Genomic DNA, 72,089 nt, shown 5'->3' with positions numbered 1-72,089 from the left:
AGTTGACACACGACACAGCCCTGAATGCCAGCAGAATTGAACCATAAGCCCGGGGGACATACTTGTATCACCCCATGACAACATAAAATAATTACATACAAATCCATGCAAACAATTCTCCAGTTTTCCAGCCATCCCACATACTGAACACTTTAAAAGAACTGGAAATGGCAAACATCAGCATTTTCTTACATATGCAGAACTCCCTGCTCTTCCCCACAGCAAAATGTGTCTTCTTCTTTCACTTTTTGTCATTGCTATCTGTAGCTTTCCTGAGCATTCATCAGCTCAATTTACATTGTCAGGAGAATACGTGCTTGGAGGTTTGTTCCCTATTCATCTTACTCCATTGGATGATGTTGATCGATTGAAGCCTGTTGTTCCAAAATGTGAAAAGTAAGTAACAGTTGAATAGATTTATGCTGCAACCTGCAATTAATCCCTGAAGGAATATTATACAAGTCACGGCATAGGTTTAGGTACAAACAAAGCATGAAGGCAGAATGAGGCTCTATGATTATCAAAGTGTGAGAATACATATACACCCCACATACATCACTCATAGTGGAGGTGTATAGCAATCATTGTGTAAGTACAGTTACAGCTGCTGTGTACAGCAATCCAAAGTTACAGCCATTGTGTGAGTCCAGACATTATGTACACCAGTGACTGTAGAGCTCCCACTTCTTGAAGGTACTGATTCTCTTCAGGGTTCAGGTTCACATTTCCCCTCAAGATGTTGACTCTTACTAGGGTTTAGAACGATCGTATATAAAATTAGAGATAACCAGGCTTAACTTATGGGCTGGAATCTAATCAAGGTGCTCAGGTAGTTTACATACAAAATAACAGATGCCCAAGAGTGAGTAACATGCTGGAATCTATCAAGGAGTTAATGACCTTCCTCACAAGATAGGAGGCAGGGATATTTGTTGAAGATCACACAATGTTCGGTTCTATTCACTATTCTTCAGATAATGAAGCAACTGTGCCCACATGCAGCAAAATTGGGACAGCAGCCACTCTTGGGATAGTAAGTAGCAAGCAGCATTTGTGCCACAAAAGTGCCAGGCAAAGACCACCTGAATAAGAGAGAAAGCCAAGAGATCTTTTGACATTTGATGTCTCTTGACTGCCTGCCTACCCCAACTTAACCCTTTATTTTGGCAGCATATAAATTCAGTAGCAAACTCAGTTCAACTTGGGCCTGAGTACATGCATTCGTTGGGTAAGAAAGTCTAAATCTTTAATTTGTTCAAGCCTAATTTAGCCTAATTTAGTTTGTAGTTGGCTATTAACTGAAATCTACAGTTCTAATCTAAATCTAAATTCCGTCATTGCTATTCTTAAGCAGGGAATAGCAAGAACTGCAGATGCTGGAGTCAGATCAGTACAATGTGGAGCTGGAGGAACACAGCAGGTTAGGCAGCATCAGAGGAGCAGGAGAGTTGACGTTTCAGTTCGGGACCCTTCACCAGTCCCGATGGAGGGTCCTGACCCAAAACGTCGACTCTTCTGCTCCTCTGATGCTGCCTAACCTGCTGTGTTTCTCCAGCTCCACACTATTTATTCTTAAGCAGGGTTAATTTTTCAACGGTTGCAGTGAAAGAATAGCTTAATTAAGAACCAGTTGAAACTTCCTCAGATAGAACATTTGTGATGGGAACATACATAAGTAGTCAACTTAATGTAACTTTCAATAGAATACCAGAGTCGAGCATGTCAAGAGGTTACAAGGAGGAGGGAAAGAGATTTGGTTGTTTTTTGCCTACACAAAGCAGCTGATTGTGTGTAGAGTTGATGAGTATTTATAGAATTTAAATTAAATGTATGATCGTTAATTTGTATTTACGTTTCCAATCCTATACTTCTCTCTTCTTAAAAATAGCTTGTTAAAAGCAAGATTGATACTGCTGCTAAAAAAAGGTGTAAACAGCAGAGATACTAAAGTGATTAATTAATAAATTAAATAAAATAGAGATGGCAGATGTTGCTGCTGCAATGTATGGGAGATGCTGGAAAACAAGGCAATCCCAAGTGAACGCATCCATAGCAAGTGTTTACAGCTCGAGCAACTTCGGATTTGAGTTGAGGGGTAGAGGTGCAAGCTGCAGACATTGTGCCACATCAGACAGGAGCAGAGTTACTGGACACTTTGTTCTAGGAGACAGTCCTATCCCTCAGATCAGGTCATTCAAATTTGGTCTATGATTGTGGATAGGAGCATGTGACTGCAGATAAGGCAGGTATGGGAACCAAAGGACAGCGTTTGAGGAGTCTCAGCCACTGCAATTGTCTATAAGTAATGAGGTTCTTTCAAGCTGTGTGAACTAGAGTGGGAGCTGCAAAGAATGTGAGAGAACAGCACTGTCGTACAAGAAGCTATTTATGGGACGGGCGATGGGAACATAGTGGTAGTGGTAGGGACAGTATAATTCGTGGAATAAATACTCTTCTCTATAGTCTTTAGTATGAGTCTCGGAGGCTGCGTTACCTGTGCAGTGAGTTAAGGACATCTTAGGATTGGAGAGGAACTTTGAGTGGGAGGGCAGGGATCCAGATCCTGTTTTCCACTTTGGTTCCAACAATGTTGATAGGACTAGAAGGAAGTTCTACTGAAAGAAATTAGAAAGCAGAATCTCCAAGGGAATAATCCTGGTTACTTGTGCCATGGGAAAACTGAAGTAAGTAAAGTCAATGAATTAAATATGTGTCTCAAAGATTGGCGTTGGAGGAATGGATTACCATTCATGGGGCACTGGGTGGAGGAAGCTGGTCTTCACTTGAACTATGTTCAAGACCAGAGTCTTGGTGAATCATAGAAAAAAAGACTAGGAGCAGGAGTAGGCCATTCGGTCCTTTCGGCTTGCTCTGCCATTCAATGCAATTATGGCTGATTCTCAATGGATCAATGCCATATTCCCACTTTCTCCCCTTATCCCTTCATGCTTTTAAAATTCAAACAATTATCTATTACTTTCATTAATATATTAAGTGACTTGTCCTTCACATCCTTCTATGGTAGAGAACTTCACTGATTCGCTATCCTCTGATTGAAGGCATATTTCCTCATCTCAGTCCTAAGTGGCCTATCTGTAGCCTGAGACTGTGACTCCTGGTTCTAGACTCTTCAACCAGGTAAAATATCCTCCCTGCTTCTAGTCTGTCCAGCCCTACTTGAATTTTATATGTTTCAATTAGATTCCTTCTCATCTTTCTATACTCTGTGCAAACAGGCCCAGTCAAACCATTCTCTTTAGCTTTTCATAAATTATTAATTAACTAGAATCAAATGTCTACACTGCAAAGAAGGTTTTAAATTAATTAGAAGAGGGAGGTTCTAGACAGAGAATACATAGGCTTACAAAATAAAAGGATATGGCACATTGCATGGCAGCTACTTAAGAAATATAACCAGAGTAGGACAGAATGTATAAACATTTTTTTTAAAAAAGCAGCTTATAGGCTCAAGGCGAGAAAAGTGATAAAGAAATAGATCGATCTTGGTCTTTTTGTTCTCAAAATTTCTATCTGCATATGTTGGAGCAAATAGCTGATACCTGTGGACCTGATTCTGACATCATTCATGAGAACTACTGTGAAGTTCTTACTAATTGCACTTTAATTGAAATAAATTACTTTCTTTTGCAGATCAAAATTCAGAACAAAGACGTTCACTGCCTTCCAAGCAATGAGATTTGCTGTTGAGGATATTAACAACTCAACTGATTTGTTGCCAAGCATCACTCTCGGTTATGATATTGCTGACAGTTGCTTTGAGGTTGTGGACATCCAAGCCATATTCAGGTTCCTTTCAGGCAAGCAAGGAGCAGAGCTGAAGATATTAAGCAATTACACAGTTTACCAACCCAAGGTAATTGCTGTCATTGGACCACCTTCAACAGATGTAGCAATTACCATTGCCAGGTTGTTAGGTTTCTTCCTTGTTCCTCAGGTGAGTTTATTATATGCTTTAGTGATGTATATCAATTGCAAAGACTTCAAGTTGTACAGATATGCTTAGTCACTCTTACACTGTCCAGGCATGCTGTGTTACACTGTTCAGGCATGCTGTGTTGTCAATTTTGTTTTAAAATATTGCTCAGTTTCCATCAACTTCCCTCGAGGGTGCTGACTGTCACTGGGTTTCAGGTTCTTTCCCCTACGAAAGGTTCCTGAGTCTTCTGGAATCTCAGACAAATGACTATTAATTTTGTGTGAGCAGTGGATATGGGCAGAATATTCAATGATTCATGGCATCACAGCTGAGCTATGATAGCTGAAACTAATGTCTTTGGCCATAAGCTTCAAGCCTTTGCCACTAACTCTAACTTTTTCTATTTCCACTGTCTAAAGCCAAACCGGATTGTGATAATCTTGGCCTTTTATTTGATGCCAGTTTGAACTTTCAATCCCATATCCTCTCTATCGTAAAAACTACCAACTTTCTTCACTATTTCTACTTTAGTTAACATCCTTCTCCATATCTATCACCTCAAGGCTCAATTATTTCATTAGTCTTCTGGCTGGGTACCTTTATTCCTCTTTCCATCTAAGTTAACGGTTGAACCAGCATTGAATGCCATATGGAATTGAGATTCTAAACTTTTACCACACTTATTTCTAGTAACTGAAAGAGGTAATTTTATTTTTAGGCCATGCCCCATGCTATTTACATTAGCCAGTGTAAATACTTTCTGTCTCTTATTTGTCTTATTTAATACCTTAAACTTTGATCAAGTCACTCCTTAACTTTCTAAATTTCAGGTAATGTTGTGTGTAATCTGATTTCTGTTGCTACAATTCTGGCCTCTGGATCATCCCCACCCTTTCATCATACCATTTTTGGTTATACCTTTTGCCACGTGCCAAACTCTGGAATTTCCTCCCCAAACCTCTACCTGTCTCTCTTCTTTTCAGACCTCCCTGAAAGCAAAAGCTTTTGGATAATCCACAAAACACCTCTTTCTTTGGCTGGACATCTATCATTTTGATAATGCAACTTTTTTTTAATGTTAAAGGCACTGTAAAAATGCAAGTTTTTGTTCACCAAATGGTGTATTTGGTAACTGAGCCATTGGAAAATTAGAAATCCCATCATATTTTCTTTGAATTAGAAAGCATAAAATTACACTAAGGTGTGAACAATTCAAGCAAAGGTAAAATAACTAAAGTTGAGCTAATTGCACTTATGTCTGATTCACTGGGTTGTAGATTCAAGGCCCAACTCGACTGGGGCACAAATATTCAGGCTGGCAACACAGGGCAGTACTGAGGGATTTTTGTACTGTCAGAGGTACCATATTTTAGATGAGAAATTAAACTGAGGCCCCATACAACCTCTCAGATGAGTGTAAAAGATCACATAGCATGATTTGAAGGAGAGGTCTCCCAGGTAACCTTTACAATTTTATCCCTCAACCACCATCATTGGAACAAATAATCTGACCGCTTACTTCTTGCCTTTTGTGGAACTTGCATTGCCCAAATTGCTGCCATGTTTCTTACATTGCAACAGTAACTACACTTAAAGATTACTATTTGTAAAGCACGTTGAGATGCTTGTGATTGTGCAAGGTGCTATATAAATGCAAGTTTCTTTTTCTGCTTCTGCAGATCAGCTACCAGGCATCTGGTGAGATTCTGAGTGATAAAATGCGCTTCCCATCATTTTTCCGGACCATCCCAAGTGACAAGAACCAAGCAAAAGCAATGGCACTACTGATACAGGAATTTAACTGGAATTGGATTGCTGTTATTAGGAGTGATAATGAATACGGGCGCAAAGGGGTTAACAAAGTGGTGGAACTGACCTCAGCAGCAGGAATCTGCATTGCGTATCAGGCTATCATCTCTACCTCCCCTGAGCTTGTTATCCAAATGATCAACAATATCAGTAACACTGTCAATGTCACCGTACTTTTTTCCAATGAGATAATGGCGCAGGTATTTTTCAGTCTTGTCGTGGCACAAAATCTCACCTCCAAAGTATGGATCATAAATGAAGCTATTTCTTTATCACAAGGATTAACAAGCATACCAAACATTGAGAGTATTGGGATGGTTATGGGTACAGCAATCAAGGAAGGGCAGATGGCACATTTTGAAGAGTTCCTGGACAAACCTTTGAGTCTCACTAATCCAAGAATGTTGCCAGATTCAGAGTTGGGAGAGAGTAACCACTGTAGAGGCAGCTATGAGTAGGCATGCAGCCAATTTAATTGGCTGAACGCCAAGTATTTGAACTCTTCATTATCCAGACTGGAAAAGCGGCTTTCATACAATGTGTACTTGGCTGTGTATGCTGTTGCCCATGCATTGCACAATCTCCTCCAGTGCAATGTAGCACAATGTGAGAAAAACCAGAGTATCCTTCCCTGGCAGGTAGGTGTATGTTATTGGTGCGATACTCTTCTTTACACAACAGTAAAAAAAAAATAAAAACAAGTAGAAGAAGGAAATTATAGGCTCAAAAGCACTATTCCTTTTTTAAATCACATCTTCTCGATAAATATTTCATCATGTTTAACTTCTCATAATATCACTCACTTCACCTGCCAGCCTCACCATGTCCCTGAAACCCACCTCACTGTATCTCAGTTGTTTGTCCCTCCAGGTACACACCTGTCACTTCAACCCATTCTAATGGCTTTCACTGTCCATCCCCAAGAACTTTTCCCCGGTGCTCTCATCTAACTTGAGCAGTTTAAGCACCTCACCTAACTCTTCACAGATCAGCAATGATTCCTCCTTGTTTAAATGCATGAATTTATGTGGGGTGAAATTTTCCCATTTGCAATTGAAGTGTTTGTCAATGATTTGTATCATGCAATCATCTGCTCTTTGACTCATTAAATATGGAACTGAGCTCTTACTGCCTTTCTTGTACGCTACTGATGGGACCTTCCAGCAGTCATACTGCTAATGCCATATTTGAAGCCCAGCTGCATACCACCTCACATGCTGCAAGCCTGGAACTGGACCTCACACTGCAGTGCTTGATCATTATGGCACACAGAAAAGGAAAGATCGTTCCCTGTTCTGTGGACAGGGATCTGCAGGTGATGGTGGATATGGTAGTGGAGAGGAGGGCTCTCCTTTTGCCTGTGGACTATCACAGGAGTCCACACCACCAAGCCAAACCAGCCCTGACCCAAATAGCTGCCTGAGTCTGTACTGTGTCCCAAGTGAAGAAGGACACCCAATAGTGCAGGAACAAGGGCAATAATCTTCTCAACTCTACAAGGGAAGGCGCCGTCATCTTCTCTCTGCTAAGTCTATTCTCAGGGCCACCACTTAGTCTAACTCTGCCACTAACTGCCACTGCACATGCCTCTCACCAAGGCTCATGGACTATAGCTCTTGGTATTGCATGCATCACATTCACTCAATGGCTCTCACCTACCTCATCTTCCTAAAACTTCCTGCTGTCTGCACTTTCTGCCCACTCACTGGAGATACCTCACCATCTCTCCTGCTCAGGGCTCCCCACTAACTGCTTTTTCATTCACTTCAATAATATTCAATCCCTCCCTTTGTCTCATTGCAGGAAAAATCAGCCCACAATTGGGTTGAGAGGGCAAAGACCAGGGTGCCTCACTCCGTGCAAAAATCATAAGGAGCAGAAGTTGGAAATTCAGGCCCTTGTGTCTGTTCCACTATTTAATACGATCATCATTGAACTCATCTCAGTCTCAGCTCCACTTTCCTGACTATTCCCCATAGCCCTTTAACCCATTACTAATTAAAAATCTGTCTATCTCCTCCTTAAATTTATTTAATATCCTGGTGTGCACCGCATTCTGGGGTAGTGAATTCCACTGGTTCATGATTCTTTGATAGAAGTAATTTCTCCTCATCTCTGTTTTAAATCTTCCACCCCTCAATCTAAAAATATCACCTCTTGTCCTAAATTGATCCTGTAGGGGAAAAATCTGCTCTAAGTCTTCTGTGTCAATGTCCTTTAGCATCTTATATAACTTAATAGATCTCCTAAATTCTAGTGAGTATAAGGAGCACAAGGAGAAGATTCTTGAGTTAGTCATGGAAAAGCTTAACCACTCTGTGAGGACATTTGGATGGTCAACCAACCCAGTAAACTTCATTATGCTATGCCACACTCCTCTCTCATTGCATTCTTAATCTGCACAAGCTTTTATTGCCCTTTGACAACTAATTCCATCTCTTCTTGTACTTAAACACCAGCCATACCCAGCAAACCTGCACTAAGAGGCCAGCACAGAAGACACTCAAGTCCACTTCTACCTCTAAGGGGGAAAGCTACTGAACCCTCAGAGGATGCACCAGCAATGGCTTACACCTGGACCCTCCACTGGCTCACAGACTTTCACTCAATAGGTATTCTTCCAGATTAGACTCAGGAGTGCATTTTGGTAAGTACATCACTGATGCATCTCTGCAGCTGGCTGAAGTAGAAACACCTCAGGTATCTAGCACTGAAGGTTTGCTGGATAGCAGGCACCTGTTCTTCCCCAGGCAGAAAGTGAATCCTGTGGTCTCAGCCAATAATAACTTCATCAAATGCAAAGACAGGCACAGAAACAACAGGCAGGTTTGTCAGAGGCATTCAGTAAGCTGGGCTGAAGCACAGAGGAGTCCAGCAACACTATCAGCACTGTGCTGGCTTCAGCATGTGTGGATCTGGCTGCTCCATTGTAAGGACTGTGTCTTTTTATTTTGTGCTTTGAAAACTATGGACTGAAATGAGAAAGAACTTTTAAACTCAGTGTTTGAAAGGGTGACTGCAAATTTGAAAAGCCAGTAACCTGACACCCATAGCAAGTGTCGTGAACAATTATTTGAACGAGAAGTAACTGAAGTTTGAGTTGCAGACAATTTGGAGTTGAAGGGGTGTCCTGAAGCAGCTTTTGTTGACAACAAGAAGTTGATTTATCAATGACAGTGTTTTTCAACTGGTGTGCCACAATGAGGTGAGAAGTACCCCATTAAAGTTTGCGGAAGCAGTGCCAGTATACCTGAGCACTAAAGCTGCATCTGTGTTTCTGATCTCTTCTGGTACCTTGTGTCTATTATTGAAGGTGCCCTGTTATAGGAAGGATATTATTAAATTGGAAAGGGTGTAGAAAAGATTTACAAGGATGTTACTGGGACTGGAGCGTTTGATTTATAAGGAGAGGCTTATGAGAGACAGGTCCATGAATATGAAAGATTTAGAGGGATACGGGCCATACGCAGGCAAACCGGAAACTTGTTTGGCATGGATAAGTTGGACTGAAAGGTCTGTTTCCATGCCGAATTCTCTATGACCCTATCTGCCAACACCCGTATTGACTGCCCATGCACAAGCCTGCAGACCACACATGCCTAGCCTGCGAATACCACACACACCAGCAGGCCCAGGTTTTCAACTAACTGAGTAAACTGCAATTTACTTTGCATTGAGTTGAGCAGATTTTGAAAACATGTACTTGTAGTCAAAGATGGTTTATTTTTGCTGTTGGATTTGAAACATTAATGCTTTTGATCCTTCTATCGTTTGTTGCATGTACTATGTTGCAAATCTCTCTAGTGAGGCTGTAACTATATTAAAGCAAGTAAATGTGCCATTTATGAGCAAGCAATTCAGCTGAAAAAAGTGGGTGTGCCATGGAACTGTTTGTTTCATTGAAGCGTGCCTTGATACTGAAAAAGTTGGGAACCACTAGTCTATAGATTGGTGGCCAGTTATCAATAACATAGACATTGTTGCCTGCTAAGAACTGTATGATGGTTCTCAGGTAACTGAACATCTTAAAGCTCGGAACAAATTACAGAGAGAGAGGTGTCCAGCTCTTCCCCGTCTAGGGTAGCCCCTCTATTCTTTGTAGTCGAAGCTTAGTGTAAACATGCAGAAAACCAGAGTTGCTTTTCTGTAATGATTGTTGTAAGCTGTGATTTTTAATTGATAAGTTAATGATGTTTTATGAGTGAACAGAACACCTTGTCTCTCTTACCAACCAAAGAATTATCCAAAGAAAGATGACTGAATGTGAGGTATTGTCAATGCAAAGGCAGGATTTCATCGCCACAAGAACTTTGCACTGATCATTCTTGATGGAACTGTCATGGACAGATGCATCTGGCAAGGCAGGTTGATGAGGACGAGGTCAAATATGTTTTTCCATCTTGTTGGTTCCCTCACCAACTGCTGCAGATTCAGTCTAGCAGCAATGTCCAACTGAAAGCTCAAGCAGTTCAAGGTAACTTAGCAGTCTGTGTGTGTTTGGAAACACTGAAATAATGATGGATAAGTCAAAAGGAAAGTCCTTAGGATTACTCTCAACTTTCTGTCTATTACGAGAGACTTCACTGCACAACACTCAGATGTGATATGTTACCTGAAGTTTAACTCATCTTAGCACCATGTGATGTTAGTTCATATTCTCAGTGGCTGCTGCTTTTCCTCTAGTGGTCAGACGTGGATCCTTGAAAGTGAAGTCATCTGAAGATATCAAGCGCACAATTAGAAGAATAATGAGACATTTATTCTGCAATAGAAAATATAGGCCTGCAAAAATAACAAGGTTCATATGTTCTTTGCAGTAAGTATGGCTGCTTGCCAGATTAGCAACGGAACGTTAGAACAATTAAACAAAGTTGAAATCCAGCTCATTCAACCTGAAAGCGGGTTTCAAAGAGGTTATCTCTGGCTTCTTGGGTTTAATAATGCATAACTCTATCTTTCTTGGACAGCCCTCTTGACAGCATCCTGATCTTGATCCTAATCTTCATCCTCAGAGGACTGTTACTGATCCCCATTTCCTCTGTATTCAGGAATCCGCTTTGTGTCATCTCCAATTAGGTTAGGATTAGGATTATGATTAGGGTTAGGGCGCAGAGTAGGACACTTCAGCTTGTCCACTCCATCTGTTTCCTTTCCTTTTTTCTCTTTTCTCCTTCTTCTCTCTTCTTTCTTCTCCCAGCAATGGACTCTCAGCCACGCACTCCATGCAGACTCGGCAAGGCAGCCTCCCAGCTTGATGTGGTGGCCTCCTGGCCTGGCGGGGTCACCTTCTGGCTCGGTGAAACAGACTTTCAGCCAAACGTTGTGCTTTTTGGCATGGCGTAGCAGATTTTCAGTTCCATATGGTGGTCTTTCGGCCAAGCATGGTGGACTTTCAGACCAATGTGGCGGACCCTCGGCCAGGCAGACTTTCTGCCCGGCATGGGAGGCTGTTGGCCTGTCATAGCAGTCTTAGAGCTTGGCATGGTGAACTCTTGGCCTGGTGTGGTGGTCTCTTGGCCCGATGTGACAGATTCTGGGCTCAGCATGGCAGTCTTTTGGCCCAGCATGGCAGATTCTTGGCCTGGTGTGCTGATCTCTCGGTGATTCTATGATTCTATGGTATGTGGCAATCTCTCGTCCTGGTGTAGCATCAGTGTGGACTTCCACTCTCGAAGTGATTCCTTGAAGTGCGGTCCCACCACAGCTAAGCACTTAAGTAAGACTGTAATGTTTGAATTTTCAGCTTTATTCTTTATTTTTTACTTTAAAACTAAGGTGTCACTGTACTATAATTACTTTAGTGTTTGACTTTTAACTTTGTTCTTTCTTTCTATCTTATTTTTAAGATTCTATACCTGAGTATTTGTACCTAAGATGGTGCCTTGTGTGCCTGACATACACTTTTCACTGTATTCCTGTGCTTTTGTACTTGACTACACATTACAATAAAATCAAAATCAAATCAGTCTTGAAGGGCACACCATGCCACATTGATGGGGCATAACCTTTCTTGGCCATACCACAAGATTCCACCAAAGTAATCCAGTTACCTTAAGGAGACCTTTGCCTGAGGCCTATGGAAGCCTGAGCAGTGCTGTATCTTCACTGTGTCAATCTGAGGACATTATAAAAGTGTCAGGAGCAATGCTTGGAGTACCTCTTGTCACCAGCCACTGTTTGTGTCTGGGACAAAGACCTTGAAAGGTTGCAGCAACCTGTGAATTCTCCAATATGTAAGACTAACTACTAAAACCAATAAATTTGCCCCTTTCCACGACCTGGAACATGCCTCTTACCGCAACTCTTAATGCAAAAATACTTAGCCCCTATGGGGATTAATTTACATCCATAATCACCAACCCAAATGATCACATTTGGGTATTGTATTCAGTCTGGGCACCTTATTTAAGGAAAGATGTTAACACTTAGAGAGAGTGCAAAGGAGATTTACTGGAATAAAACCAGGAATGAGGGATTTTACATCCAAGGAAAGATTAGAGAATTTGGACTTATTCTCCTTGGAGCAGAGAAAATTAATAGGTAACTTTATTGAGATGTTCAAAATTATGAACAATTTTGACAGGGTAAAGAAGGATATTCTGTTTCCACTTGTTGTTATGTCAGTAACTAGGGTTTACAATATCAAGATTGTCAGCAAAAGAGCCAGAAGTGAGATGAGGAAAAACACTTTTGTTCAGAGAGTTGTTAGGATTTAGAATGCACTGCCTGGGAGAGTAGTGTAGTTGGATACTATAGAGGTTTCAAAAGAGAACTGGATATATATTTGAAAGTAAAGAACTGTGAATGCTGTAAATCAGGAACAAAAACAAAGTAACTGGAAAAGCTCAGCAGGTCTGGCAGCATCTGTGAAGGAGAAAACAGAGTTAACCTTTCGGGTCCGGTGACCTAAGGGTCTTTGTTTTTGTTCCATATATTTGAAAGTGGTGAATTTAGAAGGCTACAGAGAGAGGCCTGGATAACTCTAACTGGGTAGCCCTTTTGGGAGCCAGTACTGGCATGTTGGATCGACTGGCTTCCTTCTGTACTGTCAAATTCTATGCTCCTAAATAAATCTATCACAGGTAACAGGAGCCCAATGAGAACTGAAATGGAGTACAACTCAGACCCAAACCAGAATCAAAAATAGTAAGATATCGGCTAAAATAACTGCACTAGAAGGCTCAAAAAACTCAGCCAAATACACACTCTAACAGATAAACACATAAAGTAGCAACTAGTCCCTTCTGCTCAATCCTCCCAACCTGACTTAATCTAAATCAAACTATTAACTCAGCCTGAACTCTAACCTGAACTATTGTCAGCTATCATGTTAAGTCTGTGTCTCAGTTACTCAGCAGCTTGAAGGAGGTGAAATTTAATCTTCATGATGACATTTTCTACTTTGACGAGTATGGAGATCCACCCAGTGGTTATGACATTGTCTTATGGGACTGGATGAGGGCTCAAGTCCGTTTTAAGACCATTGGTTCTTACTTGCCGAATGATGGACAGATAAAAATCGATTCGTCCTTGATCCACTGGAATTGGGAAAATAACTTGGTAAGAATCTAGACAAAGTTTCTTTCTTTTATGCTGGTCACAAGCGCTTATATTTAGGTCTTTTGGAAGTGTATAAACACAGGTATTGAATCCTCTTGGTGCTCCCCTTGTGCCAGTTTAAAATTTTAAAAATTTTGGAAGACAATCCAGGTTGACACTACATTACAATTCAGTGCTGTACAGTTGGAGGTGCCTTCTGAATAAGATCCTAAAGTGAGGTTCTGCTGTCCTCCCTGGAGGATCCCTTATCAATATTATAAGAAATGCAGGATAGTTGCCATTTTTTTTGAGCTAATGACAGTTAAACAGATGATCTGGTCATCTGTCTCTCCTGATTGTGGGGGCTTGCTGTGCACAAATTGCCTGCCACATTTCCTACATTGCAAGGAATATTATTAAGTATTTTAGGACATCTTGATATTGCAAAAGGCAATATAAAAATGTAAGTTTCTTTCTTATCGTTAGGAAATACCTCAAAATGCTTCTTAAACAGTAAATTAGCTCTTGATGTTGTTATGTAGTAAATATAAGTAGATCCAGCAAAAGCCAACTAAAAGAAGAATTAATAAACTTGTTCTTGAAGGTCCAGAGATAAATATTAAATAAGAACACCTTCAAATTAAGCTTCAGGATCTTTATGATTCATAAGGAAGATGTGATCTTGATTTAACTTCTAACTGAAGAATGATGCTTCTTACAATGCAGGATTCCCATTGATCATACGTGTTGTAGTGAGGTCACCAGCAGAGGTCACTGGCAGGCACAATCTGACATTCCTGGCAAAAATCAACAGGAATGGAGCCTATGGAATTTCAGCACCATTCTGGCTGCTGTAAAATTGTGATTGAAATGTCCTTTTACAGACTGGGACTCAATGGATCAGATACCCTTCTTTCACAGTCTGGGTCTGAGTGGGAATGTGGGTAGCACTGTCAGATGCTGTCCTTTCACACTTTGTGACTGGGTGACTCGGTGCATCAGAGATTGTCAGCAGGCAGATACCATCTAGTTTTGGAACTTAAGAATTTCAATTTGGCTAGGATTCCAGGTGCATTACGGTTCCAGACAATGGCTGTTACCAAGCTGTATTCCTGACAGCAAAATGAAGATTTGAGGAAAGAAAACAGAGTCTAAAAGAAGAGAGATAACAAGGTGTAGAGCTGGATGAACACAGCGGGCCAAGCAGCATCAGAGGAGCAGGAAGGCTGACATTTCGGGCCTAAACTCTTCTTCAGAAATGGCATCCAGCTCTACACCTTGTTATCTCAGATTCTCCAGCATCTGCAGTTCCTACTATCTCAGAGTCTAAAAGAAGGTGGATTTCTGGGGATTCTCCTGGTTTTCTGATGAAAAGTTGACAGAGGTGCACAGGAACTCCAGAAAAACAGTCTAAATTATACTTTCTTTTACTAAGATCTCATCAGTTCTGCTGAATCAAATGGGAGATATCCCTCAGACTGGCAATCTGCAGAAATTCAGCCCCAGTATTACCATCTGGGGCCTTCCAAGAACCAAAGAATGATTTCTTGTGCTTTTTTGCCCAGACCCCAATATCTAATTGTTCAGTGACGTGTGATCCAGGACAGAAGAAAATTCTAAGAGGAATCCATTCTTGCTGCTTCATCTGTGAAGACTGCCCTTCTGGAACATTTCAGAATCAAAGTGGTCAGTAAGCAGCTTTTCTGCACTTGCTCTCATTTTTGCTTTATTTATATCTTCTATTTCTCTAGGGAAATTGAGAGCTCAGACAAAAACAAAAAGGAGACTTATATAAAGTTTGGGAAACTGAAGATAGACAGAGCCTTAAAGAATACAAAGATCACAGGAAATATTCAAACAAGGAATTGGGAGAGCTAAAAGAGCTGTGAAATGTCTTTGGCAAACAGGATTAAGGAATATCCCAAGGTGCTTTATACATATAAAAGGAGCAAGAGGGTAGTTAGGGCAAGAGTAGGTCCACTCCAGGACAAAGGAGAGAATTTATGAGTGGAGCGAGAGTGCAATACTTTGCATTGGTATTCACAAAGGAGAAGGACATGGTGGGTGGTGAGTCTCAGGAGGGGTTTATTGATATTCTGGACCATATCAATATAAAGAAGGAGAAGGTGTTGGGTGTTTTAAAAGCATTACGGTGGACAATTCCCCAGGACCTGATTGGATCTATCCCAGAATGCTGAGGGATACAGGTGAGAAAACTGCTAGAGCTTTGTACAAAAACTTTGTATCCTCTTTAGTCACAGAGGTCCCAGAAGACTGGAGAGTATCCCAACATTATTCCTTTGTTTAAGAAGGGCAACAGGGACAATCCGGGAAATTACAACCCGGGTGCACCTTACATCGGTAATAGGAAATTGCTGGAAAAGATGCTTAGGGAATAGGATTAACTCACATTTGGAAAAAAAATGGACTTAACAGCGATAGGCAGCATGGCTTTGTGCAGGGAAGATCGTGTCTCACAAACTTGATTTTTTTGAGGAAGTGACAAAGATGATTGATGAGGGAAGGATGGTAGATATTGTCCAAATGGACTTTAGCAGGCCTTTGACAAGGTCCCTCATTGCAGGCTGATACAAAAGCTGAAGTCATATGGGATCTGCGGGGAGCTGGTAAGATGGATACAGAAATAGCTTACAGACAGTAGCAGTGGAATGATGAATTTCTGACGGAAATCTGTGACCCAGTGGGGTGCTGTGGGGATCAGTACTGGGACTCCTGTTGTTTGTAATATATATATAAATGATTTGGAGGAGAATGTAGGGGCCATGATTAGTAAGTTTTTTTTTTCCTTTATTCATTCACAGGATGAGGTGTGTTGCTGGCTAGGCAGCATTTATTGCCCATCCCTAATTGCCCAGAGGGCAGTTAAGAGTCAACCACATTGCTGTGGGTCTGGACTCACATGTAGGCCAGACCACGTAAGGATAGCAGTTTCCTTCCCTAAAGAACATTAGTGAACCAGATGGGTTTTTCCTATATTCATGGTTATAGTTAGAATCTTAATTCCAGATGTTTATTGAATTCAAATTCCACCATCTACTGAGGTGGGATTCGAACCTGGGTCTCCAGAATGTTACCTGGGTCTCTGGATTAACAGTCCAGTGATAATATCACTGGGCCATCGCCTTCCCATGACACAAAGAGTGGGGGAGTTGCAGACATTGAGGAGGATTGCCAGAGGATTCAGCAAGATTTGGGCGGCACGGTGGCTCAGTGGTTAGCACTACTGCCTCACAGTGCCAGTGACCTGGGTTCAATTCCACCCTCTGGCAACTGTCTGTGTGGAGTTTGCACATTCTCCCTGTGTCTGCATGGGTTTCCTCTGGGTGCTCCAGTTTCCTCCCACAGTCCAAAGATGTGCAGGGTAGGTGGACTGGCCATGTTAAATTGCCCATAGTGTCCATGGATGTTTAGGTTAGGTGGGTTTGACATGGGCAAATGCAGGGGTAGGAGAATGAGTCGGGGTGGGATGCTCTTTGGAAGGGAGGTGTGGACTTGTTGGGCCAAATGGCCTGTTTCCACACTGTAGGAATTCTATGAATATAGATAGGCTGGAGACTTGGACAGTGGAATGGCAGATATAGTTTAATCTGAACAAATGCAAGGTGATGCATTTTAGAAAATCTAATGCAGTAGGTAAGTATAGATAAATGGCAGAAGCCTTGGTAGCATCAGCCCACAGAGAGATCTAGGTGTACAGGTCCAAAGTTGCCTGAAACTGGCAACACAAAAGGATAAGGTGGTCAAGAAGGCATACACCATGCTTCCCTTCATCAGTTGGTGGTAGCCATGATGGGGAGATGCCAGTTTTGGACGGGGGTGGACAAAGTTAGAAATCATACGACACCAGGTTATAGTCAACAGGTTTATTTGAAATCATAAGCTTTTGGAGCGCTGCTCCTTTGTCAGGTGAAGTCTCTCTATTTATGTCATTTGTCTCTTGTTCTGCTGAAAACATTTGACTAGCAAAGTCTAGGATCTTCATTCAGGATCTCCTCTGTTCTTTCAGAGGTCAACCAGGCTACCTTCATTGGGCCACTTAAAAAAAATTTGGGTAATTGTTGTCGGTCTGTATTGGTTCTGATTTAAAATGTTTTACCAACGTTCTTTAGGAAAGAGAACTGAGTGGAGTGTGGGTCCTTTCACATTCTGGGACTGAATGTGACAGTGAGTTAAATAAAATTTATTCAGCGATCCAAAAATTAGGTTCTGTTGCACCCATTTCTCAGGTGCTGAGTAACTTCTTTGGTGTCCAAAATGGCAGGCAGCAAACTCATGCACACTGTCAGCTGAAGACGGTGAGACTAACAAATTCAGTTATGATAAGCAAGAGTCCTTTACCAATGACTACCTGCATTTACAAAGGGACTAACAAGCTTCAAAGGCCCTAATGTCTGCTTGAAGAACCTCTAACATGAATAGCTTCGTAAGTGCTATTGTAAGCTACACTTTAGAAAGTAAATCTGTAACAAAGAAGCAACTATCTGAATGTGTTTCTATTCTGGTTCAACATTAAATTTCCTCTTGCCACTGCTCCATCCTCAATCCTCCCCACTTCACCTGATCTTCTCTCTAAGTCCCTAAGGGATCCATTCCCAAACATTCTGTCCACTCCCAACAAACTCAGATTATTTCATGGGGAAATGTAAGAGTGTCATTACTCTTTATGTGATTTATGCTATATTTGTCCTGGGACATTTGACAGGACTGTATGGAAGGTAGTTTTTGATTCTAAACTCTGTATCTGCCTTAGAAATGTTGGATGTTGACAATGAAGGCCTGCAAAGGAAAATGTTCTATATTTCACCATTGGCTCTTATTCAAATTAGCACAAGACCCACAAGCAAACTGTTCAGAAAAGACCACTGAGGGATCTCTTCATACTACAATGTTCAATGTGCACCATTCAGTTTCTGTTTTACTACCTATGTTGTCCTTTCGCGGGTTAATAATATTGAGATTTTTGCAGATCCCTATCATTGCACGGATTGTCGTTGGCAACAATGGTCACCTCCTAAAAGTCATCGCTGCCTGGAAAGGGACCTCCATTATCTGGAATGGAATAGCATTTTCTCCATTTTCCTGCTGATCTTGGCAAATGGTGGAATTGTGCTGACCATCACCATAGCAATCATCTTCACACTCAATTGTAATACTCCTGTTGTCAAGTCTGCTGGTGGGAGAATATGTTTTCTCAAACTCATGTCTATGCTCTGTGGCTTTTCTTGTGTGTATTTCTATATTGGCAAACCAAACAACTTCTGCAAAATAAGACTGCCATTCTTCATGGTGAGGTTCACTCTCTGCCTGTCTTGTATACTGGTGAGGTCATTTCAAATCATATGCATATTCAAAATGGCCACTAAGCTGCCTAAGGCCCATGACTATTGGGTTAAATATAATGGGCAATATCTTTTCTTCTTCCTCAGCACCTTTGTCCAAATTGTCATTTGCAGTGTGTGGCTCAATACAGACCCACCCACTCCTAAAGGTCACATCATTGAGAAGGCAATCATCATGGACTGTGGCAATGGTAGCATGACTACCTTTTTGCTCAGTTTGTTTTATACTGTTTTTCTTTCAGTGGCATGTTTCTTTTTTGCTTATATGGGAAGGGATCTTCCAAAGAACTATAACGAGGCAAAGTCTATTGCCTTCAGTATGATGATCTGCTTTGTGTATTACATTCTGTACATGATGTCGATGGTCACCCCAAATCAGGAGAGGTACACCTCATCTATACAGACCTTCCTGATAGTCACTAGTGCCTTCAGTATTGCCATGGGCTACTTTCTCACAAAATGTTACATTATTTTATTTATGCCACAGAAAAATAGCACGGCTTATTTCCAATCTTGCATTCAGGACTACACAAAGAGACTGAATGGAGCAAATTAGGTATCATAAGCTTTTTCCTCATCTTATGTTTTTGTGCTACTGTGGTTTGGTAAGTGATTATTTTCCATTATTTGTGAACGTTAGAGGCCTGCTGTCTTATTGGCTGTTTCATGGGCAAATGGAGTAATATGGGCAAAAATTAATAGTAACAAAAAGTTCACAAGCTTTGCCTCTCCCTAACTCTCTAATGACCTCCAATTATTTGTTGAGAACTCTGTGTTCCTCTATTGCTTATTGTGTATCACCCACTAAATTTGCCCTGCCTTGGACAAGTTTTCAGTTGTCCAGGGCATTCCTTTAAAACTTATCTCTTTAGCCAATTTTTCAGTTATCTGACTTACTGTCTTGATCCTTCTTTGATTCAGTGTCAGTTTTTGTCCGATGACACTGCTGCAACACATCCTTGGGATGTTTTACTATATGAAAGAGATTACACTAGCTGTTTATGTAACCTAGCTGTTTATTAGGGGAGGTAATGGCATAGTGGTATTAACGCTGAACTGTTAATCCAGACCTCTGGTAATATTCTGGGGACCTGGGTTCAAATCCTGCCATGACAAATGGTGGAATTTGAATTCAAAAAATATCTGGGATTAGAAGTCTAATGATGACCCACAAAACTGTTGCTGATTGTTGGGAAAAAACCTATGTGTTCACTATTATCCTTTAAGGAAGAAAACTGCCGTCCTTACCTGGTCTGGCTTACATGTGACTCCAGACCCATGGTGACCAGCAATATGGTTGACAGCTAACTGCCCTCTGGGCAATTAAGGATGAGTAATAAATACTGGCCTAACCAGTAACACCCTCATCCCATGAGTGAATAAAAAAAAGTGGAGAAAGAATTCCTCACAACGTGGAGACTTGAATTAAGCCTCATCTCTCTTCCCAGGTTCTGAAATGTTTATTTATACAATGTGAATACAGGACACCTGGAAATTCACTGGGTTAGACCTCGTACTTCATTTCCCAGACATTGGAATTCCAGACCAAGCTGATGGAATCAGAGTCTCTGAACATTGTCGGATGTGGGTTTTTTTTATGTTAAACGAGCTTGAGCAGTGGGAATCCAGTTTCAATGAACAATGGTCCTCAACACAAAACAAAACAAAATTTGACATTTCACAGAATGGCTACTGGACTCCTCTTAGGCTAGGCACTGGAAGACCATAAGACATAGGAAGGTGAGTAGGCCAATCAGCCCCTTGATCCTGCTCTGTCATTCAATAAGACCATGACTGAGCTTTAAAGGAAGAGTTTTAATCGATCACTGATGCTGACCCAGTTTCTCCATAATGTTTAGTGCTACATTTCCCACAGGTAAAGAACTCCCCATCACTGCAAAGCCCAAAATTCAGAGACATTAGTTGTTCAGGAAATGAGTCTCAATCAGCAGCAGTAGTCTAAGATCACGCCTCAACCTCCAATCTGCATTGTGCTTTCCAGGTAACAAATCATTTTGATATTCTTGTGACAACTACTTAAATCACATTGCCAGAATTATCCTTTGCTAAAATTATAGCCTTGCCTGATTTAACTTGTCAGTAACAGATTATTTCAGCCCTGAGTTCATGTTGGAAATGTCTATGGAATATGGAAAGTGTATTCTAAAAAATAAAATTAGATACATGATGTGCAGTTTGTGTTGTGCCTTTCTTTTGATTTTAGAGAGGCTAGGTCCTGTGTGGAGTACAGAACACCAGGTTGCTTTCCCATGTATGCTGACTCACAGGGTACTGGTACAGTTTTACAGGGTAGGCTGATAAGGTGTAATCCTAATGGGAAGAGTTGCAGGCTACAATCTCTTGGGGAACAGTACAGAAATAGAGTTTCACAGAAATAGTTTCAGAGTACAATCTCATGGGAAATAGTCCTGGGGATACAGGCCCACAGAATATAATCTTCTAGTATACAATTCCATGCTTCTAGAAACCAATAGCGTACCCAATACAGTACAACTCCACAGTATAGAGGCCCATGGGGTACAGTCTCACCATGTATAGACCGTGGGTTAAAATCTCAGAGAATACTCATTGACACATTATATTTTCATGGGGTACAGAATTGTGGGGTAATAGTTTATGCGATAAAATTCTTCAGGGTAAGATCCCTAATTCCTTTATTAAAAGAAACAACATCTGGGTCCGACAAAGTTTGCATCAGAACTAACAATTGCCCAGATTGGCTATGGACTCACCCCCTGCTAAATCAAATGTAATTCATACCAATTCCTACCCTTGAAATATTAAAAAAAAAGTCAACTAACAGAACTGACTAAGGGGAAGGAATGTTACATGACCATGATCAGAGATATACAGTTCTGGACTCACTACTATAAGCCTAACCCCTTTCCAAACACCATAATCAATTAGGGATCTCTGGTGAGCCCATCCACCGTCATTAATGAACACCTAATTACAGAGTCAGTTTTAAAATTTATTCATTCGTGGGATGCAGGTATCAGTGGCTGGCCAGCATTTATTGCCTGTTCATAATTGCCCTTCAGAAGGTGATGGTGAACTGTCTTATTGAACTGCTGCAGTCTACATGCTGAAGGTTGATCCACAATGCCCTTAGGGAGGGAATTCCAGGATTTTGACCCAGCGACAGTGAAGGAACCATGATATATTTCCAAGTCAGGATAGTGAATGGTATGGAGGGGAACTTACAGGTGGTGGTGTTTCCATGTATCTGCTGTCCTTGGTCTCCTAGATGGAAGTGGTCATGGGTTTGGAAGTAGCTAAGGATCTTTGGTGAATTTCTGCAGAGCATTTTGTTGATAGTAAACACTGCTGCTACTGCGAGTTGGTGGAGAGAGTGGATGCTTGTGGATGTGGTGCCAGTCATACAGGCTGATTTATCCAGAAGAGTGTCAAGATTCTTGAATGTTGCTGGAGCTGCATCCATCCAGGCAAGTAGAGGGTATTCCATCACATCTGACTTATGCCTTGTAGATAGTGGACAGGGGAGTCAGGAAGTGAGTTACTCACCACAGTAGTCCTAGCCTCTGACCTGTTGTTGTAACCACTATGTTTATGCTGCCAGTCCAGTTGAGTTTCTGGTCAATGGTAAGCCCCAGGTTGTTGATAGTGGAGGATTCAGTGCTGGTAACACCATTAAATGTCAAGGGGTGGTGGTTAGATTGTCTGTTATTGGAGATGGTCATTGCTTGGCATTTGTGTGGTATGAATGTTACTTGCTACTTATCAGCTCTTGCCTGGATATTGTCTAGATTTTGTTGCATTTGAACATAGACTGCTTCAGTATCTTAGGAGTCATGCATAGTGCTGAACATTGTGCAATCATTGGCTAACATTCCCCACTTCTGACCTTATGATGGAGGGCAGGTCATTCATGAAGCAGCTGAAGATGGTTGAACCAGGGACACTACCCTAAGGAACTGCTGCAGAGATGTCCTGGCACTGAGATGACTGACCTCCAACAACCATAACCATCTTCCTATGTGCCTGGTATGACTCCAACCAGTGCAGAGTTTGCCCCAATACCCATTGATTCCAGTTTTGCTAGGGCTCCTTGATGCCACATTTGGTTGAATGTGGCTTTGATGTCAACGGCTGTCACTCTTACCTCAGCTCTGAAATTCATCTTTTTTTGTTCATGTTTGAACCAAGGCTGTAATGAGGCCAGGAGCTGAGTGGCCCTGGCAGAAATCAAACTGAGTGTCACTGGGTCGGTTATTGCTGAGCAGGTTCTGCTTGATAACACTGTTGATGACACCTTCCATCTCTTTACTGATGATCAAGAGTAGGCCGATGGGGTGGTAATTGGCCAGTTGGATTTGTCCTGCTTTCTGTGTACAGAACAAACCTGGACAATTTTCCACATTGTCAGGTAGATGCCAGTGCTGTAACTGTACTCGAAGAGCTTGGCTAGGAGAGCAGCAAGTTCTAGAGCAGAGTACTATTGCTGAAATGTTGTCAGAGCCACAGCCTTTGCAGAATCTAGTGTCTCCAACCATTTCTTGATATCTCGTGGAGTGAATCGAACTTGCTGAAAACTGTTATCTGTAACACCAGGGACCACTGGAGGCCAAGATGGATCATATTCTGTCATACCTGTGCCCAACTTCTGAAAGAACCATTCAATTAATCCCATGTCTCTGCTCTTTCCCTGTAGCCCTTCAAATATTTTCTCAACTTTTCATCCAATTTTCTTTTGCAAGTAATAAATGAATCTATTTTCACTACCCTTTCTGGCATTGCCTTCCAAATTACAACTTACTGCAGAAAAAAACTCCTTATCTCCCCAAGTTCTTTTGCTACATTTTATATCTGTGCCCTCTGGTTATTGACACTCCTATGACTTGAAACAACTTGTCTTTATTTACCACTTTAACTGTGATGTTGGTTTATTGTAGTACAATTTGCAACTTATCAGCCTAACAGTGTGAATCACCCTAATCAGGGGGCACTCCCATCAATGTGGATTCTTAATTAGTTTATGAGAAAGATTTTATGTATAGACGTCAAAGGTTAAGTGTGCCAACAGAATGAAATTATGTCATCTGGTTGTGGTATACTGGGTACCATGGTACTTCCCAGAACCTGTGACCAGATGGGCCAGCTGTGGTTTACTTTAAGTGGGAACAGTGAGTTGTAATCCAACCTTAGTCCCAGGCCTACCCTTAGGAATCTGAGTTAAGAGACAGGTGGAAGTATTTCCAAATGAAAAGATAAGTATTGAACAGTTGCAGTAACACACCTTCAGCAGGGACCATGTGGGTACAGTGAGATTTATCATCCATTACCTCTCTGTCTGACTGCTTTAAAACGTTCCAAATACTCAGTAGGAACAATATAACTGCCATGTGCAATGCAATTTGACCTTAAAACAGGAAGGACAAACGAGATTTACTCTGTATCAAACTTGTGGTGCAACTATCCTGGGAACTCAAGTGTAGAATGAACTTTAGTTTGGAGCTAGATCAATCTTATCTAGATTTCACAGAAGAGTTCAGGGGTGAAAGCCAGTGGAATCTATATCTAGTGGCAGTTGATATCTTCAGGGGACGAAAGGTGATATCCAGTGAGAGTTAGTTCTTTTGTGGGAGAGAGGTGAAACCTGAGTGGAGTGATTGCCATTATTTTTATTGGAGGTGAGATTTGACCTTTCATCCTTGGTGAGATGCAATATACAATATTGGAATTTATTTATGGGAGACATGTTTGGCTTGTGCAATGTGTCAAATGTGTCCACACTTCCGCTCCACGTCCGTTTTCCATAAATTAGGAATAAGTTAAAGTTGGCCCTTAATACATCAGCAGGTGAAACTGGAGCTGGTTATTGATATAAAAGGGCCATTGCTGTGAAAGGAGCATATAATTGAACAGAAGATATTATTAATAATAACAAAACATGAGGAGTGACGTAAGGGAGAAAAAGAATGAAAGGAAGGGATGGCATAGTGGTACTACCACTGGATTATTAATCCAGGCACCCTGGTAGTGTTCTGGTGACCCCAGGGTTCGAATTCTGCCACAGCAGATTTTCAAATTTGAATTCAGTGAAAATCTGGAATTAAAAGTCTAATGATGACCATGAATCTGTTGTCAATTGTCAGAAAAACCAATCTGATTCACGGATGTCCTTTAGGAAAGAAAACTGCCATTCTTATCTGGTCTGGCCTCCATATGAATCCAGATCCACAGCAATATAGTTGCCTTGTAACTGCCCTCTGGGCAATTAGGAATGGGCAATAAATGCTGGCTTAGCCAGTGACACCAGTATCCTGTGAATTAATTTTTTTAAAAATGATGAAAATTAGACCCAGATGGTACTTGAAGAATAAGAATGAGAATGTCAAGAAAAGTGAGAATAAGGTCAAGAAAGGGATGGTGAAAATAATGAAAAAATGAGAATTAGAGATTCAGACACTCTACCCCTCTCCAGCCAGTGGGCGGACACTCATCACTCTATTAAATATGAGCTGTAGTTTGTTAGCTGGTTCGTTAGCTAAACTGGAGGTAAGGTTGTCTCAGGACTTGGTTTTAACAGCCCAGTCTTTTATTGATACTTTTATGACAATGAAAAATTGATGAAGAAGGGTCTAGGCCCGGAACGTCAGCCTTCCTGCTCCTCTGATGCTGCTTGGCCTGCTGTGTTCATCCAGCTCTACACCTTGTTATTTCTTATTGTCAGATATTCCGGATTTTAGGGAAATATAGAACACTGTAAACTTGTAAGCACAGCTGCCCCCCGGCATGCTGGAAGCGCTCTGACCTGGCCTCTCCAGTTTCGGTTCACCATCCAGTCGCGCGCTGCACTCGAGTGCGCGTGGTCGTTATTCTTCCGTTCACAGCCTCCCCCTCCCCGCTTTCTGGTCTCTCGCGCTGTGACAGTTGGAATTTGAACTCTTTCGCGCCAGTTCTTCAACCGTCTTCAAATCCCTTTGCCGCTGGTGCTTCGAGCCGCTGTTCGATCCCGTCCAAAATTATATATTTGGTGTTCGAAGGTAGAACGGAGGAATAGTGAAACACATGGTGTTTCAGGGGGACAAAACCAGCATCCAGCCCCCTCCCCTCAACTAGCTGGAGAGAGGACAAGAGTGGCGTGCCACTTATTTATGGGATGGCCCGCCGCATGAAATGTTAATCAGTCACTTAACTGAGCAGTAGCGGGCCTTCCCCAGAATCAAGTACCCCGGATATAGACGTTATGCCCTCCGAGAGCTGCTGGATAATCGGGGTCCCTTCTTTGATGTGAGTTGGACACTATAAACTTGATCGTGTCCCAACTTACACTTCTTCAGTGCTATGATGTGTTGAACTGACGACAACACTGGAGAGCTGATGTCAACAATGTATCATAGAGCTAGTTTATTTTGTAGAATACACATAAAGAAAAGACCAGTTCTCGTTAACATCTGTTGCATGCAATAATACAAACAGAAAAATAAGTTACAGTCTTCCAAAAAGTAGATAATTTTTAAAATTTAACTCAGCTTCTAGGTTGTACAAATCCATATGCTGTACCCTAACTCCTTGCTGACGCTACATTATCTGTGACTGTCATGGAGTATAAACCTTCCTGTCTGTCAGTTTCGATCGGAGGAAGCACTAGATGGCACTGGAAACTACCCCTGTTGAGCTTAAATTAATCCAGTCACCATCTCAACCAGAACAAGCCTGACTGATCACAAAGGCGTCCAAACGAACGCCCATTGTCAAAAGGTATCGCGTCTGACTCTCTCAATCCTGCTATCCTTTGAATGTAATCCTTTGAGAACAAATTTCACTCAATAGAAGTATTTTTAATTGTTACACCAAGGATAAATGGTGAGAAATCCCCAAAGTGAAAGAGACATTTATATAGCATGATACCAATAAATGATTGTAAACTAAGGAAAATGAAATGTGGGAATATTTATATGACCACATGACACCAATAACATAGCAACAGGAGAATCACCAATGACCTGATAGAGTAAGCGATGAGCCATAATGTACCTATGCACCATACCAACTTGTTTCTTCAAAGAACACCTGTCAGTCAGGATTTTGGTGGATTATAACTTAATCAAAAGAGGGTTGGAACCAGTTTAATGGCATCCTCAGGTTCCTTTCTTCAATTTATTTATAGGTTACTAGTGGGAGGATGGAAATAGAGAGGCTGTTTGAGGATTACATATTTGACAAACTTGTGATGCTATTTTGATGTTTTCTGTTTATAGTAGAGGTGCAGTGAAGAGAGAGATGTTGCATACAATGAAGCTGAATAGGAAGGAAGCAGCCATATGTCTAAAACCTCTCTATCCCTTTCTCCAGGTGTAATTTTTTGGAATTCCTCCTGAAATATGTAAACTCAGCAGGAGCCAGGTTCTGTGAAACCTCTGATGTGAATGAAGACTTTGTGGTTGAATAATAAAGGATCAGTAATATGAAGGTCTGGAACATACAGCATCTAAATGCAGGTGACACATTATTAGAAGCATTACTTCACAGCATTACAGCCTTCTGTACATTGTCACCCCCTGTATGAGTTGTGTTGCCTAAACTCTTTATTTCTGATGAACAACAGATACCAGTTAATTAAACTGGGTAAAAAAAACACTTCCAATGCAAGGATTGAGGACTCAGCTGAATTTAAATGTTATTTTCTAAGACAGTGGTGCAGTAAATTTCATCAGAATGATAAGGAACCACAAGAGACAGAATTCTGGCATTCAAGCAATTGTACTTGTACAGCATCCTTAATGCAGCAAAGCATTCCAAGGTGCTTCACAGGACTAGTGTGGAAAAATGCTCCATGCAGTATATCAGGAGTAGAATTAAGTGAGATGATCAAGGATTTGGTCTAAAGGATGGTTTTTGAGGGGGTTCTTGAGGATAGCAGTAGGGAGCAAGGAGAAATAGGCACTCCTGAGACTGAAGACCAGCTGTTCATTCATAGAGCAGGGGAAAGGATGTTGTGTTACCAAAAGGAGTGAGTTGAGGCAAAGGAATTGGGGAGAAGAGTGCATGTGCGTCTATGCATGCATATATATATGTATCTTCATGTGTCTGTGGGTCTAGTTGTGTAAGTATGTGAACATAGGGACAAGGGTAGGCCCTTTAGCTCCAAGCCCAAGCTGTAGATGAGGTCATGGCATTGTTTAGGCAACACAACTCATACAGGGAGTGACAATGTACAGAAGGCTGTAATGCTGTGAAGTAATGCTTCTAATAATGTGTTACCTCCATTTAGATGCTGTATGTTCCAGACCTCCAATTTTAAGTCTATTTATCCATCTTTCTCAATCCCAAGCTAACAAAGAAAACATTTTAATTGATCTAACGTCAATCAGTTTTTGACGGAAGCGTGTTCCATATTTCCACCAGCATTTCTGTACAAAAATGCTTCCTTTAAAGTTTTTGAGAAGATTTGTATCTCGGGTTGTGAATGAGGTTGTAGACTTGCTCACCAAGCCGGTGTGTTTGATTGCAGACGATTCATCACCCTGCTAGGTAACATCATCAGTGCACCCCCCCGGTGAAGTGTTGGTGTTCTGTCCCGCTTGTTATTTATATGCCTCAGTTTGCTGTGGTGGTTGGCATCACATCCGGTTCTGGTTTTCAGTGGTTTGTATATAGGGTCCAGTTCAATGTGTTTGTTGATGGAGTTCCAGTTGGAATGCCAGGCCTCCAGAAATTCCCTGGCATGTCTGTGTTTAGCTAATAGCAGGCAACAAACCGAAGCATATAAATAACAAGCAGGACAGAACACCAATGCTTCACCAGAGGCGCGCTGACGATGTTACCCAGCAGGGTGACGAAATGTCTGCAATCAAATACACTGGCTCGGCAAGCAAGTCTACAACCTCAAAAATGCTTCCTGTCATCACCCCTGAATGAACTAGCTCTAATTTAAAAATTGGGCTTTCTTGTTCTAAACTCTCCCACCAAGGGAAAGAGCTTTTCTATCTACCCTTTCAAGTGTTTTAGTCGTTTTGAATGCCTCAATTATGTCACTCTTCAGTCTTTTGTATTCAAGAGAGCACAAGTCTAGTCCTTACAACCTGCCCTCATATTTTTAATTCTTTGAATCTGCACTATTTCCGTTCAAAGACTGAGTAAGTAAGACTTCAATTATATAGCATTTGACAACTTGAGGATTTCTCAAACCATTTACAGCCAGTTAAATACTTAAATGTATCAAGCAACTGCTGTAAAGTCAGAAAGCATACCGGATATACCCTTCCAAAGACAGAATGGCCAAAACTGCATGCAGTACTCCATAGGATGTTTAAGTGGAACTCTATACAACTGTAGCATAACTTCCACTGCTTATGTTGCAGCCACTTTGAGAGGCTAACATTTTATTAGATTTTAGAATTAATTATTACTGTCCACTAGATTGCTGTATTTAGAACTTCAAAGCTCTTTGCTCCCCTGCAGTTCCCAGCTTCTCAACATTTTGCAAATACTCTGACTTACCTTTCTTACGTAGAATAAGGATGGCCTTACTCTTCATCCATATTGAACTCCACCTGCTGCAGTTTTACCTATTTAACCTACCAAAGACCATTTGAAATTTCTTGCTTCAATATGTACTATTTATTGTACTGTCGAATGTGGTGTCATCAACAAACTTGGTTGAATTTTTTTAATGTCTTTGTCTAAGCTATTGGTAAATATCATGAAAGGTGGAGACTTATCCACGATACTCAGGAGCATCAAATGCCACATTCTATCAATTTCAGGATGTGCCCATTATCACAATGGTCTGTATCTTTCAACTAAATCCCTATCCCTACTCATGTTAATAGCTCCATTTTCATGTATTCTACCTTTTACTGATGGCTTCGTATGAAACCTTAGTAAATATTTTCTATATAGCTCCTGTTAAAAAAATCCATAGACACTATTATCTCCCACTTTAGCAATCCTCTCAAGAAATTCAACTGGATTAGTTAGATATGATTTCTTCTTTACAAATAATGGCTTTTCTCTAATCTGTTCATATTCCCCAAGTGGTCAATCACTTTATTCTTCACCACAGCTGTTAAACTAAAGGAATAATAGAATGATTCCAGCACAGAAGGTCAGAGATACAAGGGAAACTTAAAAAAGGATGAACCTACTAAATTTCGTACATTCAAAAATGAAGAAAATAATTAGACAGAAGATGAACAAACCTCCAAGGTGTGATTAGAAATTGGATTGAAAAATTCTCAATGTCACTCCATTTTTAAAAAGGTTGGGAAAGAGGAACCAGTATAGAAGTAATGATTTTTTTTTAGTTTTCCATATATGGTATTTTAATCTCTTCTTCTGTGAGGACTAGCAAGGTCTTTATTTAACAAATCTACTCTTTCCTTATTTCCAATTAAAATGTCACCTGTGTCTTTAAGGGACCATCAGTATCTGTAGCCACCCTATTTTTCTTAGACATTAACTTTAGTTGTAAAAACTTTGTGTTCATCAGTTTGTCTATCTTTGAATGTGTTATAGGTGTGTAAGTTGTAAATGCCAATGGGTGTATCCATTCCCTGTCAGTCAATTCCACTAATAGGGCTGGATATTCACCCCAGGTGTTGGTCGAATCTGTTATAACTCAGCACTTTCCAATGACTTTTGGTTTTAGATTTGGCTGCAGTACAAATACTGCTGTGGTTTTCTGTTAATATGTGACACTTTGGGACTGACTCTGCCCAGCACAGTGAAACTTGTTGACTACTTTTTCAGTGCCTTACTAAACAGTGCCATTGGTTATTGGTGATGTTTATTCATAAACTACTTCTACTGCCAGTGAAACACTGAACCAAATATACTGCAACAGTACTCTCCGAAAGATCAGCTTATATTCAAGTATGTTCTCACAGAGCTCAGCAAATGAATCCAGAAAGTAGATGAGCCTACAGAGCAGGCATGGCCCAGGTTGCTTCACTGATCTGTGTTGACACAAATATTCTGAGAATTACAGTTGTCCTCACTGCTCCAGGGATGTGTTGGGAAATGGTAGGTAGTCAGTTAGAATTCTCTTTGATCATTATCCAATTATACCAGCTGTAGGGAAGAGGAAAGAAATGGAGTATATGGCTTTACTTGAAGAGCAAGCACCAACAACTGTTATAAATTCTAATCATTCTTTGACCAAAGGTATAGATCTTGAAGAAAGAATAGATTCTGCCAGCTATAATGCCCATTAAAGTTGAACATGCTGCCTAATATGTTGAGGGAAGGCTACATAGATGAGAGGCTGGGGAAAATTTTATTTACCAACTAAATCAGGCTATCATATTCTCTCTTCCTTTAGAAATTGTTATGAGTTCCTGAGCTGGGACTGGTGGTGTGTTGGGATTGAGGGGAGTTAGGAAGAATGCAGGGTGGAAATTAGGAATAATAGGAAGTCATTGGGCAACTCAGTCAGTTCACATCTTCATGAGCAGTTCAGAAACCAGTTCAGTTTTGCTACCTGTCAAGTGAGGTAAAAATTGGATAGTTTGCTCAGGCTCCAGAAAGAGGAAACAGATTTTTGTATTCCATCTATGATCTCTGAAAGGTTGTTTAGGGCAAGGGTGTACTCCATGTCAAAAATGAAGTTACATTGAACTTTTATAAAGCTCTGGTTAAGCCACAACTAGTGTAGTCCATCCAATTCTGGTCACTACATTTTAAGGAAGGATGTCTTAGAGGAAGTATAATTGGAATTTACCAGAATGATTCCAGGGATGGAAGATTTTAGCTCCAAGGTTAGGTTGGAGAGACAGGGGTAGTGACACCTTTAAGCAAAAGAGTTTGAGTAAGATTTGATGGAGGTGTTCAACTTTAAGGCAGGTCCATGGCAGGTAGAGAAAGGTTTTTTGCGTTGTCTGGTCATTACAAAAATTAGGATACGTAGATTTAAGGTTGGGGCATGTTTGGAGTTGGGAAGGGATATAATGAAAACTGTTTTTATGCAAGTGGTAATGACCTAAAACTTGCTGCTAACAAGAATGGTGCAAGTGTAGACAATGAATAATTTTAAAAGGAAATGGAGTACAAACTGGAAAAGTGTGAAATTGTCCATTTTGACTGAAAGAATAAAAAAAAGCATATTTTCTAAATGGTGAGAGGTTGCAGAGATTGGAATGTCCTAGTGCAGGAATCACAGAAGATTAGTATGCTGGTACCGCAAGTAATCAGGAAAGCTAATAGAATGTTATCATTTATTGCGAAGGGAATTGAGGGAGGTTATACAGGGCATTGGTGAGACTGTATCTGTGTACAGTACTGATCGCCATTCTTGTGGAAGGATGTTGATGCACTGGAAGCACTTCAGAGAGTGTTTACTCGACCAAAACCTGAATGACCAGATTGGCTTTTGAGGACACACAGACCAGGCCTGAATCCTCTGGAGTTTAGAAGAGTCAGAGATGATTTAACTGAAACATTCAAGATCCTGGGAGGACTTGACTAGGTGGATGTTGAAAGCATGTTTCCTCTTGTGGGACAATCTAGAACCAGGGGTTATAGTTTAAAAATAAGGGCATGCCCATTTAAAACAGAGATGAGGAAACATTTTGTTCTCCAAGGGTTGCGTGTCATTGGAATTCCCTTCCCCAAAAAACAGTGGATGCAGAAACTTCAAATATTTTTAAGGCAGAGGTAGATAGGTTCTTGATTACTGAGGGGATGAAAGATCATTAGGGATATGCAGGAATGTAGAGTTGAGTTTAAAATCAGATCAAACTTACTGAATGGCGCAGCAGGCTCAAAGGGCTAAATGGCCTACACTTGTTCCTTGTTTGTATGTTAAAATGAAATTGAAAAGGCACTCAAGAAAAACTTGCAGGGCTGAAGGGATGGAGATTGACTGGAACCTCTACAGACAGCCACCTTGGACTTGCTGGGCTGACCCTCCTTCTGTGCAGTAATGATTCTATGGCTCTATAACAATGTGGTATTCTGTTGCTACATGTAGTCAGCCCATAATAAAAATACAAGCTGTGGCTATTACTAAGGTATACACCTCTAAAAAGCTTAATTGTTAAATCTTGCGTTAATTAGGTACTAAATACTCAGTGAATGAATGGTACAGAGTTGAAATGGAGAAGATGGGTTAAAGGAAATAGTGAAGAGGTATGTTTGAGGACCATATTGATATGGAGATTAGCTGTGAAGAAGGCTTAGATTATAGGTTCCTGAGCATTTAGATACAAATAATATATTTTGAATATAACTTCAGTTTCACAGGTGTAGTAAACATTCCTGGATTTTAGTTACACATACTCCCCAGGACTACACTCAGTCTAATTCTGTCAAATTAGATTTCTTCAGCAACACAAGCTTGAACAGCACATCTCCTTCCCAGTTTACTTTGTGTAAAAGAAACCAATTATTTCTGACATGAATAATGTGACTTGTGTGCTTCCATCTCAGTTTCTGTACACAAAAGTCTCAAGTAAAAAAGGAACTCTCTCTTAAAAATGAACTTCTTCTTTGATACTCATCCATATGTAAATACTGTCTTTGTCCTTTATTTATTGTGAACTGAAAAGAGAAAGTAATTGTTTTATTGCATTGCAAGGATTGTTGCAAGGTTTAAAAAGCAATTAACTTGATACCATGAATACTGTTTGCACAACTATGGGTAATAGCCGTGGCGGTGAACCACAACCAAAGGATTACAAATTGAGATTCAGCTAGCAACAAGTAGCTGATTGATAAGTAGTCCTGAGCTCACAGATCAGTGACAAAGGCCTTATGTCTGTTAACAACTGTGTGTTTGGTTCTCAGGTATCTGAACAGTTTGGAGCTGTAGATAAGGTATAGAGAGGCTAATCAGATGACCAATCCAGGAGCTCTCTCTGTTCTCTGCAGAAAACAAAAATGCTTTAAGTCTGAGGAAAACTAATTTGTCTTTCCTTCAGCAGTTACTGTAATCTGTGACTTTTAGTCAATATGCCAGAGACTGCTCAGTGAGCTAGCCACCATACCTCTTGCAAACCAGTGGAAGCATCTGGGAAAGGGAAGACTGAGAAGCAGCATTCTGATCAGCACAAGAACCATCTGAACAGATCGTGTCAACAGAGACAACTGACCTGCTTTCCCAGTGTTCCCTCCATTCATAACACTCATATTAATTTTCCCTGTCTAGTCTGCCTGTGTGAGAAAAGGGAAGTTTAAGGGAATTACAGTTTTAATTGATAGTTATGTCAACAGTTCATAACTGTTTACCTATATAGCTAAAGCCTATTCACTTGTAATAAATAGTTTTTGTTAAGTGTAGACATCTGGTTCATCCTTTCCAAAAGGTCTTAAAAAAAAAACACAGGTAAATTGGGGAACCTATATGTACTTTTTAAAATCTTTAACCTTTTGTGATGACTCTGGCAAACAGCAGGGCTTGATTTCAAGCACAACACCTCAGTGCCTCAGTGAGGTGTGACATATGTTGGCGTCCCCCTGTCATATATAGTAAAATGCCATACTGCTTATTCCCACAAATTTGATTACTGGAGAACAGAAATTTAGTAACACACTGAAGGCACATATTTATCCCGCATCACTGTGGATCAGTTCTGAGGTTGACCAATGGGTAGATGAATTGTTTATCGTGCATTTGATTTAGCTTAGTCAGAGTTGAGCCCTTAGCAGGCAGCACTGATCAAAACAACACAGAACAATTTAATAAAAATAGACATAGGGAAGAATTTTTTTAAAATAATGTAATTAATGATATCCCAATAATACTGCACAGACCACAGGAACAAATATCATTGTGGTTTTTCAAACAAATAGTTACAATACATTAAAAGATATGTTACAGCCAATGATACAAGAGTAGAATTATAGACCTTCATTTATGGTACATGTAGTTAATTGAGTCACTTACACAAAACTATTCTCGAACATAAGCAACTGCATGGATTCTTCATCTAGGTCCCTAATCACCTATCATGTAAACTAGTCTGCAGGTTAGTACTGAGTCTCTCACCATTATGTCCCTTGTTGCACCCCATTAAGTTTTATTTTAGTAGCCTGATGTTTACTCATGGTCTTATTTTCCATTTAACTCAATTGCTTATGTCTATGAAGAGGTGTTTGATTTCCGAGATAAACTGTGGCTAAAGCTATCTTGCATCTTACTGCCAATAGATGATGAGCTTTATATTAGAAGGCCCAACATCATTATAGTCACCTCCTGAATGTTTTTTTCTTGCTTTGTTCCTTCAATCCCCACTCTTAGCTGATGTAGCGAGCCTAAGTGTGGACTCAGAGGAGGCGAAACCTAGGGTCATGTATGGGCTTTAGGGCAACATATGAGTCACAGGCACAAATCATATCCATCCACAAACAAACAACACTAAATACTGACAGTAGGAGCTACTGGAAAGCAGTTGCTGGTTACCATGGACCTCACTTGCCAGATAGGAAGCCATGGGCCCATTTTTTCCTAAATTGAGAATGTACAAAGGACTGTAATGTGGACTGTGATGCTCTGATGGTCAATTATTCACAATCACTTGAAGAATGGACATTTAGATATGGTAATAAGAGGTCAACGAGCAGAACAAATGCTAACAATCTCCATGCCAATCCCCACTGCAGTATCTCCTATTAAGAGCTGGTGATCATCTGTAGCCTTTTGTGGGTTAATATTAAAAAGATGCATGTCATGTTTTGGGTGCACTTTAAAGGTGTGGGTAAGCTACTCGTGCGGACAAACTTTGAATAGCAAAACGTGACAAGTCTGTTCCCCTGTGCCACATTTACAGCTGTAACAGTTCCTTTCAAAACAGGAAGGGAGCACACCCTGAGGGGCAAGAAAGAAAGGACAATGAAAAGATTGTTAGTCTTCAAACAAAGTGGATCACTGATTCCATTCCCTCTGACCCTTGGCTTCTTCATCCCAATAGACATGTCATGAATTGTTGGGGATGGGTAAAAGAGGCAGAGACATGAACTTGTGGCAGTTTCTATGCTTAACTTTTAACCAAATCCCTTCACTTTAGTATAATACTTGTCACTCAAAATAGTCAAGTGAGAGGTGACCTTCACTGAGCATCCCTGAGCTGCATTGTTATTAGGCATGGTCATCTGTATGCTGCCCTTTAACAATTGCTGCAGTTCTTCTTCGCAAGAGTCTCTGGACAGTTATATAATAAATCACAAGTTTCGGTAATAAAAATCTGGTCTTGATTGTGTTGTGCTTGTTTCACATGAGAGTCGCTGCCTGGGAAGGGCCTTTATATCCAAACGGATGTTGAACTTTCTCCAAGATATCATAAGGCACTGTGCTCAATGCGTCTTGCCTGGTTCACTGTCTTTTCAAGGTTCCAAAAAGTAGATAAAGTGCAATTAAAAACTATAAAATGTTCTAGTGAAAAATGTCTACTGTAAAACTATTGTACAGGTAACCTGGTCACTGACATGTTCAAGGGCCTCTGGTTTACAGCAACTTATATTGTATTTTAACATATTGGATTTTCACTGGTTTTTGGATCACATTCTGTGATTCAACCTATTTTCTAAAGGAATTGCAAACCAATTGCCTTGGATTATCCTGGAACTGTTTTTTGCTGATGTCATATTTTGTTGCCCCTCTGAGGGATGATAAAATCTAAGGAGCCTCTGCATAAGGAACAGGTTTCCCCTTTACTGTTGCTGGTTTGGTCAATGCAAATGTCTTTAAATTCTCTGCTGTGCAATCATTTGACTCCCATGTGTTCTGAGCCTCTACCAAGTATTTCTGAAACTTGTCCAGATAAGGAGGCTTCTCAGGGAGCAGGTAGTAGTGTGTAGAGCTCATCTTCTTACCATCTTCCATGATTGGTAAAATGCACGGCACCCTTGTGTTTGCTCCATCACTGCTCTGCCGCTGCAAGATTTTGTTGCTGACATATTTAGGATCAGGTGCAAAGCTTCGTGTGGGTGGCATCACTCCATTGAGGTAGGAAGGGAGGCTTTTGGGACTTGGGGTGCGTGAGTTATTTCTGGACACAGGTTCCCGTGGAGGTATCTTCGGTGGCCTGTCCTCATCACAATACATGCCTGACATCACCTCTGCAGACCATCTCCGGCAGTCATGTTTCACAAGTCGCGGGGGTATGGGAACTCGAGGAGGAACCTCGGGCTTCACCTCGTTCGAGTTTGGTGATGAATTCGATAAGCAGCTTCCATTTTTAAATGCAACAGGTTTGTTGTAAGATCCAGCCGGACCGGAATGTGAACGCCGTAATTTGCGGTGAGGCTGAACAGGCTTCTCAGTAACCTCCATGCTTTCCAGGTTAGAGTCTTTAATCATATTGCAACTCTCTGGCAACTTAGTCCCATTAGCACCTTCTGAGTAAGCATAGTTGGTCTGCCCACATCCACGGAAGCTCCTTCTGCTCGGAGTATTGTACCTAAAGCTCAGTGGCCTATAGTCTTGCAAGAGGGAATCAGTTTCAGAGCTCGTAATGGATTCAACCTCGCTATCAACATCATCAAAAGGCATATCATCAGTGATGGGCAACGGAGGGAGTGGCTTAGAACTTCGATCACTGGCACACCCAGAAATAGATAGTGGACTTGCTCCTTTCACTGGTGTTTGAGGTGGTGACTGTGTAGTGCTATCCACAGAGAGTCTCTTAAATGGAGAGAGCAGCGGATCTTTTTCCATTTGTAGAAACGACTCCTCATTGTTAGGCATTTTCAGAGGAGCTGGTCGCAGCTTGTGGAAAGATGATCTGAGACAACTCCCAAAACAACAATGGCTGTTCAGCTGAATTGGATCCATTTCTTGCCCTGTTGGAGGAAGAAAAGTAATTTTTAAAATGGAAATGCTTGTTATATCAAATTCTTTCCATCTCATCCGGAGGTTCAGCCACCTTCTAGAGTCTGAGCTCCACAGTTGTTGGCCATCTCTCAGTATCTCACATATGCAGCCATTCTTCATGAGAAATTCTAGTCAAGACTGCCAGTGTAGTTTTCAAAATTAGGTTCAAGGAATGACTGGACAGTGATCATTTACAGGAGCCCTTGTCTAAAGTATAATGTCAATGGTAAGGCTCAATGCCAATTTAGCATAAATCTGGCTAAGACCTGTTCGGTACACATGGCGTAGGTAGGAATAAAAGTAGTTACTCAAATCCAGTTTGATGATCTGACAGCACTGGAAAGGCTTAATTATCATCCAGTGCTAGTTCAGAATTTGATGGTGGGCCTTCTCAAATCATAATTTTAATGCCTGCAAGCCACTTAAAAGCAGCTAAGTTAATCACAGTGGAGTGGCACATTTGGCCTAATCAGGTACGAATTACTGGTCTTCTTTAAGGGATATTAGTGAAAATTTCTTTTAAAATGACAATTTGACCGTTCCATGTTATCAGTAAAATTATCCAGTTTCTTTTTTGAACAAAACAAATTTCAATTCTGCGATGTTCGGTGAGCATTTCCCATTGATGGGAGATACATACGGTTGTTTGAAGTTGCGATGTAGGGCTGTTGATGGGGAGCAGCATTCAAAGTACAGGTCATGGCTGTGGGTCTGTGTAGTAGATGCTGAAATCACAAAAACACAATATTTGTTTCAATGTGTGAGTGAACAGTCAATCCCCTAGATTATTTCATAACAAAAGCTTTTCAACCCCTTCAATTCCATGCATCCAAGATACACATTTCCACCTACCTCTCTCATGAGCCTACTGTCTTGTCTCCACCTGTGGCCTTAATTCAACCACGAAAAATTACAGGAAAAGCAATATTCCCAGTGATGCTTGCTGGTATTATTCAGGTTTAGTTTTCTTTCTGCTCAATAGCCCTTTTAAAGGCTCAAGAGATCAAGTTTATCTTCAGAGCTAATCCCCTTTGATTCTGGGGATCAGCTGTTATTCTGCTCAAATAACTGCAAAAACCTCTTGTATTACACCTTACTTCGAACTGAGCCCAGTATTCCAGTATGCCTTGACCAGTGTCCTTTAATTATTGTCAACAAGACCCCAACAGATGTAGACTCAACTGATGTAGCAGCATTTGCCAACTTACTATGTTCAAGTAAAACATGACTAATTAAATCAACACTAAATTCTCTGCTTCCCACTGGCCAATTTATTTCATCCAATGGAGTGTGTTTGGTTCCTATTCATTTCTCCTAGGATGCAATACTTGCACTCCTTTTCGTTGAATTTTGTTTACCTCTGATGAGCCCAGATGCAATCCCATCTTTTTGCACAGACGGTGGTCATCTCTGCAGAATCCCTTAGTTTGGCGTTATATGAATTTAAACTCCTTGCATTGTAACTGTAATCTCAAAGACCCAAAACCCGAAACAGTATGCCAAGGACAGGTCCAACATCACCATTTCAGCAGCTTAACCTCAATATTTACTGGGCTTAAATTTGTAAATAAACCTCAATCTTTTGGAAGTCATGCAACATGACAACATACTTCAGTTTTGATATGTATTTGCCTCAAGAAGCCTCTGAAGGTAGTCCCTCCCAATACCAAACTGCACTGAGTTAAGGTGCTCAATTGTTTAGGTGCTTGAGTGATTTCTGAAACGTTTGGTGTTGATGACTTTGTGATTAATATGCATAAAGCAAATACTCAGCAGTTTGCAAATCTCCTGTGCTCCAGCCCCGTGATGAAATGATTACAATCTGGAGAATATATCAATCCTTTAAAAGACTTGGTGTTATAGTTAACAGGATATTTCACTCCTTGTCAAATACCAAGGAGATTCTTGAATTATTCGTTTAATTTATTGTATCTCAATAATGTCACAGGTAACAGATTGTAGGACTCACTCCACCCCCTTGAAGGCACATCAGTGATGAAACTCTCCTTTAGGAAACCACATTTGGCTTCTGATGAAAAGTTAACCACCTGAAATATTAACCAATTCTTTTCCTTTACAGGTACTGACTTAACTGCTTTGCATTTTCAGAATTTTTTGTCTTGTTTGACATAACATTTACACTAAAGAAGATTAGATAGGATCTTTGGAAATAGTCAACAACCTTACTTTATACGTTATTGTCAGGTTGTGGTGTGAAAGATTTCTTCCAACCAAATCACTAGCTGTGCTAACCAATAAGTGTCTTTGATGTTGAAAGTTCCTTTACAAACTGCACTTTGGTGCATTTCTGACCAAGTATGATGTCGAACATGGAATAAATTCAAGAGGACAAAGTTATATTATCATTAGTTATTTCAAAATGTGAAGAGGCATATGAAACAAGTTAATGTCAAAAGGCAAGAACAATAAAATGTTTGAAGGACTAGAACTCTTACTAGAGCGAAGTGTCAGGCTGACATTCAACATCCATCCCTTGAATTTATCTATTACGTAAAAATTCCCACCAGTAATTAAAAGGGACAAGTTCCATATATTGATATCCTGGAATGGACTAAATTAAATTAGTTTGGGAGACAGTAATGAGGCTCCATTTCAATGTAGGAAAGATGAACATTGTGTAGGATGGTGAATCCATGACAAGAGCTGAAATGGTAAGGAGTGTCAGTCATAGAAAGATTATGATGGAGGGAAAGGGTACAACTGGTTTTTATCTGTCCTGTTGCACAGCATGAAATTAGTTACAATCTTAATGCAAACTGCTTTTTAACTGAATCTTTCAGCTCTGATATTAATGGGTGAAGTAGTCAGACTATTAAAATAAAATAAAATAAAGCGATTTGCCTGAAACCTGAATTTGTACAGGTGATGAGGATATCAAAGAAACCTCAATAATCACTGTAAGGTGGGACAAGAATTTCAATATTCTCAGGAGGTTAATCTAAAATAACATTTTTGTGTTCTAATTAGCAATTCACAATTGGTACACAGACCAGCTGGGAATTGGAGATTTCCTGTACATAATGGATGAATGGCAAACCCTCAGCAAATACAGATAGCAAAACAGGAGATACACAGTGGCTCAGTGGTTAGCACTGCTGCCTCACGGCACCAGGGACCTGGGTTTGATTCCGCCCTTGGGCGACTGTCTGTGTGAAGTTTGCACATTCTCGTCGTGTATGTGTGGGTTTCCTCCAGTTTCCTCCTACAGTCCAAAGATGTGCAAGCTAGGTGGATTAGCCATGAGAAATGCAAAGTTACAGGGATGGGGGATGGTCAGGGTGGGATAGTCTTCGGAGGATCAATGTGGACTTGATAGGCTGAATGGCCTGTTTCCCCACTCTAGGATTAAAATGGCTGATCAGTTCTATGAAAATCATACCATTCCACAGAGCCAGCCAACCTGCAGCATCATTAAGTTTCTTCAGCTCTTGAAGATGATCAAGACATGTTTAATGAGAGATTTAAATCGCCAGACATAGTTTGTACACTTTAATAAAAAGCTATCACGTTCACGTTTTTTTGCCAGAGTTCCCTCTTTAGCCCTATCTTTACTCAAAAGGGAACAAAAGGTACTGGATTAAAGAGAAGGTTGCTATTGACACAGAAGGGTTGGACAAAGTCCGTATTTTGTATGAAGAAACAGCATCACAGAAACAACCAGTGCAGGCACTAACCCAAAGATATTATTGTAGTGTGTCTCACTCGGTGTATGGCAGAGGACAGTTATACAAATTTAACAATTAAATCGTGCGCCTACTTCCTATTTGCTAAAATACATGAATCGGTATTTGGAAATTATCCGTCTATCTACCACTGCTTGTGATAGTTTTTCCACTATTCTTGCTTAATAGCAAAGCTCATTACCATGAAAGTAGTTTGTATAGTTGGCCTTTTCATTTTTCAGTATCTGCTACCTCCAAAAGTGGTTTTACCGCAGCACCAGTCAGACAATGACAATATCAGTTAGCAACTGCATCTCCACTTTCATTCACCATTGCTCACTCACTTGGTGCCTCCAGCGTGCTCAATGCAACCCTTTAAAAAAAAAAAAAAGACAGCTGCGAACATTTTTGTCACTGCTCCTGATTGTGCTCACTCTTACTAGGGTTCATGTACATTCTTCCACTGAAGGTGCTGATTCTCACAAGGGAAACGGAAGTAATTATTCTGCCATCTCCATCATGGAGCTTGAACTAGAGGTTCTCTCTGTGGGCAAGAGGTATGTTGATAATCATACAAGATTACACGGTGCATTCACAGTGCTTCTTATAATTTTTGTTTTAGAAAAGCACACCAGAATCTTTCTTTAATTTAAGTGGTCTGCACTGGTTCCTTTCAGAAGTCTTATGTTACATACTTTGCCATTGATACTTGAGTACTCAAATTTCTTCAGCAGTTTGGAAAAAGCTCCTGTGAAACAGATGAAGATCTGGGCCAATCAAAGGAAGCCCTGAATAAGATGAAGAGAGATGCAAATGGGACAGAATTAGGACACAATTTCCAAGATGCCATCATCTTGCTGCCAGTGGAATGAATATTGACCAAAATGTCAATTCAACAGTGTGAAGAGTCACACAAGTACTGTTCTCTCCTCACCTTGCATTCACCCTGGTTCACTTTCTGCCTGTTCCCTAACCCAGTGTTTACTGAATATACCTAATGTTGCCCAGGCTGAAATGGAGTCCAATTCATCTCAGATTGGTGATAGAATGAGAGTTGAACATTGGTTGCTGTGTATAACACAGGTGATGTGTGTTTACCCATTGAAGCATCATAAGGGAATGTAGCAGTGCGAGTGATGTAATATCATTGAATTTTGGAACATTCTGTATTTAGGGGTGGGCATAATGGTGTCTGTTCTAATGCACAAAAGAATGTCAACATAATTTAGTTGGACAGAAATGCTCAGTAATATGGAATTGTACAGTAAACATACAGAATCTTTACATTGGGGAATACTTGCACACATTTTGCTTGGTTCTGTCATTCCCACAGTTTAATTAGGGCATGTTGTTCACAAATCAAGGCACAATCTGACCGATGCGCAGCTTTTTATTGGAAGATTGTGGATGTAGGTGAATTTTAAAACATTAAACTGTGAGAAAACCAACTGAAATGGGGCAGCACAGTGGTTAGCACTGCTGCCTCACAGCGCCAGGGACCTGGGTTCAATTCCATCCTCCGGCGACTGTGTGTGGAGTTTGCACATTCTCCCTGTGTCTGCGTGTGTTTCCTCCAGGTGCTCCGGTTTCCTCCCACAGTCCAAAGATGTGCAGGCTAGGTAGATTGCCCATGCTAAATTGCCCGTAGCGTTCAGGGATGTGTAGATTAGGTGGATTATAGGGGGATGGGTCTGGGTGGGATGCTCTGAGGGTCGGTCTGGACTTGTTGGGCTGAAGGGCCTGTTTCCACACTATAGGGATTCTATGATCTTCCATGAAATTTAAGGCAAAAACACACATTCTTGGAACAGAGGAATTACTAGCAAGACCTCCATCTATTACCCATCCAGATCTGCCCCGAGATCTTAGAGAAGGCACAGGCACCACAGTCGTACGCACACCAAAATAAAGAGAGGAAATAAAAATCAAGTGGCTTCCTCTAGACATCTGCAATTTAAATAAGAACATGGTATTTAAGTTTCTTGCTTTGTACCAAATGTCTGATGTTTCAAAATTAAACTTTGAACGTCCAAAGCTTTCTACTGGTAGAAGCTTTTTTGGTGGGGGGGGGGGGCGCGTGGTTGAGAAACAACAAACCGTCATTTTTTTAAAAAATGAAAAATGTGTACAGTAGTGCCTGCTTCCACTTGTCTGCTGTTCTGATGCTCACCATGATAAAATAGCTTCCCAACACTGTTAATACCTACATGAAGTATGGCTATCTGGATCAGGTGAGGGAGAAGAGTCAGCAAAGGTCATTATCTTCTGGACTCAAAGTGGAAAAGGAAGCACACAAAACATAAGAGGGACCCTAAACTGAAAGGAGAAAATGCACATCTTCAAACTGCCAAGTGTAGTACCTCCTCTTTATACAGTCCAAAATCATAAGGATCAACAAATGTTGAACAATATGTTTGTGACCAAAACCAAACAGTCCTTCTTAATATACCAAAATCATAATAACCTAATGGATGGAAACAGCTCCAATATTGGCTGCACTTACTAAGTTTTGCAAATTTTTCGGAAGGGTCACTGGACCCAAAACGTTCACTCTGATTTTTCTTCACAGATGCTGCCAGACCTGCTGAGCTTTTGCAGCAACTTCTGTTTTTGTTTGCAAATTGAATGTTTTACCTGTGACCCTGTGCCTAATTTCCAATACTGACAATAAAAAAAGTCTGAAAACTTCAACAATTGTAGCTTTAAAAAACCTGAAATATTAAACCCCTTCCTTATTTTTGAGCCAAAATCCATATAGGCACATAAAGTCATTCACCACATTTACTCCCAGTATTTACACCATGTGCTGTCATCACTTCAGACTCAAAAGAAAGATAAGCCAAATAATGATGAAAAACGTATAGTGATTGCTGGTAACAAGTTTGTCACACCTGGGAGAAGTGGGAAACTTTGTGATTTCTTTTCCTAGTATGAGCATGTCTTTCTAATCTCCATTACATTGCCTGAGCTTTTTTAATGACTAGTCTTGACGGGACATTGACAGAGCATGAGTAATAACACCAATAATGTCTTACATTTCTGATGTGGGTGTTGCAGTTTATTGATACCAAAAGGAGAAAAAAACCAAACCCAGATCACACAAGCTTAAGGCCACTTAATGTGGTCACAATGAAACTTCCTCTTTGAAAAGAGGGTCTGACAAGCTATTGTACCTTACGGTCAGCACATATAGCAAGTGTATGTATAAGTATAAATACATACTTGCAAGAGAAATAGAAAAGAATTGCACGGCTATAGGAAAAGATTGGAGGACACAACTAATTGAATAGCTCACAGGTGATGCAGGTGTGTCCAGCTGAATGGTCCCTTTCTGTGCTGTAAGATTTATGACTCAATGCTATATAACCCTTCCTGCCAGATTGTACACAATTTAAGAACTGTAGCATGCTATTCTTTATTGTAGTGTTGTTTCCTCAAGAGCAACTTTCGGATTTTTTTAATGTTTCAAACTGCCATAGGTGGCAGGGTTGGGTGGTGACATGGATGTGAACTCAAACTCCAGCTCGTAAGTCCAGTAACATAATCACCACTCTACCATAATGCAACTACGGGAAGTCAGATAGCGTTTCTGCTTTTAATCACTATCCAGTCACCCTTTCTATATAGACACTTACAGATATTAGATAAGGACAAGCTCCTGAGGTAAGGCTTCCATTGACTCAATAGTCAAACACTTCTGGATATTCACTATCTTCTGACATTAAGAACAGCTATTCAGTTGGAAAACAGGGAAAAGGGACAATAAGCAACATCAGGACTATATCCAGCAGAGGACGCAGAAGGAACTAGGACAATTTAAAAAAAAAGTAGGATAATTGGACTCTATATCAGTGACAGAATATACAGTTTTTGAATTGCTACCTAAATATTCTCGTTTGGTTGGAGTTTTCACAGGGCAGCTCGAGAATGCCATATAATGTGTATCATCCTTTTTATTTTTTTTGAAAAATACTCGACTAACGTGTTCACAGCTCAGAGAGCTAGAAATCGATCATCTTAAAATGGCATTTATAAGGGCATTTTGGAATTGGTTCACTAACAGCGAAGTCTAGGACCAGTTGATCCGTATCCTTTGGCTCTAAGAACGGACCGTTAAAACTGGGCCTTAGCAGCAAACAGGCACCGGACAGTAAAGCTTTAAATAACCAATCACTGCAGTTTGAGAGCCGATACTAACACCTTGATTTACTGCTGGCTGGAGAGAGAAACTGGTTTAGATCACAGCACAAACTCGAAGGGAGAGATGCACTTCTAACTTAGCCCAGAGCTTCAGTTCTGTCCTCAAGTCACTTTTTGAAAGAAATAAGTGAAGCCTGCAGCAATCGCGCCACAGAAAGCCATTGTCTTGGAGAGTGTTTTTCAAAACTTTGAGAGGTAGTGAGCTGCATTTATATTTCTCAAAATAACTACAAACGGATCAATGATGAACGTTTCGCTACAGAAGTGATTTCAACATAGCTGCGGAGGAACTCGATTTAATCATGAGATATGGAGAGAGCTGGACAGTCCCTTGCGTTCAATTCATGTATGTATCCTGCCTAACTCCTGGTAACAGGTTGACATAACCATAATAAAATCCAGTCACTTTATACACTGACTCAGAAACCGATCTCAGGTTCCACAAAGCTGCAACTTTAAGATATTTGTTAAACTAAGAAGAAAATGTACCAAACTTCTGAATTAACACTAAATCAGCTAGTATGTTTACAAAATCCATTTGTATCATTATTGCAAAAATGTATTTAATTTTGGAAAGACTTTTACAGAAGTTTTAAACTGGTGTAATACTTGCTGCAGTTGAGGTTATATATTAAGCTGATCGGAGTGGCTCACGGCTAATAATTTATGGATAGTTTTATTCATCCAATACGGCAATAAACACATATCGACCTTTTTGGAGAAAATATTGTTGTATAACAAAGGATTTACATCACGAAATTCAGCAGAAACAGGGAACGTTTAAAAAGAAAGACGAAAAAGTGATGAATAAAAAAAGCAACGTGATTTTTAAAAAGCAAGAAGCAATAGCAGCGTAACAGGAGAGTGCAAACGACTACGATTGGGGTCTGAAACTCACCTACCTCCTGATCAGTTTCACGGGACAGGAAATCCGGCGCAAATACTCCAACTAACCCGATTCAATGTAGCAATGAATATAAAAACATTTCTCCAGACTACGTTGCACCTTCCCTACCTACTCTAGCTCCCGACTCTAATTAAATGTTTCTCTGTTGCAATGCGTCCTGCAGTTTGCTTAATAAGGCGGGCTCTAAATCCTGATGTCACCGTGAAGTGAGATCAGGATATCTCCACGCCCACAGCCTGCAGTCAGCACGCTTACTTAGCTCTGCCTTAAAGGGGAACATGTACAAATAATCGGAGATCAGCCCCTTGTATTTAAATTGACAACGTTCCTCCTATTATGTGTACAAAAAATGTATTAAGTTCTCAACCTGACAGCATCAGAGGGATGAATCCACAGATTGCATTTTTTTTTAGCATTCGGTGGGGCCCACCATTCATCGTAGCAATTTAAACCTTGCAAAACTCAAATCAGAGCACAAAAACAAAAGGTTATATTGGACTCTGCCAAGAGTTTCCACGTCATTTACTTATTCTCAGATTGCTACATAGCTGACTATTGAGTGCTGACTGTTAAATTGTTTTCCGGCCCTGTGTGTCGCTATTGGGCTAATGTCTTGATTCACCATTAAATGTTACTTTAACTTCAAAGGATGAATTGAAAACGATTTAGTAGCTTGCTCCAGTATTGCATAGGAAGTATCTGATGTTACATTACTGTGTCTGTATCTATCTGTGACCCCATTAGCCTCCCTTCCACTCTCCAACCTCACTTTATTTCCGTGTCTGGCCTCGGAAAAACTCTACCCAGTGACACTTAACAGCTGTACTTTCTCATTCATAACTGACTTTGGCCCTCCATTTACCATGACATTTCTGTAGGTACTAAACTATTCAATCATTTGTTCAACTTCTCTTCTTAGTGTCAAGCATGATTTAGTTTGCAGTGTTCCTAACCCTAACTCATAAGTTGTGGGTTTAATTAAGTTCCACTCCAGAATTTTTAAGTACAAAACCAGGATGGCACAACTGTGCAGTACTGATGGAATGCTGCACTGTTGAGAAGTGCTACATTTCTAATGGATGAACTAAAGCCCTATCTACCCACTCAATTGGATGTAAAATATATCCATGGCACTGTTTTGAAGAGCAGAAGAGTATCCCAAGTATCCTGGCCAATTTTTATCCCTCAGTTAACAACACAAGTAACAAATTATCAAATCATTATCACATTGCTATTTGTGGGAGCTTTCTGTGTACAAATTGGCTTACATATTTGATTACATTTCCTTTTCGTGAAGTGCTTTGGAGGCCATCTGGACATAACAAGGCACTGTTTAAACGCAAGTTTTACCCTTGATGCCCTTGCCCCACTAAATCCATTTCTCATTTCTCATGATTATTTGCCATGTTATGGTACCAAATGAACAATCAGTGGGCATATGATAGATGAAACTAAATGTAAAGAAATGTGAAGTGATGCGTTTTGTGAAGAAGAAAGAGGACAGGAAATATAAACTAAAGAATGAAATTCTACAGGAGTTGCATAAACAGAGTCTTGAGTTTTGTATGAACAAATAATTGAAGTTGACAAGGCTGGTAGAGAAAGTAGTTAATAAGATAATTGGGATCCATATCTTTATTATAAATAGACGCATTGAGTAGAAAAGCAAAGTAGTTATGGTGAATCTTTACAAAGTACTGGTTTGGATACCAATCCTGGAAACCCATCTTTAAGAGGGATGCAAGCATTAGAGAAGCTGCAGAAAAGATTACAAGATTGGGGAAGTTAAAACTGTTACCCATAGAGAAGGTTGAGAAGAGATTTGATAGCAATGTTCAAAATTGTGTTGGGTCTGGATAGAGTAAATACAGGGAAACTGCTTCCAGCAGCAGAAGGTTCAAGAACCAAAGGATATTGGTTTATGATGAATAGCAAGAAAACTGCAAGTGACATGAAGAAAAAAAAATTGTGCAGCAAGTAGTTAGAATCTAGAATGCACTGCCTGAGAGGTTGATGGAGGCAAATACAATTGTTGCTTTCTGAAGGGTACTGGTTTCAAAAATGATCTCTTCCTCAGAAGAAAGAAAATACTGGGCTACAGGGAGAAAGAGAAGATGTAGGAGTAGAATTGTTTCAGAGATAGTAGGAACTGCAGATGCTGGAGAATCTGAGATAACAAGGTGTAGAGCTGGATGAACACAGCAGGCCAAGCAGCATCAGAGGAGCAGGAAGACTGATGTTTCGGGCCTAGACCCTTCTTCAGAAAGGGTCTGCATTTCTGAAGAAGGGTCTAGGCCCGAAATGTCAGCCTTCCTGCTCCTCTGATGCAGATGTAGGAGTATTTGTGTTTCTCATGCATAACGCTAGCATTGACACAATCGGCTGAATGAAATCTCTCCACTCAGGTTTCTGCTCCTACCAAAGCATTGAAAAGGCCCTTATCAATATCCAAAATAATAGCCTATGTGACTGTGACTTTGGTAAACTAGCTTCCCTCATTCTTCTTGAGCTGTCTGCAGCCTTTAACATGGTTGATCATATCATCATCCTTTTTCACTATCATCCAATTTGATGGAACTGCTCAAAACCAGATAAAAGAAATACCTGAATGGTTTCTCTTCTCACTTCCTTTGCTACTCTGTTGTCCCGATCCCTGCCCCCACTACCCAAACAGATACACAATTACCCATCTGCAGTTTTGTCCCCTTGGCAATACTATCCAAAAATACAAACTCAAACTGACTGATACCACAAACTTTTTTTTAACTTAGTCATCAGCTTTCTCAAGCTCACTACAGTTTCTAATTTATCACACCGTTCATCTGACAGCCAGTCCTGAAGGAGCTGAAATGAATTCCAACTGTATTTTGGAAGTTCTGAAGTCATTATTTTCAGGCTTTACCAAAAAGCTACTCCCTAATCATCATTTGCTCCAGGTTACTATTTGAGTCTGAACTGGACCATTCACAAACTTGGCATCATATTTAAACCTGAAGTTAACTTCTGACTACATCACCAAGATCACCCACTGCCACCTTTATAACTTGGTGCTGAAGCCCTCATCCATGCCTTTGTTTCACAATGCACCTGACTATTTGAACACTCTCCTACCCAGTCTCCCATCTTCCACCCTTCAAAGTCTTGAACTTATCCAAAACAATGCCCCGATCCTAATCTGCACCAAGTCCTATTCATCTATTGCCCCTTTATTTGCTGATCTATATTTGCTGCAGGTCTAGCAACTGCTTGATTTTAAAATTCTCATCCTTGTTTTTAAATCCCTCCATGCTTTTGTTTCTCCAATGCTTTGCAATATCTGCACTTCTTCAGTTCTGGTCCCTTGCACATTCCTAATTGTAATTACTGTACTGTGCTTTCACTGTGGAAGTCTCTAGCTTTGAAATTCTGTTCCTATGGCTTCCTATAGCTCTACCTGTCTCTACTCCATCAATGTATCCCTTTAAACCCACCTCTAATATATCCCTCTGTTTCTTTGTGTCACTTTTTTGATACTTCTCTTGTGAATTATCATAGAACGCATTACTATATTAAATGGGATACATAAATGCATGTTGTGTTTCTGTAGGTAAGCATTGATGCATCTAGGTATGAGTGCTGATACAAATGTCTGTGTACCTTTTGTTTATAATTGTCATTGTGTCATCAAACGAGAAAGATCAGACAAGACTGTCCCTTTTCAGAGGAGTATAACCAAGAGGAAACCTAAATGAAAATTCATTAATTGGGGACCAAATATTCTTGTTCCATATCTCCAGTGTTTCTTTTGAAAGATTTTGTCATCACATAATTGTAGAAGGTTTTCTTCAGCTAGACGTTCAATATAAACTTGGAATTCTGAACTTTTCTGTAGAAAGAGCCTTTCTCATTGACCAAAACATCACTGTTTCATCACTTGTGTGAGAACACTAATTGTTTGAGTGCAAGATATTTGGAAATCTTCTGCAAACTTCTCATTTTCCGCCTGCAAAGCTTGATCTAGATTGCTAAAATTTGGACTTTTATTTCAGTAGTCTTACTGAGGTAGTGATACTGCCAACTCTTGATAATTTCTGAGCTGTTCAATCTCGTTTCTACGTTCAAATTTAAACCATGCCTCAAATCTTGTAGGCTTTGGCTGAAAAACATACCAGCTGTTGGCAGACAAACAGGAGGCTGGAAGAACACAGCAAGGCAGGCAGCATCTGAAAGAAAGGAGAAGTCAACAGCCTCCTGTTTGTCTACCTTGGATTCCAGCATCTGCAGTTTTTTTATTGTCTCATAATAGCTGTTGGGTTTCTCTTGTAGCCTCCAGCTGCCATCTATGCAGATTGACAATTTTTCATGCTAAATTTTATCATAATCCATTTTGGACTAAGGATCTATTTCTCTCTGGATAACTTCTTATTAGCTTCTTGAAGTTGTTGTACTTCTTCTTGGTGGGCCTTTGCTGAAGACTGAAGCTTCTCTTTAAACAATGTCAAGTTCAAAAGGGATGTTTCCTGTGCATGACTGCATAGATTTGTTGCATATAATTGGTTTATGCCTGTACGGGTGTGATACCACCCACCCTGATAGGACCTTCAATAGTCTTGCGCTTATAAAGTCATAGCATCATAGAGCTGAATGGCATAGAAACAGAATCTTTGGTCCAACTTGTCCATGCCAACCAAATATCCTAAAGTTTAACAACATCTTTCCTATAGCAGGAAGTCCAGAATTGAACTCAATATACCAAAAGGGGTCTAATCAATGTCCTGTACAGCCACAACATGGCATCCCAACTCCTATACTCAATGCACTGACTAATAAAGGCAAGTGTACCAAATGCCTTCTTCACTACCTTATGACTCCACATCCAAGGAACTATGAACCTACACTCCAAAGTCTCTTTGTTTGGCAGCACTCCCCAGGACTCTACCATTCAGTGTATAGGTCCTGCCCCGATTTGCCTTACCAAAATGCAACACCTCACATTTATCTAAATTAAACTCCATCTGCCACTCCTTAGCCCATCTGATTAAGGTCTTGTTGTACTCTGAGGTAACCTTCTTCACTGTCCACTACACCACTAACTTTACTGTCATTTGCGAACTTATTAACCATTTCTTCTATATTCACATCCAAATAATTTATGTAAATGACAAAAAGCAGTGGATTCAGCACCAATCCTTGCAGCACACCACTGGTCACAGGCCTCCAGTTCAAAAAACAGCCCACCACCACTCTCTGTCTCCTACCTTCAAGCCAATTTTGTATCCATTATGGGCCAGCTCCCCCTGGATTCCAAGTGATCCAACCTTGTTGACCAGTCTACCATATGGAATCTTGTTGAACACCTTGCTGAAGTCCACATAGACAATGGCCACTGCTCTGCCTTTATCAATCTTCTTTGTCACTTCTTCAAAAAACAGAGTCAAATTAGTGAGACATGATTTCCCTCGCACAAACCCATGTTGACTATCCATAATCAGTTCTTGCCTTTCCAAATACATGTAGATCCTATTCCCCAGATTCCCCTCCAACAACTTACACACCACTGACCTCAGGCTTACTGGTCACTTGTTTTGAACTTCTGAGATCTTTTCTTTGATTAATTGAAGATCTCTTTCTAACTTGATAATTTATAATATCTCAGAAACTGTGGTTACTTTACTGGTAGAAACTTCAGAAATTTCACTTGCTTTCATTACAGCTTGAACTAGCACAAGGTTGCTTCTTCCCAGCTGTGACTTTGCTATCTACACTGTAAGGAATTCCTTCCTCTGACTGTGACTGCAGTTGCTGTTGCTTCATTTCCTGGGCAGTTTCTGTGCAATAAGTAAATAACTTTACTTCTCAGTATGTTCTTCAAGAAAAGTCAGTCTTTCATCCAAAGTGACAACTTTCTGTTGTGGAACAATATCTCCTGCATCCATAAATACAGGAAGGTCCAGAATTTCAGATTCTAACAAATAAATGACTTGTGTGATTATTTCTTTCTCTGTAACTATTCTGCAAGAACAAACCACGATCTGGAATACCTCGCAGATGGCTTGTCACTGCCTTCTTGGCACCTTCTTTTCTAACTAGTTACAATTTCTATTTTGAGAAATGCAGTGTCTGTTCTACTCGCTTTTTAAGTGCTTGGATTGAAGTGTCTTCAATGTCTGCTAATCAAAGAATATCTAAAGAAACATAAATGGCTCCACTTAGTAAAAAATGGTGATGAATAGGACAAAGTCTCTTTAATGTCTTTCCTACTGTAGTGAAATGTATGACTCATCAGGTCTTTTACACTCATTCGTATACTTCCCAAGTTCCTAAGTATAATGGAGAACAGCCTGAGGATTCCTGACCTCAACCAAGGTATAGCATCTGATAAGGTTGAATGCCTGCTTCAGTATACAATTTAAAACTAGTTTCTCTGCCATTTACTTTAATTGCTGCACAGCAAAGTTCATCCCCTGGGTCTGTACTGTCAAGCAAGTTGAATTCTTGCTGCGACGCTCCCACATTCTCCATGAAGAGTTCATCCTACCCCTCTGCATTCCCCACAGAACTTTCAAAGACTGCTGTGGTCTGTGTTTGATTTTCTGTGCTGCCAATGCAGCCTTACCCTGGTGTCCCTCTTTGCACTTGCAACTTTCTATAAAACTGGTCAGGTTGGATTCCCGCTGGTGGAGTTCCCTTCTTGCTTGGACCACACCCTATTCCTTCGCATGCTTGCTGTCAGTTTATTTTCTGAGTGCTCATTTACTCCTCATTTCTGTAAGTACTTTTGTTTCTGTAGTAATTTACTTACTATGGTTGATTTTTATTTTCTATTGCTTACTGTGGCACTCTGCCACAAGCCTTCTCCCGCTCTATCTTCAGAAGACCCTAAGAAACAGGAACAGGAGGAGGCTGTTCGGCCCTGCCAATAGGATCATAGCTGATCTCATAATCCTCAATCCACTTTTCTGCCCTTTCCCCATTACCATTGATTCTCCTACTGATCAAGAATCTATCTATCTCAGCATTAAGTATACACATGGACTCTGCCTGCACAGCTCTCTGTGGCAAGGAGTCCCAAAGACTCTCAATCCTCTGAGAGAAGAAATTCCTCCTTGTCTCAGTCTTAATTGATATCCCTTTATCCTGAGACTATGTTCTCTGGTCCTAGACACTTCCATGAGGGGAAGAATCCTCTCAGCATTTACCCTGTAAGACCCATAAGAATTCTACATGTTTTAATGAGATCTCCTCTCATTTTTCTGAACTCCAGTGAGTTGAATCTCTACCTGTTTAACCTTTGCACAAAAGACAATTCCTCCATACCAGAGATCGTCCTAGTGAAGATTCTCTTAACAGTCTCCAATGAAATAACATTTTACCTTAATTAAGGGGACCAAAACTGCTCACAGTCCTCCAGATGTGGTCTCATCAGCACCTTTTACAGTTGCAGTAAGACATCTCTGCTATTTGAATCCCTTTGAAAGAAGGGCCAACATTCCATCAGCCTTCATGACCACCTGACGCACCTGTGTGCCAGCTTTCTGTGTTTCATGCTAAACTACCCTCAAGTCCCTTTGTGTAGCAGCTTTCTAGAGTTTCTCTCCATTTAAATAATATCCTGTTCTTTAGTTCTCCATTCCAAAATGAACAATTTCAAATTTTCCCATATTATACTCCATTTGCCTAAACTACCAATATCTCTCTGTAAACCGTTTGTATCCCTCTCACAACCAGCCTTTCCACCTATTTTTGTGTTGTCTGCAAATTTGGCTATGATACATTCACTTCCTTCCACCAGGTCATTAATATATATTGTAAACGGTTGCAGTCCCAGCACTGATCCCTTTGCAATGCTGCTGGTCACAGTCACCTGACTTGGAAATGACCAAATGTCCTCAATTTCTGTTTCCTGCCCATGAGCCAATTCTCTATCCATGCCACTACACTACCTCCAACACCATGAGCTATCACATTATGACCTACCTTTTTTGAGATACCTTGTCAAATGCCTTCTGGAAGTCCAAATACAACACACCTACTGTTTCCCCTCTATCCACTCTAGCTGAGGCTTCCTTGAAAAACACTAATAAGTTAGTCAGACACAATTCGCCTTACATGAAGCCATGCTGACTCTGCTTGATTAGATTATGATTTCCAAATGTTCTGTTAATATTTGATTTGATTTGATTTGATTTATTGTCATGTGTACCTAATTACAGTGAAAAGCTTTGTTTACAAGCAGTACAGGCAGATCATTGTAAGCGTGAACATACAGAGCATAGGGTGAAAAAAAGTTTAGACAGAGGCATATAGATTACGTCGCACAGGGCATGCACTAGGCAAGATCAACATTAGCAAGGTCAGCATTATTTGAAGTTAGAGAGTCCATTCGTCAGTCCAATATGGCCAGGAAGAAGGTGTTCCTGAACCTGCTGGTTCGGGTGTTCAAGCTTCTGTATCTTCTACTTGATGGAAGAGGTTGTAGGAGAGCATTACCAGGGTGCGATGGGTTTTTGATGACGTTGGCAGCCTTTCTGCGGCAATGAGCTATATAAATGGAGTCCATGGATGGAAGGTTGGCTTCCGTGATGATCTGAACTGTGCACACATTGTGTAATTTCTTATGGGCCTGGGCAGAGCAGTTGCCATACCAGGCTATTATGTACCCAAACAGTATGCTTTCAATGGTGCATCTGTAAAAGTTGGCAAGGATCCTTATGGACATGCCAAACTTCCTGAGCAGCCCGAGGAAGAAGAGGCATTGTTGTGCCTTCTTGACCATTGCATCTATGAGGGAAGTCCAGGACAGGTTGTTGGTTACTGTCACTCCAAGGAACTTGACGACCTCTAATCTGTCAACCTCAGCTCCGTTTATGTAGATGGGGTGTGTTCTCTTCCTTTCTTTCTGAAGTCAATAATCAGTTGTTTAGTTGGGCGACATTGAGAGAGAGGTTTTTCTCATTGCACCACATCACCAAGCCCTCTATCTTCTTTCTGTACTCTGATTCATCATTGTTTGATATCCATCCTACCTTGTTGGTGTCATCAGCAACTTGTAAATGGCATTTGTTCAGAATTTAGCAACACAGTTGTGGGTTTACAGGGAGTACAGTAGGGGGCTGAGGATGCATCCTTGGGGAGCTCCAGTGTTGAGTGTTATCATGGAGGAGGTGCAGTCGTCTATCTTCACTAATTGCAGCCTGTGGGTCAGAAAGCTGAGGATCCAGTTAAAGAGGGTGGAGCCAAGACCAAGGTCTCAGAGTTTTGAGATCAGTCTGGAGGGGATAATGGTGTTGACGGCAGAGCTGTAGTCAATGAGCAGGAATCTGCCATAAGTGTCCTTGTTGTCCAGATGTTCCAGCGATGAGTGCAGGTTTAGGGAAATGGCATCTGCTGTGGACCTGTTACATTGGTAAGGAAATTGTAGGGCATCGAGGCAGGCTGGGAAACTAGAGTTAATATTTCCTTAATAATTGATTCCAATACTTTTCCAACATTAAATGTTAGGCTAATTGGCCTATAGTTACCTGCTTTTTGTCTCCCTCCCTTTTTGAATAGGGGTGTCACATTAGCAGTTTTCCAATCCTCTGGTACTTCTCTAGAATCCAATGATTTTTGGAAAATTATAACCAATGTATCCACTTTCTCTATTGCTGCCTCTTTTAGGTTCCTGGGATACAAGCCATCAAGGCCAGGGGAAGTATCTGCCTTTAGCCCCATTAGTTTATCTAATACTATTTCTTTTGTGATGTATGTAGTACTTAATTCTTCCCCCTGTATTCATTAGAATTAATGGAATGTTCAAAGTATCTTCCACCTGATGGAAAATATCTGTTTAACTCCTAAACCATTTCTTTGTTCCCCAAAACCATCTCCAATTTGACCCCTGTCTCTTCCTTTCTACATGTTTACAGAAGCTATTATTTTCAATTTTTATATTTCTCACTGGTTTGTTCTCATAGCTTACTTTATCTGTCTTTATTAACTTTTTAGTCCTCCTTTACTGAATTCTGAATTTATCCCAGTCTTTGGGGCTATGGCCTCTTTATGTGCTTTATCTTTCAACTTAATATTTTAGTTAACTTGATTGACTAGCCGTGGTTGGTTTATCCCTCTCTTAGAATCTTTCCTCCTCACTGGGATGTCATTTTGCTGGGAATCATGAATTACCTCCTTAAATGTTTGCCGCTGCTTGCTAACTGTCATTCCTGCTAATCTATTTGTCCAGTTCACTTTAGCTAACTCTGACCCCATTTCATTGTAATTCCCTTTATTCAAGTTAAACATAATTGTTTCTGATCTAAGTTTCTCACTTTCAGACTGAATATTGAATTCATTCAGGTTATGATCATTACGTCCTAGGCGATCTTTTGTTCAGAGGTTATTTATTAAATCGGTCTCATTAGTCATTACCAATCCAAGTGACCCATAATCATTGTTCTATTCTTTTTGCATGCTCCCATTATTTGATGATTTATAACCTTTCTGACAGAGTAGCTACTGTTTGGGGTCTGTACACAACTCCTAGAAATGTTTTCTCTCCCTTGCTGTTTTTTTCACCTCCACCCAAATGGAAATTACATCATCTGAGCCTAGATCATCTCTCATAACTTTCTTCATTTCATTTCTTAGTAACAGTGCTATCCACTATCTCTCCTGTTCATCCTGTCTCTCCAAAAGGTCAAATATCCCTGAAGGCTAAGTTCCCAGCTTTGATCTCATTGTAACCATGTTTTTGCAATGGCTATGACACCATATTTATTTTCCTCGATTTGTGTTGTCAGTTTGTCTACCTCACTCTGAATACTTTGAGCATTAAGATACAAAACCTTCAAGTTTGTTCTATTATCGAGTTTCCTTACACTTTCGTGGTTCCTTGGCACAATATGACATTCACGCATTCTGTCCTTTCCTTTTATTTTCTGAACAATCAAACCCTGCACTTTTTTTCTCATTCCACCGTTCAGTGCCTAGGTGTGCCTTGAAGTTCTTCCCTAAATGGCCCCTAACACCACTTGGCTTTGCTTCAGGTATTTTCCCATGTTTAGGTTCACAACTTTGGGCTGGCCTCATGCTTTATTGTCATTCTTCCTAAGTTGAGTCTTACCATCCACCTTTGGCTCAGTGGGTCAGTTCACCACTGCAACTTTGTAATAATGTGAAATTAGTCCTGTGAGTGAAGAGCATCAGGTTTTATTGAATTTAACAATATGAGGAGGATGGTAAGAGATGACATCTTACTTGGAGCAATGCAGATCCAGATTCCAGATCCCTCTGATTTGGGGTCACGATGAATAGCTCCTTTTACACCTGCTTATCTAGAGTAAAGTAACATTTCCCTTTACAATGGAAGGAATGAATGTTTAAGCCAATGGATGTGTTGTCAATTAAAGTGTCTGTAGTAGATATTTCAGGGAATTTTTAACAAGTGCTCTTTGACTCAGTTGCCCAGAAAGATAAACCAGTTAAACTTACAAACAACATAAAGTGGCCCGACTTGTCATGTATACGTCAAAATGGACCTCAGCTATGCCCAGTATGTTAATTTACAAGTATTACTGTTTTTTAAAAAAACTTTTCCCTGTGGATGGTAAATACACATCAGATGTGCAATTGATTGTCTCCACATGAGGTGCTGAGGCATCATCACATCAACAACTGTTTATACATTAATCAGGAATTCCACAGAATAGGAAGTGATTTAACTGACTGGAATTTGAGACATTGAGATTGTAAGGCTATGAGTCTTGTTTATTGGAATGTTGGGCTCGGAGCTGTAGCCTTCAGCAGGAATGTGTTTGGATTTCGTTGTACTGGAACATAAAGAACAAGGAGAAGGCTATCACTTTTCAATTGTCATACTCATTGAACCATGTCTCCCAGTATTCCTTTAACCTCACCTGACCAGTTTCTCAATATATCCTTCAATCAGTCCGTCTCCAAAACATATTGTCAAAACATTTTTTCAGAGATAGTAGGAACTGCAGATGCTGGAGAATCTGAGATAACAAGGTGTAGAGCTGGATGAACACAGCAGGCCAAGCAGCATCAGAGGAGCAGGAAGGCTGACGTTTCGGGCCTAGACCCTTCTTCAGACCCTGTTATCTCGATTGTCAAAACATTGTCTGTTTCAAGTCTTTCATGTCATAAAATTCTATCATCTCAAGTTCCTTTCCTACAGCCAATATCCTTACCTTTAATTTGTCGTTCTCAGATTTGAACCTTTTTGTTCCTGCATCATCTGTCTAATTTATTTATGATCTTGCAAACATCATATCAATTACAATGAAAACTCTTTTTCCAAAGAAAAATACATTTATCTTCTTTAATATTTCCTTACAACTTAAATTCCTGCTACTAAAATTCATTCCTCTTTTGTCTTTCTTGTACTTTTTCAGGCTTTAAGTCACCTACAAGTTCTTCAAGGATTATGTGACCAGGTCAAGATACAGCATCCCAGGGCAAGTCTGGCCAAGACCTTGATACGGGATAAAGTTAGGGGTATATAGAGTAACAGAAGCTGTAGGTATGTAAAAGTGGACTTTCCTCTATAAATTCAGCAGGTTGGTAAATGTTTAAGGTACCAGTTGATGATCCCCACTCAATTTCCCATATGCTCCAATCTGAGCTATTTCAGCCAGGAGGAAACCGTGTTTGGAAACTATGAGTTTCCTTTAAGAGAGATGAAGAACAATTCCTGAGCGGTCTTACCCCAGTGAGTTTGACTCAAGAAAAGTTGTGGTCTGGCAACTTAGTTTTTAATGGTACGGAAACAAAACAAAAGCTATGGGGACAAAATTGTACAGCAGCCAAAAAAACAATTGGAGTTCAGTAATGTGAGATTTTGGATCACAGAACTTTGATCAGTGTTTCCCAAATTCTGGTTGCAACCCACTATGGAATTGTAAGATGGGATTTTGGAATCACGAGGGTTGATGCAATAATGGCTGCTCTGGTGTATAAACTGAAAACTAACAACTACAAATCCCCTTTAAATCTTCATTTTTTTTTACTCTTGGTGGGCTTGGCTTAATTAGCAGGTCTTTACAAAAAAAGGTCCACATAAAGGTAGGTCTTTCTTTCAAAAAGACTACTGCAGCTTAAACAATTGTCATCCCACCCCATCCCTACTCAGGAGCTAAATCCAGCCCCAGCTAAGCAGCGAGAGCTACTGCTCTGGTTAGGTGCTCCCGTTTTTTCCCCTCACAATGTGCATTATACTTAGTTTCATCCAGTCATTATACATGGTGCTCTTTTACATTTTAATTTCCTATCCACACTTTGTTTTGCTTTCTCTGAATGAGATTGGCAATGATCATGAATTCAAAGCAGTTTTTATGCAATAAGTTCACCTTCAGAAGGCTAACTAAGACTCATTTCGCCATAATCTGCAAGCCTCAACTCACACATGTTTCCTAATTAAATTCATCTTCTTTCCTGATGTTCTCAAACATGGTGATTCTGAATACCCGCGGGTCTTCAGCCGGATTTGTTCAAGTAAAATTTCTAAAACTCTCTACATTGTAACTGAGGATTGACTACCTTTCCCACTCTCTGTCTGCCAGGACTTCTAGGAATATTGATGGAAATTCACAGCTGTTTTTTTTGTTCTGGTTTTAAAATGTGTTTCATTATAGTGCCAGTTTTTTGATTACTCTTCACAGCTGTTTTGAATTTTACAAATATTTGAATTATAGGGCTGCGGATTTTTGCAAGTGCAGGTTTTAAACAGACAAGATCACCTACATATGTTGGAATAGAAAGTGTGACTGAAGTCAAACAGCTTAGATGAACTCCAGTAGCATAAGGGTTAAGGTGACATTTGTGTCCTGTGGGAATTGAGATCCAAAGATCTATAAAGAATTGCTGCAGAACATGAGATGAAGCCAACATCTCTTGCACTGTAATAGTAAAATTTTGAACAAGAAAACACCATCCAAAAGAGAGCAGAACTGTGTATCTTAACAAAAGGGAAGGTGTGAGACTGGGACTGAGTTTTGCTTGGAGCAGTTTGAAGCAGGGAAGGGAGTGGACTGGTACAACTGGTTTAGAGAGAGGAAGGGCTGATAGGTGCTAGAGATAGAGACAAAGGGAAAATAATGCTGGAGAATCTGAGGGAGTATACCAGAGAGAGAGAGAGAAGAGAGGAAAAAGGGAAACTATGAAAGAAAGATAGAATGAGAAAGTATCAGAAGAATCAGAAAGAAAGGAGAATATCAAAGAGGCAGGGAGACATTGGAGATATATTTAAAAATACAGAAGAAACAGAGAAAATGTGAGAAAAGGGAAGAAGAACAGAGAAGGGAAATGAGAAAAAGCAAAGGGAAAATAAGGAAGAGAATTAAAAAAAAAGTGAGGGATATAAAGAGAATCAAGGACTGGATTTTAGGTCCACAAATTGGATGGCTGCATGAATGTAAAACAGGGCATGATGATCTTGGGCAGCAGTACTATGTCCTCGTGCAAATCCAAATTTATGAAAGATGAGTTTTCATGAAAATTGGCCGCCATTTTGAAAATTCTAATTGCTATCAAAATTGTTAATGATCAAATAGTTAGAACATACTTTGTTGGCTGCTGCATTTTTTGAGGTGTTGGCTCTGAAAATGACTTGAGTGTTTTATGACATCTGTGACAAGGAGACACAAGTGCAGAAGAAAACAGTCCGCTATTGGCAAGATGGTTAAGTGGACCAGCAGATTCTGTTGGTAAAAGTGGCAGCATCTGTACATTTTTACAGGACAATTTTTGAACATTCAATAAAAATTGGAGACATTTAGCAAGCAGGAGGTCTTTAAACCTGTAGCCATCCCTGACTTCCTGCTCATGGCGTTACAACAATACTACATGACTGTCCCTGTTAGCGTCTTGATTGGGTGTGGACTTCCTTCTCTGGACCTCTAATTGGCCTCCATCGTCCCAAATGGCTACTAATTGCTATCAGCGCCTGATTGGGCAAGTTGACAGAGTGAGGAAAGGAGTGGACAGACCACTTTTACATCTCCCTGACTCCACCCATGATATGCCAAATGTGACATGCATTATCAAAAATGATGTGCGTAACTGTTAATGGCTTAGTAACAGGAAACAAAGAGTAATGGTCGATGGCTGCCCTTGTGAACAGAAAACTGTTTTGAGTGGTATTCTGTAGGGCTCGGTGTTTGTTTTATACATTAATGGTTTCGATTTGAACTTGGGGGGCACAATTGGGAAATTTGCAGACAGCATAAAAATTGGTTATGTAGTGGATTGTGTAGGTGGTAGCTGTAAGCTCTAAAATAATGTAGATGGGTTGTTGAGAAGGCAAGAAAGTGGCAGATGGAGTTCAACTCTAGTCAGTGTGAGGTGATGCATTTAGAGAGGTCAAATAGTTAAAGGGAATACACAATAAATGAGAATGTACTGAGAGATCTTGGCATGCAAGTGCACAAGCCTGGAAAAGTAGCAGTACAGATAGATAAGGTCATAAAGAAGGCACATGGAATGCACTCCTTCATTGCGAGATATGGAATACAAAAGTAGGGATATAAAGATGAAACTATGTAAGACACTGGTGAGGCCACAACTGGAGTATTGTGTGCAATTCTGGTACCACATTACTGGAAGGACGTAATGCTCCGGAAAGAGTGCAGACAAGATTTACTGGAATATTACCAGGCCTTGAGAACTGTAGCTATGAGGAGAGATTAGAGAGTTTCATGTTGTTTTCCTTGGAACAGAGAAGACTGAGAGATGATGATTGAGGTATACAAAGTTGTGAGAGGTAGGGATAGAGTAGACAGGAGAAACCTCTTAGTCTTGGCAGAGAGTTCAAAAACCAGGGGTCATAGTTTCAAGCCAAGTGGCAGAAGGATTAGAGGGGAGTTGAGGAAAAACCTTTTTTTAAGCAGAGGGTAGTGGCTGTCTGGAATTCACTGCCTGAGTTGGTGGCGGAGGCAGAGACACTAAACTCTTTCAAAAGTATCTGGATCTGCATCTTAAGTGTTGGAAGTTAAAAGGCTATGGGCCATGCACAGGAAGATGGGATTAGAAAGATCTTCGGATGTCTTTAGGTCAGCATGGTCAAGATGGGCTGAATGGCCCTCTTTTTGTGGTGTATCATTCCTGCAGTTCTAAGGTTCTACGAGCATAGATAGCAAAACATGCCAAAGCACTCAATCAACAGGCAATTCAGAAAGACATGATAAATGATGTTTCCAGGAGATCTCCATTAACTTTGATCTTTTTTTAACCTGTTGCATTATCTACATTGGGAAAACTTATATTAAGTGAACGAGTAAGATTAGTTACCTCACTTGGGACTGACAGTGTTCAAAGATTTAGCTGAGAGACATGTAGGAACATAAAGCTCCGTTCAGTTCCACTCATCCTTCCTGAAGATCATGGCACCTGCTCACTGTTCAATCTGGCTCAGTCCATTTAGAATGCTTTTGATATTCTCAGCTTGTCAATGTTTATATTGCAAATCTTGAATCTGGCATTGCATGCCACATACACGTCTGGTATCAAGCAATCTAGAAACAGGACCATCTTTTTAAGTTTGCATCTGGTGCTAGCTGGACATTCACATTCCATTCCATGTTCTGTAACAGGATAATTGTTTATTGGAATAGGACTGAAATTATTATTTTGAAGAACCCATTGCACAAATATTGATATGACACAATAGGGGCATTGTGCAGAGTGTATCAGACTGTATAGACTAAATTGAACTGAACATTGAACAGAATGAAACAAAACTGTGTGACTTGCAACACAACACATCCGTTGTGTGTATCACAACTCAAATTGGCTTACTGTCAAAATATAACAAAATTGCTGTCTTTATTTGTTTAAGAACTGATTAAGAGGTGGTTTGCTGTGTCCAGTAACAGAGTTCTGTAATCTTGCTGGATTGATTAAGACTGATGTCCATCAATTCCTTATCCTGACAGCCCATGGCTACGAGTGCTATTACTGGCACAGATGTATCTCACCTTTCCTAACAACCAGGACACTGCAATTTGAGTCAGAACACTAATATTAATCATGTTACTTTAAATGAAATAACACTATTATAATGTTACACTGCTGCAATATTATTCACCAATAATACTGACAAAAGTACTGTAATATAAGTTAGACCATTGTAACATTAGTAAGGCTACTGAATATCAGCTGTCACATTTGGCAATTTACAGTAATATTAGTGTGCTATATTCAGGCTATCATACGAACAGTATTCCGATATTAGTCAATTTATGGTAATAATCGAATTACTGATTTACTAATGAAACTATTATTATGTTAATCAGGATATGGTGAAGTATGTGTATAAAATTAGCTGACACTGTTTTCTATTATATTAATTGGTCTACTGCATTCATAGAATTATGGAATAAGTATAAAATGCCAACCAGCCATTCATGCCCTACCTTTGATCCAGCTACACAAAGTTAATCCCACCCCACTGCTCCTTATCCATAGTCCTGTAAATGTATTCCCTCAAATATGTATCCAGTTTTTTTTGAACAATCATTACTATTGAGTCTGCTTTTCTCGTTCTTTCAGGATATGTGCTGTAGATCACAGTTCACCATGTGAAAAAGAATTCTCCTGACAATCTTTTGACAAACAGTTCGAATCTTTGTGCTATTTACCACCTTAATTACTACCTTATTTTTTGCCAAGTCTCTTCTCATGATTGAGGTCCCTTATCTCTGGTACAGTGCTGGGAAATCTTTTGCAAATTTATTGCAACATCAGTCAAAATACTGTAATATTGGTCATGATGCCTTAATATTAATCACACTATAACATCAATCAAACTTCTGGAATGCCATTCAGAATGCTGAATACCTGTCAACACATAACGCTGTTATATTACCCCGTAGCCTGAATTACCGAACAAATTACTTTAATATCAGTCAGAGTACATTAATTGACATGCATATCAATATACTGTAGTACCAGCAGGACTATAATGCCAATTAGTATTGTTATGATCCCCAATAAGACTGCCAAATGATGTTATAATAACAGCTTTTGTCTAATATAAATTTAGAAGAATTGAGATCTCGTATATTGACTAAGAGAATACTAAGAAAGCCTTTAACAAAGTCCCACATAAGAGACTTATCAAGAAGGCAAATGCACATGGGATACAGGATAAATTGAAAAAGTATATTTAAAATTGGCTCGGTTGTAGGAAACAGAGGGTGATGATAGAGGCTGCTTTAATGATTGGAAGCTGGTGTCCAGTGGCATACCACAGGGACCTGAGCTGGGTCCCCTATAATTCGTTATTTATATAAATGACATAGACGCCTGTGTAAGATGTTGGATTAGTAAGTTTGCTGATGACACAAAGATTGGTTGGGTGGTTAACAGTGAGGTTGAGTGTCTTGGGCTACAAGAAGATATAAATGGGATGGTCAAAGGGGCTGATAAATGACAGATGGAATTTAACCCTGAAAATTTGAGGTGATACAATTTGGAAGGAGTAATTTGACAAAGAAGTATTCAATGAATGGAATAACGCAAGGAATTTCAGTGGAACAGAAGGACTTGAGTTTTTGTCCATTGATCTTTGAAGGCTAAAGGGCATGCTAGTAGAGTGGTGAAAAGGGCATATGGGACACTTGCCTTTATCAATCAAGGCATAGAATACAAAAGCAGGGAAGGCATGTTGGAGTTGTATAGAACTTTAGTGAGGCCACAGCTAGAGTACTGTATGCAATTCTGGGGTGAAGGAGTACAGAGGAGATTCACCAGGATTCTGCCTGGGATGAAAAATTTAAGTTATCAGGATAGACTTGGGTTGTTTTCGTTGGAACAGGGAAGACTGTGGGATGATTTGATCGAGGTGTACAACATTACGAGGGGGTTGGACAGAATGGATAAGGAGCAGCTGTGTCTCTTAGTTGAATCGCCAGTCATAAGGGGACACAGGTTCAAGGTGAGAGGCAGGAAGTTTAGGCGGGATGTGAGGAAAAACATTTTTTTACCCAGAGGGGGGTGATGGTCTGGAATGCGCTGCCTAGGAGGGTGGTAGAGGCAAATTGCCTCACATCCTTTAGAAAGTACCTGGATGAGCACTTGGCATGTCATAACATTCAAGGCTATGAGCCAAGTGCTGGTAAATGGGACTACACTGAAGGTCAGGTGTTTTTCATGTGTTGGTGCAGTCTTGATGGGCCAAAAGCCTCTTCTACACTGTATGATTCTATGTGAGTAAAGCCACAAGATTCCATAAGCCAAATTTTACAAGGTCAGAAAAGTAAAACAATCTACAAAAATGTGCAACTTAAATTCTAATTTTCTGAATTTAACAATGAAGCAAATATGATTGGTAGACGATCTATGTTTAACAACTCACAGAGCATATCAAATAGCAGATGTGGTCAAGATAGAATCCATGGATTTCTCAGCAACCTGTGACCTTTTACATCACCAAAACACAAGTTTCGAATATTCATTCATGGGATGAGGACTAGGCCAGCATTTATTGCCCAAAAGACAGTTAAGAGTCAACCACATTGTTGTGGGCCTGGAGTCACATATAGGCCACACCAGATAGGTTTCCTTCCCTAAAGGACATTCGTGAACCAGATATGTTTTTCCTGAAAATTGATTCATGGCCATCATTAGACTGTTAATTCCAGATATTTATTGAATTCAAATTTCACCATCTAGTGTAGCAGGATTCAAACCCAGATCCCAGAATATTGTCTGGGTCTCTAGATTAACAGTCCAGTGATAATACCATTGGGCCAATGCCCTAAAAGTTTTTTTTCTCATTTACAAGTAATTCCAATTATTCACTTTGAAAATCTAGCCTTAAAACTACCCCCCCAAGACTCACTGTTATGAACTGCCTAAATGACTGTTCATGTCCTGGTGGTTAAATTTCTTGCCTTTCGAATGTGCTCCACTGTATTCCAAAGGCTGCATTTCAAGATCTACTGACACAATTCTAGCTCTTCTGCAGACAGCCAGCTTCATTAAGTTAGCATTACACCTAAGATTTCGCTGAGATCCAATATTTCTTAGTTGCACCAAGCAAACAGTACTTTTGAACTTCCTTCACCCATACTCTCAACTGTATGGAATTATCAATGGATTCCAAGGCTTCTTTTGAGCCCCCACAGCTCTGTTGCTCCCAACAATTCAACTCTTAACTACCTTAGCTCCCCAAGCTACCTAATAACCCCCAGGGTTTCTGTGAACCCTGACTTCTCAGAGCCTGCTGTATGGCACCTTTTTGTCATGGAGCCTCTACCTTTCCTTCAGAACACTCCCTGATCAGAGGGCTTGCCATTTTCCCATCACCATATGTCCCATAGTTGAATCTTCAAACTACCAACATAGGTAGATGCACTACTGGCTTTGCAATGCCCACGTAAGATCCCAAATTATCAGATTGAATATCCATGGCCTGGTGACTTGATTGCCTTTAGACTCATTAGATTGTCAGATTCCTTGTCCTTAATGATAGAGATTGTTGCAAGATCTTTCTTCCCATTAGCACCTTGAGTGTCTAATGTCTTTGGGATCTTTACAGTGTCCTGCACCATAAAGACTGATATAAAATATTGGTTTCAATTGTCTGTCATTTCCCCATTCCCTGACATCAATTCCCCAGTTGCTCCAAAGTTTGCACTCTTACTTTACTTACTCACTTGTTATTTACCCACAGAGACTCTTGCAGTTTGTTTTTATTATTTCTTGCCGATTTACTTTCATAATCAATTTTCTCTTTCTTCATTATCTTTATAGTTATCTGCTGTAGGTTCCAAAAAAAATCCCAATCCTCTGGTCTCCTATTAATTTTTCCTGCCTTGTATGCCTTAATTTTTGATTGGATACTCTCCCTGATCTCCTTTGTTAACCATAGCTGGTTCATCCTTCTCATTAAGTCCTTCTTTTTGACTGGAGTAAATTTTTGCTGAGCTTAAACGTCTGCCACTGCTTATCCACTGACATTCCCAATACTCTATTTTCCCAAGCTGCTTTAGAAATTTTAGTCTTTTAGCCCTTCGTCATAACTCTGTAATGGCCCTTATTTAAATTGAGGATGGTAGTTTGAGATCGGAATAGCTCTCTCTCAAACTGAATTTGAAATTCTATTATGTTGTGATCTCTACCCTTAGAGGATCCTAAACTGCAAGATCTCTTATTGTTCCTACCTCATTACATGTTATTAGATCTAAATTAGCCTGTTCCTAGATATGCTCTGCAACATACTGCTCCAAGACTGCCATCATGCTCTGCTCCATACTGGCACGGTGGCTCAGTGGTTAGCAGTGTTGCCTCACAGCACCAGGAACCCAGATTCAATTCTGCCCTCAAGTGACTGTCTGAGTGGAGTTTGCACATTATCCCCATGTCTGCGTGGGTTTCTTCCCACAGTCCACAGATGGGCAGGTTAGGTGCATTGGCCATGCTAAATTACTTGTAGTGCCTAGGGGTGTGTAAATTAGGTGGATTAGACGTGGGAAATGCAGGATTACAGGTAAAGGGTAGGGGGATGGTTTTGGGTGGGATGCTCTTCAGAAGGACAGTGTGGTCTTGCTGAGCCAAATGGCCTGTTTCCACACTGTAGGGATTCTATGAAGAAACATTCCTTGATGCATTCCAGAAATTCATTGTCCATGTCACACTTAGCCAATTCATAATTTGTCCAACAGTGAAGCAACTCTTCAGGGACCTTCAGATGACTTCTACCCATGACTTATTTTCCTTGCCATTCTTTATTTCCATTCAATTTGATTCCATGTCATGATATGTTGCACCTAATAAACCACTCATCACTGCACTGATACTTTTTTTTTATTAACAATGCTAATTTCTGGATCCTCGTATCTGCCTCACTCACATTCACACCCTCCTATCCCTGACCACAAATCAAATTTGACGTAATAAATCTAAGTGTTATTATAGTCTCCTGAAGCACAGTGTCCAGGTAACTTTTCCTTTTATTGATATGCCTCATAGCCTATAGTTCAGGCTTCAGTTCAATAACGCTGAGCCAAAGTATCGTGAACAGCAATCGTTTTTTGCAGGTGTGATCACTGTGGATAACACTGACATCCCCCAGTGCCCACATACTACAGGTGTAACGCCTCACCTCCCGACATCTCAATTTTATTCAAATAATTTGTATGTTAAATATTTTAAAGAATTTCTTAGCTGTACTCTTCAGATCTAATAATGTCCCCTGATTTAAACTAACTGGCCAATCAAAAGACACAGAAGAAATCCCAATCTATCATCTACCTGTTTTCCTGTGATGTCACACTTAGGCTTTTACAGGAAGACAAAAGTTGAACAGGTTCTATTCATTTTTTTTATCTCCCTCTGTCACTGCCCTTCTCAAGCTGGTCCACTTTTGTCTTTATGAAGCTACTGACCCTGTTCACTCTCATACTGTTTCAGAAGCAGAGGCTCCTCTTTTATCCTTCTTCACAATGATACTAACTCTCTGAACACTCTTCCCATTCCATGTCACTGTGATGCTGACTTATTGCATACTTCTCCTAGTCAACTTCACATCAATGCTGACTTGCTGCACCAACCATTACACCACAACCTTACCCATAAGGTTTTCTTCTTTCTGATACCCAAATAGTATAACATGGCCACAAAGTGTAGTCACATTAGAAAGATGACGAAGATGCTGCACCATCACTTGACTTTACAGGCTCAACCACAAGTTCAGATGCTGACACTATGCATTTTAGATTAGAGTTAGAGTGAGACACTGGACATATACAGGCTGCAATCAGGGCAGGGGTAGGACAGCACAAGTGCCAGCTCATCAGAGGGCAAGGTCACTTGTTTTTCATTGCAGAAGATTCAAATGATGATTTAGATGGGGAAGTCCATCCTTTCTAGCATAGAAGTGAAGGTGAAATCCAATTGCACAATCATGGACTTAACTGTGATGCAACCTCATGTTGCAGCCACCCAACATTTTGAACACAGTGTATGGTCAGATGGCTCTCATTTCAAGGTCATCATGCTTCCATGTAAACTCAAATTACTGCCTTTGAGACTATGGATTACAGCATACAGAGGATTTATGGAGTGGCATAGCAATCCAGTAATCCATCCTTCAACAAATTATTAGGATTGCTGAAGTTCTACCCAAAGGGGGTGGCATTATTTGCATGGTATGTGAACTTTGTGCCCATTGCAAGAAGACTTTTTTTTAATGTTGCCTTACTATTGCGTGTCAGGCAGCCATCCCAGACTGCTATTACCCATGTTGAGTTTGTGTAGTACATAGGGGCCTTGCAGGGCCAGAAATGTTCAAAGAGGTCTTCCGAGGCAATCTGACATTTCCACATTTCTCCCACCATGCTATAGCCACTGGGGTACACCAGGTGAAAGTTGTAGTACAGGCAAAAATGCATAAAAGGAATTTAAGGAATGTAGGAGATGATTAGTTTGATTTTTGTGCGCAATATGTTATAATTTGATTTATGAATTTGCTTTGGAAAGTTAATTTCCTGGTAACTTTTATTTCTTTCGTTGTGGCAGAGTGAATGTCGCATTACTGTGTGACAAAGGGAAGGTGAATGAGGAATTGAGATTGCAGTTACCAGTATTCCGCTCAGATGATTTCTTCTCAGACAGCATGGACAAAGACGGGCTGAATCCTACTTCCTACTGCCTCCTCTTTCTCTTCCTCCTCTTTACTTTTCAGCTGATCATCATATATCTGGTAAAATGGGCTGTGCTCTCAAGATGATGAGTCTTGATCAAGATGATCAGTCCACCATAAATCTTAACATGTATTCTCCTGAGTAGTGCAGTACTCCTCCAGAATGGACCAGGAAGCGTAAGCATTACTTCAGCACAACAGTTTCCGCTATCGCATTTTGTGTGTCTTCATAATGCTTGCTGCATACATGTATGTGGGTTGCACACTAGAATCATCAGCCATTTTGACAGCTGATAGCCATTGTCATCCTCTAGCTATTCTTTGGCTGACTGAAGTGATGCAATGCAGTTTGCAAGTCAGATCGGCATAGAGTAAAGCCATGATGATTGTGACCACAAATATTAACCTCCATGATTTGCAGCCTATGGCCCACATCAGCTGGAAGCATGATTGTAATATGGGGTAGACCTGTAATGTAGGACCAAATAGCAATGTATGTTGAATTAATGGAATCCTGCACAACTGCAAATCTTGTGAAATGTTATGCTCGCTACTGCACAAGAGAGAATCAATTACAATTTAATCTTTTTCAATGGAGATACTAAGTGATCTTTTTCATTCGACAGTGGATAGCAAACCATGATACATTACAAATAGCTCTAGATTGAGGCTAAAGAAGAAAACGTTCATTGATTTGGTCACTTTCACAACAACTTTAATGTAGTCCTTGGCCTGCTCTGAATTTGCAGTTGAGGCTTCAGCAGATGGTAGAGCTCAGAAGCATAAATATTTCATAGTTTGTTCCTCACTAATGTTGAGGTAGGAGTGTTGCTTCCTGAACACTTTGGGTAGATATGGCCTCCTGTTAACAGTTTAACTATTTTGTTCATTCTCCAAGTGTTGCTGCATTCTAAAGGAAATGCCAACTTGGTGCACCTATTCTATGAACAACTGGTTTGTGCGACACCTTGAAGTCAGCAGAATACCTTTTTAGCACCTGCCATGTGTCTCCCTATAGGCTTTTGAAACTTGAAGATACAATAGAAAGGGACAAACACGTTAAGAATTGGAGCAACATACGGAAGAAATCAACCAACCAACCTGTAAGAAATTAATGATCCCTTTAAATAGCACTTGGGCTGAGTTCTTTCTGCATTGCATGAGTTTAAGCTGTATGAGGCTAAGAAAGGTCATTGGTTAAAAAAGTGGGCTCCAAAATGGCATCTTTAGTGTTGCACTCTGATTGATTTCATGAACTGCCTGCTCTGCATGCTTTAGGTAGATATACACTAATGGCTGCAGCAACATGTTTCTGGCGTGAGTTGCCTCAAAAGTGTGTGGGCATGCTGCTTAGAACATCTCTGCATTTTAAGGACTCATGGCACACAAAATGGATGCTCACAAGCCCAATTTTCAGCTGTACATATTTATAAATACAATGTAATAGACTAGCTCAAAGGGTTACATCTGCTGCAGAAGGTGGCAGTGTTGCTGTGAGAGATACCTCAGAAAATATGTTTTACATTCACACCTTGTAGCAGTAGCATAGCCCTGTAATATTCAGAATGAAGGTTCAAAGATGAGGATATATAGAGGGCAGAATAAGCGACCAGAGCCAGAGGAGTCAAGGAGTAAGCATGTGACTTCCCCTGACATCAAGAGAACATTTGACTGAGAGTGGCATCAATGAGCTTTAGCAAAATTGAAGTCAATGTCAATGAGGAGGAAAACCTCCACATGTTGGAATCCTATCTAGCACAAAGGAAAACCATTGCAGTTGCTGAACATTGATCTTCTTAGTCCCAGGACATCACTGAAGATGATGCCCAACAATCTTCAGCTGTTTCACTTATGACTTTCCCTCTATCACAAGGGCAGAGTTTGCTGATGATTGCACAATGTTCGGTATTATTTGTGACGCCCCAGATGCTGAAACAATCCATTCACAGGGTTCTAAAAGAGGTGGCTACAGAGATAGTACATGCTCTGTTATGATTTTTGAAAATTCCCTAGATTGTGGTACAGTTGAGGTACCACAATTAGAAAGTAACACTTGCTACTTTCCAAAAAAGGAGACAGAGACAAAACAGCAAACAATAAGCCAGTTAGCTTGATATCAGACATGGAAATTGCTAGAATCCACTATTAAGAAATTGATAATAGGACTCTTGGAAAATTATATGGTTCATCTGCATCAACATGATTTATGAAAGTGAAATCATGTTTGACAAAGCTATT

The 72,089-nt window shown here is 40.3% G+C and overlaps 2 protein-coding genes across 3 annotated transcripts in view; one reads left to right on the top strand and one right to left on the bottom strand.

The window, feature by feature from the left end:
• The window catches only part of LOC109924451 (taste receptor type 1 member 1-like), a 23,753-nt gene extending 4,552 nt beyond the window's left edge, over nucleotides 1–19,201 (top strand). Inside the window, exons 3-9 of the mRNA XM_020524448.2 lie at nucleotides 268–396; nucleotides 3,652–3,955; nucleotides 5,617–6,164; nucleotides 6,261–6,384; nucleotides 13,094–13,306; nucleotides 15,541–15,646; nucleotides 18,273–19,201. Of these exons, the coding sequence (XP_020380037.1) occupies nucleotides 268–396; nucleotides 3,652–3,955; nucleotides 5,617–6,164; nucleotides 6,261–6,384; nucleotides 13,094–13,306; nucleotides 15,541–15,646; nucleotides 18,273–19,201 (2,353 nt within the window). The remainder of the gene's footprint in view (nucleotides 1–267; nucleotides 397–3,651; nucleotides 3,956–5,616; nucleotides 6,165–6,260; nucleotides 6,385–13,093; nucleotides 13,307–15,540; nucleotides 15,647–18,272) is intronic.
• Nucleotides 19,202–34,237: 15,036 nt separating this feature from the next.
• On the bottom strand, nucleotides 34,238–46,440 carry LOC109924477 (ERBB receptor feedback inhibitor 1). Of its 2 annotated transcripts, none has more exons than XM_020524481.2 (3): nucleotides 46,223–46,440; nucleotides 38,082–38,166; nucleotides 34,238–37,410 (listed from the first exon to the last, which is right to left on the bottom strand). In XM_020524481.2, exons 2-3 carry the CDS (start codon nucleotides 38,140–38,142, stop codon nucleotides 36,245–36,247), a joined length of 1,227 nt encoding a protein of 408 aa, XP_020380070.1. In that variant the 5' UTR covers nucleotides 38,143–38,166; nucleotides 46,223–46,440; the 3' UTR covers nucleotides 34,238–36,244. The 2 variants fall into 2 exon arrangements, with proteins under 2 accessions (XP_020380070.1, XP_048471174.1); XM_048615217.1 differs by having other exon boundaries at nucleotides 46,227–46,440.
• Between the last annotated feature and the right edge of the window lie 25,649 nt (nucleotides 46,441–72,089).

This window comes from Rhincodon typus, chromosome 31 (genome assembly GCF_021869965.1).
Source record: "Rhincodon typus isolate 14 chromosome 31, sRhiTyp1.1, whole genome shotgun sequence".
NCBI classification, from domain to species: Eukaryota; Metazoa; Chordata; class Chondrichthyes; order Orectolobiformes; family Rhincodontidae; genus Rhincodon; species Rhincodon typus.
Note: the sequence above shows the minus strand (reverse complement) of the source record. Positions and strands in the feature narration are given on the sequence as shown.

Coding starts and splice junctions, on each gene's coding strand:
- LOC109924477 (XM_020524481.2), bottom strand. CDS start 38,142: ATGACCTGTACTTTGAATGCTGCTCCCCATCAACAGCCCTACATCGCA. Junction 37,411..38,081: donor CATCGCAACTTCAAACAACC/GTATGTATCTCC, acceptor TTCCTCCAACAG/GGCAAGAAATGGATCCAATT.